Consider the following 72,089-nt stretch of genomic DNA (forward strand, 5'->3'; position numbering starts at 1 on the left):
GTTGCAGAAGAACTACAGGGTTTAAATTCAACATAAGCCAACAGGCTACATACAGAGCCAGATCAACTCTGGACCCAACTGCCAAGATCAAGGCCCTTTACTGATAAGAACAGACCTTGAACAGTATTTGTCAAGGTCTTTTTAATTTTTTTAAAAACACTACAACTATTTGGGAACATTGATTCCAGATTACATTTGTACATAGCTTTGATCTTTTGTATATTTTACTTCTTGAATTGATGGTGAGGTAATTTTATATATTATGTTTTTTACTCTAGTCCAGTGGCATTTAAAAAAAAATGCAGTGCTATAGCTATACTTTTCTTAAGATCCCAAACATGCTATTTACTGCAACTTTTAAGGAAGGCAGATTCTATTGAATAAACTCTTTCCACCCTGCCCTTTTTTACTGAGGACCCCAATCAATTCGCTTTATTTAATAGAGAATTGGATTTCTGATAAACATTTAGACTCCAAATAGGAAACATGTGTCCAGATGTGATGGCATAGAGCATGGGGCAAAGTAGACAAAGAAAGTTCTTAGGAACAGGTGGTTGGAATGATTTCTGAAAACAGAAATGCTGAGTATTCCATGCAGTTGATTGTGTTGCTATAATAGTTCTTTCTCCTTCCTCTGCAATCTCCTTTTATTAAAATTGCCTGCCCAGAGAAAGAAGACCATGTGTGCACAGTTTTGTTTTTTCAAGGCTTTGCTTTTTGGAGAAGGTAGAGTGGGTGCAGAAACTACAGACATCTCTAAGTTCAACATCGGTGCCAGTGTAGTATGAATAGGAACCACAGATGAGGGGTGGTGGGATGAAGGTTCTTAAATCAAACTAATAGGCAAGGATGCTCAGGAAAATGCCCTCTGCTGGGAATGTGCAAAAATGTCGGGCAGGACTCTTGACTTCCACAGGACATGGAATGGAAGTTAATAAATCTCATCCAGAATTTAAAAGGAAGGAAAACCACAGCTACTTCCTAGTAGGACTACAATACTTTATTTTTCTCTCCTTCCCCATCCCCATTATTTCTTCTTTCCCTTTCTCCCTCCTTCCCTCTTTCTATTGAGGGGGCTATTGTTAATAAATTCATAAATATCTCTACATAACTTTTTGATTTTCTGAGTCTTAAAAGACATTATTAGCTTCTTTTTTCCATTTCATTTTCTAAATGAAGAGACCAGACAGAGCTCGGAGTAACTTTTCTGGAGCCACACAGGAATGAGTGACAGAGCTGGGAATTAACAGATCTGTCTAAATCCAAGGCAATGTTTATTGCACTAAGCTACAGAATCGTACTATGTACTTGCACTTGGGGTGGGGAAGACCTCTGCTGACTTAACAACCTAAAAAACTGTTTGCCATGTACTAACCACTCTACCTATATGTGGATGAATATGTTCAGATATATAAAGAAATAAGTAGGAGTTTTTAAAGGAATTTCTTTGCTCTATCATCATCTTATTTTTTTGACATAATTTCTTCAACAGAATCAGTTTTCTTTGGCGAATTTGCTCCAGAAAATACAATGCTTCTGCATTTTCACAGATACTGGAGGAGTTAAAAACTCATATAATACGGGAAAGCATAAATCACTGAGAAACTAAGGATAAATGAGAAAGAGTGACAAAGTAGGCTGTAATCAAAAAAGAATGAATTACTGGAAAAGTTAAGTCAGATATAAATTAATCCAGGTGAGCTTAGATTCCAATCACAATCATGAGCAATTGAAGAATTTGAAGATTAAAGATCACAATGAAGAGCTGAGATTTAGTTAAGGAAGAAAACGTTTAAAACACTTTATGGTTGTTTCTGACAATTGAAGGTGAAATAAGTAAACCCAAACTGGGGAGAAATTGGATGAAGAGTGGACGCTGAGGCAACTCAGTTGATTATGCAAAGCACTTCCAAGGGAAATATAGGTTTAGATTCCACCGAGGAGGAAGACAAAGGAAATATAAATAGAGCAGAAGTATAGGAACAGGGGCCAGGATTGGGGCTCAGTCATGTGTGAGGCACTGGGTTCGATCCCTGGAACCACATAAAAATAAAAATAAAATAAAGGTATCTACAACTTAAAAAAAAAGTGTGGAAACACTGAAGGACAAGAGGTATCTCTCCTATTTCTCAGTTTGAAGAGGAAGAGAACAGAAGGCGAATAGTCAGGATTTTAGGCAACAAATAGCTATAGGAGATTTTGAAAAGTGAGTAAGAAAAAGCATGTTGTCCTAAATGAAGACTTTCAAAGTTACAAAGTGTCAGGGATTGTTGACATTTTTTTTCCCATGCCAAAAATTGTGAATAATTAAGTAATAGGCGTACTAAGTGGCACAAACACAGATAATGGATAATTTCATGCTTAGTTCTGATAGTACACAGAGGGAGAACAAAAAATCAAAAGGAGTGAAGATTATGAAATTAGAGAAGGCTTAAAACAGTAAGAAAAAAATTAGAGATTTAGAAGAATCTAGAAGAAAGCAGGATGTTATTGGGGACAAGGCAGTTATGAAAATCACATATTGTCTCATGCGATTCCCAGTATCTATCCAACATAGGTGCAGTAAGAAGAAGCAACAAAGTTTAAAAGCCCCAATCAAAGTTCAGTGGCTGGTAAATGGAGTCAGCTGTGAAACCCAGGCCCTCTCCAAAGCCTGTACTATACTAAACCACCACTAACCTGGTGTGAATAGCCATCAGCATTTTTAAAGAGAATTTTTACGTTAGTATATATTTTAAAAGATACATTTCCTACATAGCCCCAAATATCACACTTTACAAAATTAATGGTTATTTTCAACATACCTTGCCCATATTCCATGAGTGCCCTCCAGATATCAGTTACAGTTCATCTCTCCATACAGGATCCAGTCCAAGTCACGCCACTGTGGCTGTACTTCTTTATTCTTCAATCTAGATGCTCCTCATGATACTGACCCTGTGGAGTGTTTCACCTCTGTATTTGTCTGATTGCTTCTTTGTGGCCACTTGTAAAGTATTCTTGTTTTTCCTGCAAACTGAAAGTTTCAACTAAAGACTTGATAGACTCAAATTAAAGCTTTTGGTTGAGAGTGGTATGGTGAATGGATATACATAGGCAATGAATGAGGGGAGGGATAATAGCTGGTCCTTCCACCACTATGGGTGCTGACTGGTCAATTAGAATAAACATTTTAAAATATATTTTTTGTTTGTTTTAATTAGTTATATATGACAGTAGAATGCAGTTTGACACGTCATACATAAATGGAGTGTAACTTCTCATTCAGGTGGTTTTACATGACATAGAGTTACAAAGGTCATGTAATCATATATACACATAGAGTAACAATTCCTGACTCATTCTACTATCGCTCCTGCTCCAGTTCCCCCTCCCCTCCCTTCATTCCCCTCTGTATAGTTCAAAATACCTCTATTCTCCCCTCCCCTTATTGTGAATTAGCATCCACATATCAGAGAAAACATTTGGCCTTTGGTTCTTTGGGATTGGCTTATTTTGCTTGGCATAATATTCTCCAGTTTCATCCATTTATCAGCAAATGCCATAATTTCATTCTTCCTTAAGGCTGAGTAATATTCCATTGTGCATATATACCACATTTTCTTTATAGGATAATAATGAATTTATTCTTCATTGTACGATTTTATCCTCAGAACTCCTCTGCTGTTGTATAGTTATAATTTTCCTCTTCTCATAAGAATGTAATTTTTTTGTTAGTTGGGCAAACTATAAACAAAATTTATTTCCCCATTAATTGATTGCTGGATAATTGCTGCCTGAATAACTTCACAGGGGCTCCAAAATAGAGATTTTATATTTTTATTCTCATGAACATATATCAGCTGGCTGTCTCATCAAGTAGGGCTGCCAGGAACTCATAAACACAGGTCTAACTGGAAAGGAAAGCTCAATGCATAATATTCACATTTACTTATCCATTTTCAAGATACGAAGTTATTTTAATGGCTACTTCAAATGGTGATGAAAAACTTTTGATGACTTGACAGTCATGATGGACACATGGATTGTCATATGTGTTTGAGTTACCTACCTCTTGAGAACCAAGTAATGCCCTGTAGGAAACGCAGCAACTTGACTTTGTTCCTTTCGGTGATATGACTCCATTGTTCATTCAAGTTTCCTTACTTTTGGTCAGAAGATAACCTGGACTTACCGGTGTTTCCTTGTTCCATTGAAATTAGCCATTTCTTTAAGGATCTCTGATTATTTTTAATGAGGAATGTTATTAGAGAACAAAATTTGGGTTTGAAATGGAAAGTTTTTGTTTGTTTGTTTGTTTTTTAAGTCCAAACTGTGGTCCTATGGTAAATATATTTTCTAACTTTGGTCTCATCTTGAAATTTTTTTCACATTATTAAATACCCTACTAGATGTTCTTTAAATGACTGAATAGTGTTCTAGAGTTACATAATTTTTGTTGACTGGAGTTGGGTATTTAGACTCTAACATACATTTTACTTTTAAAGAAGCTATTCATCATTAGGCTTAGGAAAATTGTTCTGATCATGCAACATTTTCATTGTCTTTAGCTTATTTGTTAATACTATCCTTTATCAGTGATTACACAGATTTTATTATACAGAAATATTTTCAGTTAAGAATTCTCAATTCAGTTTTTAAACCAACCTAAAAGAATGACAATAAATAAAACATCATAACATCTTCAGGCACATTGTTGGTTAGTGAAAGAGAACTGAAGAACCATTTTGTTTTCCTTCTAGCTTCATTATAATTGATAAAATTTGTATCTATTTAAGGTATACAGTGTGATGTGTTGACATATGCATACATTGTGAAGTGAGCATTACGATCAAGTTCATTAACACACCCATCACCTTATTGGTGGTAAAAAAAAAAAAAAGCATTTGGAATATCTTCTAAGCAAGCTTAAAATTTACAGTACTTATATTTTGGTCACCATGCTGTATATTAGGTCTCCAGAGCTTATTCATTTTATAACTGAAAGTTTATAACCTTGTAATCAATCTCTCTTTCATCCACCCAACATCTTGGTAATCACCATTCTTCTATGAGTTTGACTTCTTTTAGATTTCACATATAAGTGAGATTATGTAGTATTTATTTTTCTGAATCTGGCTTATTTCCCTCAGCATGATATCCTTCAGGTTTTCCTGTATTATCACAATGGAAGAATTGTCTTCTTTTAAAAGGCTGTATGCGTACATGCGTCTTCTTTTGCTTTCTTCTGTTGTGGGACCCTTAGATTGTTCCCCTATCTTGCCTATTATAAACAACAATTGGCTGAAATGAACATGGAAGTGAAAAAACTCTCATCCAAACAGGGCTTTAATTTCCTTTGGATATATACCTAGCGATGGAATTTCTGGATCACATGATAGTTTTTCACAATGTCTCCATTTTGTTTACCATAATGGCTGTTCCAGGGCAGCATTCTACTCTCTTCATTCTAGAGAACAGAAAATTAGATCTTGCTGAGTTTGTTGTGATGGGTTACCTCTTGTTTATGAACTTAAAGAATTAAAAGATGCCTAGGTGAAGATTTGGGCCTACTTTTTCTATTAGACACGGGGTCTCTGGTTTACTTCCTAGGTTCTTGATCCACTTTGAGTTGAGTTTTGTGCATGGTGAGAGATAGAGGTTTAATTACATTTTTTTTGCATATGGATTTCCAGTTTCCCCAGCACTGTTTGTTGAAGAGGCTATCTTTTCTCCAATGTATGTTTTTGGCACCTTTGTCTAATATAAGATAACTGTAATTTTGTGGGTTAGTCTCTGTGTCGTCTATTCTGTACCATTAGTCTACCAGTCTATTTCAGTGCTAATACCATACTTTTTTGTTACTATTGCTCTCTAGTATATTTTAAGGTCTGGTATAGTGATGTCATCTGCTTCACTCTTCTTGCTAAGGATTGCTTTAGCTATTCTGGGTCTCTTATTTTTCCAGATGAATTTCATGACTGCTTTTTCTATTTCTATGATGAATATCATTGGGATTTTTATTGCATTAAATCTGTATAGTGCTTTTGGTAGTATGGTCATTTTGACAATATAAATTCTGCCTCTCCAAGAACAAGAGAGATCTTTCCATCTTCTAAGTCTTCTTTAATTTCTTTGGCATTCTGTAGTTTGCATTGTAGAGGTCTTTCACTTCTTTCATTAAGTTGATTCCCAAGTATTTTATTTTTTTGAGGCTATAATAAATGGGTTAGTTTTCCTCATTTCCCTTTCAGAGAATTTGTCACTGATATACAGAAATGCCTTTGATGCCCTGACTTTCTTAATAAGACTCCTATAGTGCAAGAATTAAAATCAAGAATTAATAAATGGGATGGATGCAAACTAAAAAGCTTCTTCTCAGCAAAAGAAACAACCAGTGAGATGAATAGAGAGCCTACATCCTGGGAGCAAATTTTTACCACTTGCACATCAGAGAGAGCACTAATCTCTAGGGTACAAGGAACTGAGCAGACACTTCTCAGAAGGTGATATACAATCAATCCACAAATATATGAAAAATGTTCACTATCTCTAGGAATTAGAGAAACGCAAATGAAAACTACTCTAACATTTCATCTTACTCCAGTCAGAATGGCAGCTATTAAAAATTCAAACAACAGTAAGTGTCAGCAAGGATGTGGGGAAAAAAGGCATACTCATACATTGCTGGTGGGACTGCAAAATGGTGCAGCCAATATGGAAAGCAGTGTGGAGATTCTTTGGAAAACTGGGAATGGAATCACCATCTGACTCAGCTATCACACCTCAGTCTATACAGAGACTTAAAAACAGCACACTATAGGGACACAGTCCCATCAATGTTTATTGTAACAGAATTCACAATAGCTAAAATGTGGAACCAACCTAGATGCCTTTCAATAGATATACACAATGGAATATTACTCAGCAATAAAAGAGAATAGAATCATGGCATTTTCAGGTAAATAGATGGAGTTGGAAAATATAATGCTAAGTGAAGTTAGTCAACCCCCCCCAAACAAATGACAAATGTTTTTTCTGACATAAGGAGGCTGATTTATAGTGGGGTTGGGAGGGGGAGCATGAGAGGATTAGATGAACTCTAGGTAGGTGAAGGGGGTGGGTCGGGGGATGGGGGTAAAATAGATAGCAGAATGAGATGGACATCATTACCCCAAATACATGTATAAAGACACAAATGGTGTGAATATACTTTGTATACAACCAGAGATATGAAAAATTGTGCTTTATATGTGAAATATGAATTATAATGCATTCTGCTGTCATATATAACAAATTAGAATTAAAAAAAATTAAAAAGATGCATAGAAAACTGATAAAACACATTATGCCTGTTTCCAGAGACCATGGCATGTGAGTAAAACAACTGACTCACTCTAAAAGTGGGTGGCACCATTCAATAGACTGGGGACCTGGGAGAAAAAAATATTGGAAGGGAGAAGCTCAAATATATGTGTATACTAGATTCTTCTGGAGTGGATATTTTGGTTTTAGTTTAGTTTTGTTTTAGCCATAGATCATGCACTTCATAATCCAGACTCTTTAACTTTTAAATGTGGATTTGCACCAGCCACTCTCCAGGGGGCTTATAGACCCTCAGCTTTGGACTGGAACTGCATCATTGCTTCCTCTTATTCTGAGGCTTCCAGCTTCTTGGACCAAACATATACTGATTTCACCAGCTCTCAGCCATGGAGGAAATACTATATATATGTGTATGTGTGAATATATATATTCACACATACACATATATGTGAATATATATATATATATATATATTCACACATACACATATACACATATGCATCTGTATACATATATACACATACATACATATTTTGTTTCTTGTGGCCAATCCTAATAAATTAAGTGATAGAAGAATAATGAGGAAATTAGGACATTCAACTAATATCAATTCTCATTTTGCAATTCTGTTATTAATAGCTGCTAATAGGCCTGGTAATTATAAAGTTGCACCAACAATTTTGGTAGAGGAAAAGGTAAATACATAGTAGAATTTACTATGATGAGATCTGGTATCTGTAAAGGTAGAAAAGAACCAAGAATTGAAATCTTGAGAAATTGGAATTAGTAAAAAAATACATAAGGAAGGGATATAGCATGAATAAAAACAGGGAAATGAGCACAGTAAATTTTATGACATCGCATTTCAGTGCAGAATGTATTATTGAGGGGATTGGGCTCAGTGGGGCACCTAAAATGCTTTCAAGGTAGATGGTCAGTGAACAGTCCATTCAATGATGAACTTCCATGAAATGTTTAATGGGAAATATTTATGTTGACAAAAACCCAAGGCTTACTATACACACCCATCAATACTTTTACAAACTGGCATTATTAAATTTCTAAAAATGCTAAATCATGGTTAGCCAAGTATTCCTTATCTATATTACAGGTCACATGAAGCTTTGCTTAGTGATAGTGTAATCTCGGTCATACCAACTTCTAATTTTAAAAAAATAACTTTGATTCTCTGTTTATTAAAGCATCTAAGGGAAAGATATTGATAAAATTCTTTCCCAGTATTTATGCTCCCCCTGGTGGAGAAAAGGATAAGTAACCAACGTCCCATACCCTGATGTTAATATATCAAAGGTAACTATTTAATTTTGCTTTAATAGGGGCTGTGACTAACAGTGCTTGTGACCCTAATTATTTATTGACAGATGATAACATCTTAAAAGTATCCCACACCTTTCTTCACTGCTATTAACTGATGTGTCTACTCTCCCATGTACACATATTTGTAGGCTGAAGCACTTCCTTTGCCTCACATCCTCAGATGTTGTATAAGATTCAAGTCATATTGTACAAATGTAACAGTACTATTTTTGATATTTCTAATTTATTCCCACCAATATCTGATGTAGTAATCTCTTTTCAGGCTTTCATTGACTAAGAATACAGAATTCTTGTGGTAGGACGATGTAAAAATAGAATTTGGTATTCCATATCTCCAGTTAAAAACAGACATAATGGTCTAGCAGCATTAATGTCAGAACCTTTTGAGTATTCTTTTTCTGTCACATCATTCTTGATGAGTGAAGTTACTATTATAGGTTGGAAAAGAAGAACAAAAATGTAAACATTGAATAGAAAACTTTAAGTAAAGCACTAAAATGTATTAGAACACGGCTCATAGAAGTTAAATGGACAAAACTGATGAATCGTCTAAATCAATATTTCATCTGAGGATATTTTCTACCATATTTGCTAGAAACCCACTTTATTACATTCTATAAAATGAATATCACAGTACCTGTGTATACTAGAGATTATTATTAGGAAATGAGAAAGATGTTGATGTTGGGGCTTAGAACACAAGTCTGTCACTTTGATAGGCTGAATACTTTGAATTAAAGGAGATTCTAAGACCCCAGAAGCTTCCTCAGAGGCAAGGTCTCTGACTCCTGACTCCCTCCTTTCTCCCTGAGAAGTAGAATAGGGGATAGGGATGTGGATCAGTGGTAGAGTTATTGCCTAGCTTGTGTGAGGCCTTGAGTCTATTCCCAGCAGAAATGAAACACAGAAACCTTCCTCAAGGCAGGTCACAGAAACTAGAAACCCTCTTCCTAAAAGCAAGCCATGCTGCCTAGGGGTTTCTCTCTCTGTTCTCCCAACCCCTCTTTTTTTTTGGAAGACCCTCACATCAGAGGAGTTCTGCCTCATGCCTGGGAAGAAGGCATGCTATACACAAAGGACAAGAATCTGAACAGACAAGCCTTGCTAGATTTCTCCCTCTCACCCTTTTGTTCAATCACATTTCTACACAACTGTCCATCATAAAACCTAAATGTTAACAGAGGACCGTTTTCCTTGAGTCTTTGGGCCTTCATTTCTGTAGCTCCCAATGTCATGTAAAACTTTGCTAACCTGTCTTTGGTATAGAAGTGTCAGCTGTGATCCTTTGACAGACAAACTGTCAAGTCTTTCCACACCTACATTACCCCAAACTGTAGGACTGTGGAATTTGAACCACACCAAGGGTAAGGAGACACTGATTACATCTCGTACAGGAGGAGTCTGCCCAAGTCATTTATTTTTTCCCCATGAAAATAATAGGAATTATTCCTTTTATGTTCCAGAGTTCTTGTCAAGGCTATCTGAAATAATGTATAGAGGAAAAAGTTACACAAACTGAAATGTTAAAGTGGAGATATTTCAGGATTTTTTGTATACAGAATTTTAAATTATTGGTATTTATAGATATATCTCCATTTAAAATTAGATGACCTTAAGTTTTGATTACAAACTGATTTTCATAATTAAATCATTTAAAATACACTGGAAGGACTCTGGAGAATCATTTAACATTTTATTTGGCAGTTTAATTGGCACCAATGAGTATGATTTTACATATAAAAATGTTCTGACAAAAGATGTCTGTTATACAGCTTTGCTTTTCTAACCCTCAGTGTGAGGAAATCATCAGAGCTGAAAGCACACTGCCTTGTCCCTGCTGTTGGTGACATCCTGTCCACACTAGGCTTTTCTTCTTACACGTTTTAGGATAAAGTACTTATTGTTACAAGGAAAGTGCCCATTGAGTCAGAAAACCTTGGAAGTCATATTTAGAAGTTTAGAAGTATATGGAAGCCAGAGTACCTGCCTAGAATTTCCTGGGGTTCAATTCCCAGTACTTAAAAAAAAAAAAAGGAGGGCTGGGGATGTGGCTCAAGAGGTAGCGCGCTCGCCTGGCATGCGTGGGGTGCTGGGTTCGATCCTCAGCACCACATAAAATAAAGATATTGTGTCTACTGAAAACTGAAAAATAAATACTAAAAAGGAAAAAATGTATATGAACAAAGAAAATCCATGAATAATTCAAGAAAAGAATGGGAAATGAAAGCTTATGCATTGTCTGGAGATTTAAGAGTATATAAACAAAACCAAAAAAAATCGCCCTCATTACTAACTCCTACATACATAAGCTTTTTATATATTTTGACATATATACTATAAGTAAGCACTATTGTTCATAGCAGGAAGAAAGATGAGAAAACACACTTTTTCATATACTTAAATGCAATTAGCTAATTAAAATCTGAGTTTCAGGACCCATGTGCATTAGTAAAATTAGGGGATCTATTTGTAGGTATGAAATAAAAATTGAGCACATTTATTTAAAAACTTCTAGAAATGCAAATATTTTTTATATTATTTTAAATAATAGATTTAGATCCTCTTAATTTAAAAACTTAGAGAAGAAAAAAATTAGTTTGTGAATAATCCAGTGGTCCTTTACACATGAGGTCAGATAAAATTAATGCACATTGCATACTCTCTGGGCTAAGGAGATGACCCAGAATCCAATCAAACCTCTTTGTCATTTTCATTACATCAAATACAGAAAGACTAAAACAAAAATAAAAATACAAAAGGATTAAGATGCCTGTGGATATAGTTCTGTATTAAAAATCACTTCTTATTTAAAGGATTGCACCTAGAGAACCTGATGTCTTAGAATATAAAGGTTTAGTGTGATTTCTAATGTCAAAAATATTTGAGATTTATAATTAGTAAAAAGAAATCTATGGAAATTTAGCACTGGCTGAACAGTTTATATAAAAGGTACTCTTAAGAAATATCAAAGTTAAGAGTTTTATGACATCATTTTTTTTCTGAAAAATAATCCAAGAACATTGAAACTTACGCATGTTTGCAGACATTCTTATCTGTTTATAAAGGTTATTTGGAAATCTGTAACTTCAGTCATTTCTGCCGCCTTTGCTTGAGTGGAATATTGCATAATGGAGTTAATTTAGAGAACAAGAACAATATATAATGAAAGTGAGAGTATTCTTTCTAAGTTCAGCCAAATTAAGAGTAGCCAAAGTCAACAGCTCCTCAAAATGGGTTCAGAGTCATGAGTACCATGTGATTAAAGCCTCTAATGTCTCATTACTTTCTGTAGCTTTTCAATTTTAAAAAGTTGTATACTCTCAATTTGCTGTGGTTAAATTTCATTAACACCTCTTTCACATTCCTGGGATACCCATAGTAAAATAACAGATAAATAATGTGGTATTAATTCCAAACTAAAATACCAATGTCTAAAAATATTAAATTATTTGAAATTATTTTGAGTAGCTATTATACAGTCTAGCACTATATTACCTACATAAAAAAAAGAAAAACCAAACTGTATGCAATTAGATTACATGACAAATGACCAGCATACCTTTGGTTATTTCAGAGTAATCAAATAAGAGGTACTAAACAGATTAAGGTATTTCTATTACATCTTCCTTAGAGTGGTACTCTATCTCCACGTCTAGAATAACATCACTTATCATAACTTGCATGCAAAAAATCTCAGGTATTTCACACACTGTTGGTTCTTCATGAAGACTTTCCATAATTGTTTTCACCTAATACTATCATAAAGAACTGGCAGGACACTTCGTTGACAGCTGCAGATGATACTACTCTGGCAAATGAATTGAGGCTGACACTTCTAGAATCTTTTTATCTTCCTCCTTTTAAAACCCAATCAAAATGTACAATGGGTCTGGGGTGTAGTCCAGTAGTAAAACACTTCTCTGGCTTCTATCCTCAGCAGCTTGCAAAAAAAAAAAAAAAAAAAAAAAGGAAAGAAAAGAAAAAAAGTTTCATCAACTCTGTTGGCACTATTCTGAGTTTCTCATCTTAAAAACATTCTTGGGCTGGGGATGTGGCTCAAGTGGTAGCGCGCTCGCCTGGCATGCATGTGGCCCAGGTTCGATCCTCAGCACCACATACAAACAAAGATGTTGTGTCCGCCAAAAAATGAAAAAAAAAAATAAATCCTGAAATTCTCCCTCTCTCTCTCTTAAAAAAAAATTCTTTCACTATCCAGAAGGTTCCATTTTTCATTTGCTGATTTATTATCAACCATTAATGCATAGTGACTCTTATGGCTTAGGGCTAAGATATTGCTTGTTGCTATAAGGATACAGAACTAGATAAAACAAAGTCCTTGTTCTCCTGGAATCACTTTCCCAGAGTTTGGCAGAATGGGAAGAGGGCACATAGGAACAAAAGTTAAGCAAACTAACATGAAAATATCAGGTATTAATAACGATAAGGAGCAACAAAGAGAGACAAGGAATGACTTAAGATTGAAGCATCAAAGGAGGTTTCTCTTAAGAAGTTGCATTTATTAAGCTGAGCTCAGAATGACAAACTGTAATAACAACTGACATTTATCACAATATGTTGCCGGAAATGTAAAACCCTGTAGGTAGCCCTTCAGTAAATTATAAATTCAGTTATCTCTAAAATATGTACTCCTTATGAAAGTGAATCACATGCTTAACATTAAAGAATATAGTCAAACTAGTTTGAATTGCTATCTACACAATATTTCGAACACTAACATCTATGAAAATTTAGAATAAGTTTTCAAGGGTGAAAAATCCCTCCTAGTTTCAATATTATGTATTGTATAAAAGCATATATAAAACATGGTATTTGCATATAATTTTATTACATTAATAAAAATGACCGTCTTATCCCACGGAATGTTGAACCTGATATAAATCTGAAAAAAGAATGAACATTTCTTTAAGTTATTACTTCATCTTACTACCTTTACTCAGAAACCCAAGACCCATTTAAAAATTCCAGGCTACTGCCAGCAGGACTTCCACTTATTCTCAAATATGCTTGAAATTTTACTTTTAAGCCTGAGATCTGAATATCTGCAGTACTTATTGTTTCTACTTTTTAATTAACGGATTTCTATAGAAAACTAAGAACTATAGTTTTTACTATTCCTGATTATAGGATAAAAATGACAAAACCTATTAGCATTTAAAGAATCAAGCCTTTCCCCCAAAGATGAAACTGAAAAAATGGGAAAGATATTAAATATAGAAGCCACAATGGACATCTTATAATTACGTTCTAAAAGGTACACTGAAAATTACACTATATAGGTACACAGATCACAAACCAAAATGTCAATACAGAGATATCAAATAAAAAGTACATGCAGCACAGATTTTGAATACTCTGTTCTGAATAGCAGAGTGAGAAAAAGTCACTGTCTTAAATATCTTCTCGAACTGTAGGCCATTTTCACTAGTGCTATGGTGCCACTGTAGGTAGAGAAGTCATAGAAGGACAAGAAAGAGAACTGTGTGAGGAAAAATCGCACTGGTCCCACACTTTACTCTCCTACCCCTCTTTTGATGTTGCCTAATAAAACACTCCTTAATTCAATGATTTGACAACAGAAAATGTATTGTATAGCTAATTTAAGTGTGGAAACTTTAAGTTCACGCAAAGGAGATCCTTCTCTGCTCTCCAAAAATACGGACAAAGCACAATTAAATCACAGGAAATTAATCACATTTAAAATCATCTATTCAATTACTTGACCAGAACTGTAAATCAAAGAAACTGTGAAACATTTTCAAAAGCTTTCAGTGATAACATTCTTTATTGGTATACACACATTTCAAACTTTTAAATTATATATATCATGCAAAACTGTCTCACATTTGTCTAATTGTTCATTGTGATGATCTTTTTTGAGATGATTATACATTTTAAAGTTATAATGACTGTGATAGTAAAAATAATACAGGAAAATGACTCTCAGTGAAATAAAACACTGCAGCACAAGTGAAAGTATTGTTCAAACGTTCTGTCTACTTAATTCTAAGGTAAATCTACTTTGGAAGACTAATATACACAAAAATGGCAGTTATTTTTATATGTACATCTATAGGCACTCCACGTAACTGATAAGAAATCAGAAGGAAATCTGAAATAATTTTACAAGGTTTGGTTATTTTTTTTCCTGTTTTGTTAATCCAAAACAGGGCAATGCCCTTTTATTTAAAAAGCTTATGTTTGTTAGGCCTGGTGGCATGCACCTATAATCCCACCTAATCTGGAAGCTGAGGCAGGAGAATTGCTTGAGCCCAGGAGTTTGAGGCCAGCCTCCCAACATAGTAAGACTTCTTGTCTGAGAAAAAATAAAAACTCATTCCTTGTTTCCTTAGGAAGATAATTTTGCTCTATTTAAAAGGGAGTTTTTTCCCCCGATAGTATTTTTGAATTGGGACTCTTATTATTTATGTTATTTTTAATAAGTGGAAAGGAACATGGCTTCCTATTGTGGCAGAGAAACTTAGGAAGAATCTTCTTCCTCTATGTGACACTGAGAAGAATTCTCTGAAGGGACAGATTCAATACATTGATCCTGCAATAGTTCTAGTAGTACTCCCTAGATTAAAACCTCTACCTAGCTCACTCCTTGAAATAACCAGTGATCTCAGGGAAAGGTGACTCTCAAATCTCTCAGAAACACATTCAAGTCAACTGGCAGTGCATAGACACCTGAAAGTGGAATGCTTTTTGGTAGCAGGTAACAAATACCAAAAAAGGTAGAAATGGCTTTAGAATTAAGCAGTGGGTAACGGCTGAAAGAATTCTGAGGAACACGACAGTAAGAGCTTCATTTGTCTTAAACAGATCGTTCATAGAAATCTGAAAGTTAATGCAAAGGAGGGCTTGAAGGAAGTTAAGGGGCTTGGTAGTGATTTAGGTATTCTCTAGGGTGAATAGCTAAACTGACTGAGAATAGATTATTAGAAGAAATAATATATGAACTGTAAACTTAAACATTTAGTTATTTCCAAGCAGATCAGAAGATCTGATCTGCTTTCTTCCAGCTGATTGTAATCCAATGTAAAAGTAGACAGATAAACACAAGGAATCTAGGCCTGGATGACTTAGGAAATTCTCAGCCTACCCCACTGGCAAGACACTAAAATTTAGCGAGTCGTTGTCAGGAAAGCCTGCTCTACAGAAATATAAGGGTGTGGCTATATAACATTTTGCTGATACCCCAGAAAAATCAAGAGGTGAGTATTCTATCACACAGAAGGCTCTCTGAAGATATTAAGGGTGTGACTCACAGATCTCAATTATTTCAGGAAAAGCTAAAAACAGAGATAAAACTATTTAGGAAGATGTGTGGAGGAGTCTCCTATCTAATGGAGCTCCACAACATATGCAGGAGGCCCACAAGTTTTTGACAATATTATACCATCAGAAAGTCTGCTATCTTAATCTGAAAGGTATAGAATATGACATTTAAAAAGGAACAAACAAGGTAATAAAACTGTTCAGCTGCTAACATGTCCTACTTTTGAGAAAAGGAAAGATGATGAGATGGAGTCACAAGCCTAGAGGACTGAGCTATGAGTCATACATTAATCCCAGGCCATGAAACCTAATGGAGTGTGCCTGGCTGGATTTGTAAACTGTTGGCTCCAGCGGCTCGGCTCCTTTCTTCACTCCATTGCCTGTTTTCTGAATAGGAGTTTAACTTTATTCTACAGCTGTTTTGCCATTACAATTCAGAGCAGATAATTTCTAGGTTCAAAGGTGGAAAGGAATTATGGCCTAGGAATCATACCCAGATCATCTCTTATATTTAACTTAGAGAATTTAAATGAAACTTGGGTTTTGAGCTGGTGAAACTCAGGTAATATTGTAGACTCTTGAGTTGATGTTTTAATAGGCTGAAAATTTTGAGCACCTCTAGATGGGGAGAATTTACATGGAATGGATGTGAATCTTTGAGAGAGGCATAAGACTAACTTGTCTCCTCCATGTTCATGTCTTAATCCCCAAACCTGTGAACATGTAACCTTAAATGGTAAAGGCGACTTTGTAGATATGATTACTATGGTTCTTAAGATGGGGGAGATTATCCCAAATTATCTGGTTGATCCAGTCTAATCACACAAGTCTTTAAAACCAGAGAAGTGTTACAGGCTATTGTCAAGAGAGATGCAATGGTGCACAAGCTACAAGCCAAGGAATGCAGGTGGACTCTTGAGGCTGGAAGGCTAAGCAAATGACTTGCCTCTAGAGTCCCCTCAAAGGAATGCAGCCCTGCCAGCACCTTCATTATGACACAGGAAGGCCATGCTCAACATTTATCTATAGAATTAAAAGATACCACATCTGTTACTTTAAACTATAAGTTCTATAATTTGTTATGGCAGCAATATGAAACTAACCAGAAGTGATGATCAAAGGTGAAGTGGCATCTGGGAAAAAGAAAAGCTTTCTCCTCATTCCTAATGTAACTTTCCCCATTTGGGAAGTACCTGGCTTCAGCAGAAATGGCAAATATTTATGAGGCTAATTCTTTAGATTCAGTCTTATCTGACTAAAGTTATATTCCTGTATTTATAGAGTAGTTTTTTTTTTTTCTGGAGTAGAATACATTCTGGATTGAGCACTTAACAATAGTATTTAGTTGATCCCCTAGAAATATCTGTTGAATGAATAAATGAACATGATCGAGTCAGGCTCTGGGAGAGATTATAATTACTTGATTTTAAAGTGCTTCTTACTATATCTTCTCAAGAACCAATGACTTACAAAATACAAGGAAAAATCATATTTTGTAATACTAAATCAGTTAACTAAAGGAATGTGTAAAACCTTCATAGGAGAAATAATTATATAATCAAACAATTTCAAAATCAGAATACAGATACTTTAAGTATATATTAAAGAGAAATTTCAACTTATTTATCAAAAGAATTTTTAATGACTGTTGGTCACTGCTGCATCAGGAAAATTCAGTGTGAATTTCATCAATGAGTTTATCAAAAAGGGGTTTTGCTCATTTTCTCTGCAAACAAATGTTGCTACATTAATACTGGGCAAGTAACAAACAGGTTTGCCTAGGAATTTAAAAACTATCAACAGAAGCTAGCCCTGCAACAAACTCGATCTATCTGTAGTCCAAATTCATCTAAAGGCTGGAAGATAGAAAAACAATAAAACCAAAACTTATTTGTAGAAATGATAAAAAAATTTGGTTGTCTTTATGCTGGGAGTAGTTTTCTTATTAATATGGCACATTAACTATTCCTATATGCTATTGCATAGACAGCAGCAATATTATTTTAGTTGCTGGAGTATCACAGTGTTAAGAATATCTGCTTCTTGTAGAGTCAGGCTTTCATCTGTCAGCACTTTATTTGGAAATGAAGTCACCAGAATGAAGTCAAGAGTTGCAAATTCAGGACGGGACTGTATAATAAAGTTCCGAACATCCAGTATCCTAAAGAAATAAGACAAAAATAATTTGTTATAGAAAATGCATATTTTCATGCAAGCTATTAGCTACAATCATATAATCATAATAAAAAATTACATAATTCCAACTGTGATTTAAACATGCTTTGGGCTGGGGCTTGGGCTCAGTGGCAGAGTGCTTGTCTAGCATGTGTGTGGCAATGGGTTCGATCCTTAGCACCGTGTACAAAAATAAGCAAATAAAATAAAGGCATGCTATACATCTACAATTACAATAAATAAATAAATAAATAAATAAATAAATAAGCTGTAACTTTCTTAAATTAAAATAATTTCAATGGAAGAATTCATCTTAGTTCTTCAAAGTGAAATATGAATATTAACTTTGGAGTGTACCTAACATTTACTGTAAAATAGAAACAATCTTTAGACAACTTATTAAAAAAAGTTATTAACAATATTATTATATTTAAAGTATAGGCCATAGTTTTTTTAGGATATAGAATATATTAGCAGAATGACTCAGAAAAAGGTAAGTTGGACTGGCATATGGAAGGGTGAGTCTAAAACTATGCAAAGTGTTAAGTTGTAGAAATAATTCTAAAAATCACTTTTACACATGCACAGTAACTCAACTAAAATTATAAATGTATTCTTTACAGTCTTTTTCGATGAACAAATAAAGTAAAAATAAATATTAAAGGGACATTTAAAATTGTTTATCTGAAGTATTATAGTTAATGACACATAAACTTATATTAAATTACATCTGATTCTACTTCATATGGTTTTAGCAACAATGCAAAACTATAGCTCTTAGTTTTTGTATGATAGCTGAATTAACATTAATATTTGGATAGTTTACAGGGATTACCATCTATTTCATTTCTTATGCACAGCTATTATCTTATTATTTTTTTTTGTACTGAGGATTAAACCCACTGGTGCTCTACCACTAAGCTACAACCCCAGTTCATTTTGAGTCAGGGTCTTGCCAGTTACTGAGGGTCTCACTAAGTTGCTGCAGCTGGCTTCCTGTGTCAGTCTCCTAGGACCGTGGAATTACAGGTATGTGCCACTATGCCCAGCAGGTTTTATCCTTTCAAATATTTCTTTCTGACAAAAATTTACTTTGAAAGTGAAGCTACAGAATGTCATATTATGTATTACTCAAGTTGTATACAGTGTTAGTTTAGTAACAGCAAACTAGACACTTAGATGGTAAAGCAGCTTACCTGTGTGTACTATTGAATCTTTGTACCAGACGACTCCCATCTGCTAACCTGATTTGAATTTTTGTAGTTGGCACTGAATCATCAATAAGAACAACTGCATTAAGTATTGACTTATCCTCTTCTTCTGGGGAGGAAGGTGTACTGACTATCTCAGGTGTAAGGCTAAGAAAGAAGAATTTAAGAATTAGAACACAACTGAATATACTAGACATGACCAACTAAAGACAGTAAACACTTAGATCTATGGCTGATTCTAAATTTATCCCTCATATAACTTTTGGACAAAGAAGAATATGATTTTATTTTAGTTTCCTCCACTTCTTTCAATCTCTTTTGTTATATTAAAATTCTTTGGGGTCTGGGGATGTGGCTCAAGTGGTAGTGCGCTCGCCTGGCATGCGTGCGGCCCGGGTTCGATCCTCAGCATCACATACAAACAAAGATGTTGTGTCCGCAGAAAACTAAGAAAAATAAATAAATATTAAAAAAATTCTCTCTCTCTTAAAAAAAATTCTTTGGGATCCCATGATGCTCATTTATTTATGTAATCTCTCAAAAACCTAAGTTTGCATCCTTTGCATCTTTATCTCTGTGATATTTCAACAGTTTAGTTAGAAACCAAAGCAAATTTGAGTTGATGTCAAAGAATGACAGATAAACTTTATTTCAAATCTCAGCTGTTAATTATGTAAAACTGAGTAAGTCAATTTCTTTGAATTTAGTTCTATCCTTTATAAAATGGGGGAGGGGAAGATAATACTGTTACAAAGGCATGTTACCCCAGTAAGTCCTTAATATGCCATGTAGAAGACAATGTCTCAGGTGGCAGCTATTATTGCACATACTAACAGCATCAAACAATATTGTTTGGCTAGTATTATTTAAAAATATCTGATTTCAGTAGTTACTGCTTTGCAAAAATGAAAAAAAACCCCAAGTATTAAGAAAGAATGTATTTTTGTTCATGGTGATACACGTATAATGAAGTTTCTTCGAACATTGCTTTCTAATGCTAACAAGATGATTGGTCATTATAAATTAAAAGCTTATGTCAAAATAGAGTGATCTTTTGGTTATAATTAGAACAAATGGAGCCAAATTCTTTGTAAAAAAATAAAATCAATATTCTCTCATTTTGGGGGATTCTTTCAGAGTGTTAACATTTATACTAAAATATTGAGATTTAGATGGATTCTTTTTTTTTAACCATACGATTTATTTTCATTTTTTTAGTCATATGTGACAGAATGTATTTTGACATATAATACATACATGGAATGTACATACATCAATCATATTGTCTATTCTATTCTGCTGCCCTTCCTATCCTCCCTACTTTCCCCTCCTCTCCCATCCTTTCTCTCTATCCAATCTAATGTGACACACTTTTTTTTTTCTTTTTCTCATTACAACATCATATATGTATTCTGTATAACAATGAGATTCTCCTTCCGTCTTCCGTGCAACTCCTCTTCTCCCTCTTTTTCCCTCCCACCTCTCTTCCCTATTTAGTGGTAGTCTTCTTTTCATGCTCTTCCTCCCTATCCCATTTTGAGTCAGCCCCCTTATATCAGAGAAGACATTCGGCATTTGTTTTTTAGGGATTGGCTAACTTCACTTGGCATAATCTGCTCTAATGCCATCCATTTGCCTGCAAATGCCATGATCTTGTTATTTTTTAGTGCTGAGTAATATTCCATTGTATATAAATGCCACATTTTTAATCCATTCATCTATGAAGGGCATTAGATGGATTCTATATGAGTTAATTTCTTATATGAAAGTTCTATGAACATTTGAGCTTTAGAGCAAAATAAAAACAAAGTTATCATACCTCTTTCTCCTATCCAGAAAGTTTCTCAGAATATACAGTAAGGTAGTCAACTCACTTCTGCTTTCTTTAGCTAACACTTTCCCTGTCTTTAGCAACTTCCTAACACAGATTTTAGAAACTGAGACTATATATGGCACACTCGAAAAAGACGAAAATAACAATTTATAATAAATGACCAGACATTAAGAATTTTTTTCCCTCAAGTTTGGAATTGAGGACTTAAGTAGTTGCATGACCAAGCTGGTTTATTGTACCAATAGTCCAGTGTCCTTTACCCAAAGCAGAGGAAAGAAAATCAAAGAGAAGATACAGAATGCTAAGGACCTTCTCTACCTCACCAATAATCAGCTACATACATTATTAACACCCTCTACCACCATCATCAACATCACATTATTTCCTTTAAATCATGCTGTGATGCAATGCTGCATAATGGTTAACAGCATAGATCCTGAAGTCAGATTACTTGGTTATAATTTGCCACGGATAAGGTGTGTGAGCTTGGGCAGGTCACTAACCCTCACTGTGCCCGAGTTTCCTTGTTGGTAAAAGAGACAACAGCACTATTGTTGTAAAGATTAAATTCATTAGGATACAAAGGCATTTCAATGATCTTAGGAAGTTGTTACTACTTGAAGGTGAGCTCTGAACATTAAAATTCTTATCCTAAGGACAACTCTGGAAAGAAAAACTAGCCCCATTAACCCTATTGATAAATGAGGAATGTTTTGGGCTCACTTCCATGATATAAAACTGCCTCAGATTGATACTTCTGTAATCTAATGTTTTGTGTTTAGGAAATTCCGATCAGACAAGCTTCTTCTAAAACATGAAAGTACAGAATGGGGAAACCAGGTAGGGAAATAACGATCATGTGTTTCTTTTTAAAATGTGTGTATGTCAAAATGAAATTATGTGAACAACATTTGAAACAGACATGGATGAACTTTCAAGATCATATAGGCCCCCATATCATTTTTTCAGAAAGGATTGAGTCATAGATCAAAAGACATGCTCAGAATCAGAGATAAACAGTGGATGAGATGAAGATATGGTTTAAACAAACCATTTTAGAAAATTAAATTTACTACTGAGATTTCAAAGTCACACTTATTTGCTACTTAAAACTTTCTGTTTGTCATTCAATTGATAAAACCATAGTAATATTTTTACATAATGGTTTAACGTTTTAAGCTTTACATTAAAAAATTTTTTTTAAAGAAAGTGAAGTTAATTGGTGAAACAACATTTCTACGCAAATAAGAGGAAAGGATATGAGGGTACTAATTCCCTCAAACAGGAGGAAAACCACATTTTTCTTCAAATTCAATGAAGGTGAGAAGGGTACATAGAGACATTAATAGACTTGGATGCAGAGAGTAATAAAGTTCCTGTTAAAAAGAAAAACTCAAATTATCCCTATTTGCACATGACATGACTTTATAGAAGACCCCAAAATTCCACTAGAAAACTTCTAGAACTCATAAATAAATTCAGCAGAGTAAAATTAACACATGTAAATCAATTGTGTTCTTATACATCAGTGATAAATAAACTGAATGAGAAATTAAGAAAACTACCCCATTCACAGTAGCCTGAAAAAAATATATGGGAATCAACGTAACAAAAGCAGTGAAACACCTCTACAATGAAAACTACAGAACACTAAAGAAAGAAATTGAAGACGACCTTAGATAATGGAAAGATCTCCCAAGTTCTTGGACAGGCAGAATTAATATCTTCATAGAAATAGAAAAAGCAACCATGAAATTCATTTGGAAAAATAAGAGGCCCAGAGTAGACAAGGCAATCCTCATTGAGAAAAGTGAAGCAGGAGGCATCACAATATCAGACCTGAAATTATACTACAGGGCTATAGTAACAAAAACAACATGGTATTGGCACAAAAACAGACACAAAGACCAACTGTGCAACAGAGAAGACACAAACACACATGGATACAGTCATCTCACACTAGATAAAGGCCCCATAAGTATAGACTGGAGAAAAGATAGCCTCTTCAACAAACGGTGCTAGGAAAACTGGAAATCCATATGCAACAAAATGAAATTAGATCCTTGCACAAAACTCAAAGTGGATCAAGGACCTCAACATTAGACCAGAAACCCTGCACCTACTAGAAGAAAAAGTAAGCCCAAATCTACATCATGTTAGCTTAGGAATTCTTCAACAAGATTCCTAAAGCACAAGAGTAAAATCAAGAATCAATAAATGGGAGCAACCAGCGGAGTCACAGAACAGCTACAGGCGCCTGCAGGGAACAAGGGCAGGACCCACCAGTAGGACAGGGTTGGCGGCCCGCTGAGGGGCAGGCCCGTCCCCTCCCTCAGTGTCTGCAAGGTAGGAGGGACTGTGACCACCGGCAGATCGGGCCGAGCGGTCTGCTGAGGGGCGGAACCGGCCCCTCCCCCAGTGCCTGCAAACTAGGCGAACCTGCAACCCACGGGCGGGTCAGGTCCAGCAACCAGCGGAGTCACAGAACAGCTACAGGCGCATGCAGGGAACGCGGTCAGGACCCACCAGTAGGACAGGGCTTGCGGACTGCTGAGGGGCAGGCCCATCCCCTCCCCCAGTGTCTGCAAGGTAGGAGGGACTGTGACCACCGGCAGATCGGGCCAAGCGACCTGCTGAGGGGCGGAATCGGCCCCTCCCCCAGTGCCTGCAAGCTAGGCGAACCTGCCACCTATTGGGAGGTTAGGCCCAGCAACCTGCGGAGTGACAGAGGTGCCCCTCGCGCCTGCTGGGTAGGCGGACCTTTGACCGACCAGCAGAGCAGACCTAGGGCCTGCCAGCGTGGTAGACGGATCACACCAATTGGAGGAGGATCACAGCCACTACCTGCCCTGCAAGGGTGATTTTTCAACTATACAAGAGCAATATAAATAAATAGAGGGAAAATTTCAAAAACACAACAGTTTCACCAAGCAGAAAGAAACGCCAGCAGTATGAAAAGACAAGGAAAGAAAGGACCACAGGCAATGCAGGTCAACTCAACTTTAGAAGAGGTAATAGCTGCAACAGATGGAATGTCAGATAGAGAGCTCAGGACATACATGCTTCAGATGATCTGGAGTCTCAAGGAAGACATGAGACAGCAAAATCAGACAATGAAAGATCACATTGACAAACAAATCCAGGAAGTAAAAGATCAATTTCACAGGGAGATAGAGGTAATAAAAAACAAACAAATAGAAATACTAGAAATGCAGGAAACAATAAACCAAATTAAAAACTCAATTGAGAATACTACCAGCAGAGTAGATCACCTAGAAGAGAGAACATCAGACAATGAAGACAAAGTATTTCAACTGGAAAAGAACATAGACAGCTCAGCAAGTCTGCTAAGAAACCATGAGCAGAACATCCAAGAATTATGGGACAACATCAAAAGACCAAATTTAAGAGTCATTGGGATACAGGAAGGCACAGAGCTCCATACCAAAGGAATAAACAGTCTATTCAGTGAAATAATATGAGAAAACTTCCCAGACTTGAAGAATGAGACAGAATCCCAAATCCTAGAAGCCTACAGGACGCCGAATGTGCAAAATCATAAGAGATCCACACCTAGACACATTATAATGAAGATGTCCAACATACAGAATAAGGAGAGAATTTTAAAAGCTGCAAGAGAAAGAAAGTAGATTACATTTAGGGGTAAACCAATCAGGATAACAGCTGATCTCTCAACACAGACTCTGAAAGCTAGAAGATCCTGGAATAACATATTTCAAACACTGAAAGAAAATGGGTTCCAACCAAGAATCGTGTATCCAGCGAAATTAAGCTTCAGGATAGAAGATGAAATTAAAACCTTCCACAATAAACAAAAGTTAAAAGAATTCGCAGCTAGAAAACCATCTCTTCAAAAAATCCTTGGCAAAACATTACAGGAAGAGGAAATGGAAAATAACATTGAAAACCAACAATGGGAGGTAGGACAGTAAAGGGGGGAAAATAGTCAAAGAGGATAACAAAGCAGGTTTAGTAACATCAATAAACAAATATGGCTAGAAGAACAAACCATATCTCAATAATAACCCTAAATGTTAATGGCTTAAACTCACCAATTGAGAGACGCAGGCTAGTAGAATGGATCACAAAACAAGACCCAACAATATGCTGCCTACAGGAGACACATCTGATAGGAAAAGATATTCATAGACTGAAGGTGAAAGGTTGGGATAAATCATACCACTCATATGGACTGCGGAAACAAGCAGGAGTGTCCATACTCATATCTAATAAAATAGATTTAAAGCCAAAGTTAATCAAAAGGGATAAAGAAGGACACTTCATACTGCTCAAGGGAACCATACACCAACAAGACATAACAATCATAAATATATATGCCCCAAATAATGGTGCAGCTGTGTTCATCAAGCAAACTCTTCTCAAGTTCAAGAGTCTAATAGACCACCATACAATAATCATGGGAGACTTCAACACACCTCTCTCACCACTGGACAGATCTACCAAACAAAAGTTAAATAAGGAAACTATAGAACTCAATAACACAATTAACAACCTAGACTTAATTGACATATATAGACTATACCACCCAACATCAAGTAGTTACACTTTTTTCTCAGCAGCACATGGAACCTTCTCAAAAATAGATCATATATTATGTCACAGGGCAACTCTTAAACAATATAAAGGGGTAGAGATAATACCATGCATCTTATCTGATCATAATGGAATGAAACTGAAAATCAATGATAAAAGAAGGAAGGAAAAATCAAGCATCACTTGGAGAATGAACAATAGGTTGCTGAATGATCAATGGGTTTTAGAAGACATCAAGGAGGAAATTAAAAACTTCCTAGAATTAAATGAAAACACAGACACAACATATCGGAATCTATGGGACACATTGAAAGCAGTTCTAAGAGGAAAATTCATTGCTTGGAGTTCATTCCTCAAAAAAAGAAAAAACCAAGAAATAAATGATCTCATACTTCATCTCAAAATCCTAGAAAAAGAAGAGCAAAACAACAGCAAAAAAAGAAGGCAAGAAATAATTAAAATCAGAGCTGAAATTAATGAAATTGAAACAAAAGAAACAATTGAAAATATTGACAAAACTAAAAGTTGGTTCTTTGAAAAAATAAATAAAATTGACAGACCCTTAGCCATGCTAACGAAGAGAAGAAGAGAGAGAACCCAAATTACTAGCATACGAGATGAAAAAGGCAATATCACAACAGACACTTTAGAAATACAGAAGATAATCAGAAATTATTTTGAATCCTTATACTCCAATAAAATAGAAGATAGTGAAGGCATAGATAAATTCCTTAAGTCTTATGATCTGCCCAGATTGAGTCAGGAGGATATAGACAACCTAAACAGACCAATAACAATAGAGGAAATAGAAGAAACCATCAAAAGATTACCATCTAAGAAAAGCCCAGGACCGGATGGGTATACAGCAGTTTTATAAAACCTTTAAAGAGGAACTAACACCAATACTTTTCAAGCTATTTCAGGAAATAGAAAAAGAGGGAGAACTTCCAAATTCATTCTACGAGGCCAACATCACCCTGATACCGAAACCAGACAAAGACACTTCAAAGAAAGAAAACTACAGACCAATATCTCTAATGAACCTTGACGCAAAAATCCTCAATAAAATTCTGGCGAATCGGATTCAAATACATATCAAAAAAATTATACACCATGATCAAGTAGGATTCATCCATGGGATGCAAGGCTGGTTCAATATACGGAAATCAATAAATGTTATTCACCACATCAATAGACTTAAAAATAAGAACCATATGATCATCTCGATAGATGCAGAAAAAGCATTCGACAAAGTACAGCATCCCTTTATGTTCAAAACGCTAGAAAAATTAGGGATAACTGGATCATACCTCAACATTGTAAAAGCAATCTATGATAAGCCACAGGCCAGCATCATTCTGAATGGAGAAAAATTGAAGGCATTCCCTCTAAGATCTGGTACAAGACAGGGATGCCCTCTCTCACCACTTCTGTTCAACATAGTCCTCGAAACACTGGCCAGAGCAATTAGACAGACGAAGGAAATTAAAGGCATAAAAATAGGAAAAGAAGAAGTTAAATTATCGCTATTTGTGGATGACATGATAATATACTTAACAGACCCAAAAGGGTCTACAAAGAAGCTGCTAGAGTTAATAAATGAATTCAGCAAAGTGGCAGGATATAAGATCAACACGCATAAATCAAAGGCATTCCTGTATATCAGCGACAAATCCTCTGAAACAGAAATGAGGACAACTACTCCATTCACAATATCCCCCCAAAAAATAAAATACTTGGGAATCAACCTAACAAAAGAGGTGAAAGATTTATACAAGGAAAATTACAGAACCCTAAAGAAAGATATAGAAGAAGACCTTAGAAGATGGAAAAATATACCCTGCTCATGGATAGGCAGAACTAACATCATCAAAATGGCGATATTACCAAAAGTTCTCTATAAGTTTAATGCAATGCCAATCAAAATCCCAACAGCATTTCTTGTAGAAATAGATAAAAGAATCAAGAAATTCATATGGAATAATAAAAGACCCAGAATAGCAAAAACAATACTAAGTAGGAAGTGTGAATCAGGCGGTATAGCGATACCAGACTTCAAACTATACTACAGAGCAATAGTAACAAAAACAGCATGGTACTGGTACCAAAACAGGCGGGTGGACCAATGGTACAGAATAGAGGACACAGTAACCAATCCACAAAACTACAACTATCTTATATTTGATAAAGGGGCTAAAAGCATGCAATGGAGGAAGGATAGATCTTTAACAAATGGTGCTGGGAAAACTGGAAATCCATTTGCACCAAAATGAATCTGAATCCCTATCTCTCGCCGTGCACAAAAGTTAACTCAAAATGTATCAAGGAGCTTGATATTAAATCAGAGACACGGCATCTGATAGAAGAAAAAGTTGGTTATGATCTACAAACAGTGGGATCAGGCTCCAAATTCCTCAATAGGACACCCATAGCACAAGAGTTAACAACTAGAATCAACAAATGGGACTTACTCAAACTAAAAAGTTTTTTCTCAGCAAAAGAAACAATAAGAGAGATAAACAGGGAGCCTACATCCTGGGAACAAATCTTTACTCCACACACTTCAGATAGAGCCCTAATAACCAGAATATATAAAGAACTCAAAAAATTAGACAATAAGATAACAAATAACCCAATCAATAAATGGGCCAAGGAACTGAACAGACACTTCTCAGAGGAGGACATTCAATCAATAAGTACATGAAAAAATGCTCACCATCGCTAGCAGTCAGAGAAATGCAAATCAAAACTACCCTAAGATACCATCTCACTCCAGTAAGATTGGCAGCCATTAAGAAGTCAAACAACAATAAGTGCTGGAGAGGATGCGGGGAAAAGGGCACTCTTGTTCATTGCTGGTGGGACTGCAAACTGGTGCAGCCAATTTGGAAAGCAGTATGGAGATTTCTCGGAAAGCTGGGAATGGAACCACCATTTGACCCAGCTATCCCCCTTCTCGGTCTATTCCCTAAAGACCTAATAAGAGCATGCTACAGCGACACTGCTACATGGATGTTCATAGCAGCACAATTCACGATAGCAAGATTGTGGAATCAGCCTAGATGCCCTTCAATAGATGAATGGATAAAAAAAATGTGGCATTTATACACAATGGAGTATTACTCTGCACTAAAAAATGACAAAATCATATTATTTGAAGGGAAATGGATGGCATTAGAGCAGATTATGTTAAGTGAAGCTAGTCAATCTTTAAAAAACAAATACCAAATGACCCCTTTGATATAAGGGAAGTAAACAAGGACAGGGTAGGGACGAAGAGCTTGAGAAGAAGATTTACATTAACAGGGTTGAGAGGTGGGAGGGAAAGGAAGTGAGAAGGGAAATCGCATGGAAATGGAAGGCGATCCTCAGGGTTATACAAAATGACATATAAGAGGAAAGGAGGGGTAAGACAAGACAATACAAATGGAAGAAATGATTTACAGTAGAAGGGGTAGAGATAGAAAAGGGGAGGGGAGGGGAGGGGAGGGGAGGGGAGGGGAGGGGGTATAGTAGAGAATAGGACAGACAGCAGAATACATCAGACACTAGAAAGGCATTATGTCAATAAATGGAAGGGTAACTGATGTGATACAGCAATCTGTATACGGGGTAAAATTGTGAGTTCATAACCCACTTGAATCAAACTGTGAAATACTATGTATCAAGAACTATGTAATGTTTTGAACGACCAACAATAAAAAAAAAAAAAGAATCAATAAATGGGATGGAATCAAACTAAAAAGCTTCTTCACAGCAAATGAAACAAGGATCCAGGGACCAAGATGAAGTCAAACTTCATGTGCTATGGCTTTGTGGGACAGAGTAGCAAGCAGAGTCTTAGGAAAACAGGAGATGACCATTTTTTTAAGCATTAAGAGATTTGCTTCAAGTTACGACATATCATTACAGTTCAAAAGCCTTTGGTGAATGTCTTATAATCCACCCTGTCAAAATGATTGTGTTTTCTAGGTCTTTTATTTTTAGGGCTTTACTATAGCACACCAAGCTCTTTTATTCAATAATACATTTATTCTCTCATTATAGAAATGTGCAGTTTCCCATCTATGAATTGTTTGGTTCTGTTACATGAGAGTACTGGGTAATACTTTTATTGTGTTTAAATTTACCCCATAATTATTGGCATATCACAATAAAAAACTGTTAGTTTTTATCAATGTAACGTTCAGTTTGTAATTAGACTGACATCCATGGAAGAAAATGCCCTTTCTGCTTTATTTGCTTCTTTTTTGTGTGTTTTGTAAACAATTGCCTAGAACTCTGGGGAAATGAATCATATTAGAAAGTTACTTTCCAAGGATATGAAGCTTCACTATGAAACTTTTATTTTAATATATTTCTTTCTTTTCTTTTTGGTTCTGGGGATTAAACTTGGGGCCTTATGCGCTCTACCACCTTCTGTCTCATAAAATATTTCTTAATGTAAAACCTTAATGTAAACTTTAGAGATCCTTCACTTTTTTTAGAAATATTACTCAATCAACATTTGAGTTCATCTGTATAAAGGCTCACATTACCACCTAAATTTCTTTCTAGTTTAAATTTTCTATATATGTGAAGCTGAAAATTTTAAAGACTACATTTCTCAGATTCCCAGTAGCTTGGTTTTTATAAATCTACTCTCTACACCATCTGCCTTATATCTGAGGGTTCTTACATCTACGGATTGTCATTATTCATTAAATAAAGTATAATAACCATTTATATAGCACTTACATTGTATTAGGTATTATAAGTAATCTAGGGATGACAAAGTGTATGGGAGGATGTGTATAAGTTATAAGAAAATAGTTAAGTGTCACTTAAGAAATGTATCATTAGATGATTCCATTGCTGTGTGATCACAGATTGTACTTACACACCTAGCCTATATGTCCGACCTAAAGCTATGATGAACAAAATATAAAATCAAATCAAGCACAAAGAAAATAATGTAAGCAAGAGATGTGATAAACACGAGATGTCTAAGACTGCTGCCAATAAACACAGCCTACTGCCTTATAGTAAATTTTCTCTTTATAAGTAGGAATACACTCTAAAACAACAATAAAACTTATAGTAAATATAAAAACCAGTAACTTAGTCATTGGTCACCAAACATTATACATTGTAAGTAATTGTATGTGCCCTAGTTTTATGTATGGGGCAGCATGGATGGTTTGTTTATACCAGCACCACCACAAACATGTACTATGTAGTACGATAATGTTAGAGTGACTATTCCACCAATCAATAGGAATTTTTCAGATCCATTATAATCCTATGGACCATCACCATATATGTGATCTGTTTTTGATGGAGATGTCATTACTCAGGGCATGACTATACTAGATAAAGGGACTTGAGTATCCATGGATTTTGGAATGTACTGTACAGGGATCCTAGAACCAAACCCTAGTAGACACCAAGGGACGACTGAACTTGTTTGGTCAAAATAAGTCCTATGAAATGGAAGCTATGTAGCTCTTCTGATCACCAGGGTGGCGGAGGCATTCAGCTATTCTACATAAATCATGATGGAAGTTCTTGTGTTTCTTCCCTAGCTTTGTGGGTACTGGACAGCTGACAGGGGCATGAGGTATTTTCTAAGAATAGTGCTATATTGTGTTTCTATCTCCTGACCAAGAAAATCTTGGTTTGCTGTCTTTCCCAGAAATTTTACAAACCATGTAAGAAACCCCTTACTAGTTTAAATAGCAAGTAGATTGTTTTCTATAATCAGAACCCTGACCATATGGCTAATGATTAACAGGCATTCTCACCACTGATCTTGGTCACTCTTTTAGATATTTCTTTCTTTTCTGTCATTTTCTCTAGCTCTTTGTCTTACAAGGAAAAAGGCTGAGATTTGTGATACTATCATCAGATAATACTCTTATTTTCACGAATTGAATTTGCATATTATAACCATTGGCTCTTAGTTGTTCTTTTTTTAAAAAACAGTAGTTTTATTTATTTATTTTAAGGTGTCAATAGACCTTTCCTTTTATTTATTTGTATGCGGTGCCGAGATTTGAACCCAGCGCCTCACACATGCTAGGTAAGCGCTCTACCACTGAGACACAACCCCAGCCCTGTTTTTCTTTTATACTACCTTCTTCAGTCTAAATTCTGATTTAGTATACTTTTTAAAGGATGTATATTCCAATATTAATTCTTGGTTAAAATTTATATAACAGAGAAAGAATAGGTATGTAGCAAAGAGATGACTGGGCATTTTATTCCTTCTAATTAAAATCATAATCTCAATAAATACCAAGCCAAAGAGAGAAGGGCTAAAACAAAACAAAACAAAATGTGGTGGTGATGGGGGAGGACTGTTTTCTAGGTATATAAACAAGAGGAGTGAAGAAATAACACAATGCAAGAGAAGCTTGGTTGGGCACAGTGGTGCATGTCTGTAATCCCACTAACTCAGAAGGACTGAGGCAGGATGTGGGAAGCCGTTCTCACACGTGATCGAGTACCTCCCTGACTGGGTGTGAGGCGTTCCGGCCAGCTGTGTCAGAACTTATCCTCACCCTTTCTAGGTGCAAGAGCCCTTCCGTGTAGGGGTGTGACTGACCATTGACCCTGAGACCAATCATTGATCCTGACCTTGGAATGCTGTCCCCCTTGACCTTCATTGGATGGAATTTTCCACTGAATTTCTTATTCCCCAATAAAAGCCCACTCTCTGGCGTGCTCTTCCTCTCTCCTGATGATCTCTTGTGTAAACCTTGCTACCACACCAGGTGGCTCGAGGCAGGAGACAGGAAGGGCTGTCTCTGAGCTGGGCAAGAAAAAGGTAAATTGAGTTTGTGTCTTTACTTTGATCTCACTAGTTAACTTGTATGTTTAGGACCTCTAGTATGAAGCTAGCGTGCTGGTCGCTTGGCAGCAGGAGGATTGCAAATTCAAGGCCAGCCTGGTTCTATAATCAGAACTCGGACCATATGGCTAATGATTAACAGGCAAGACCCTGTGTCAAAATAAAAAAATAAAAGGGCTTAGGATGTAGAGCACCTCTGGGTTCAGGTTCAACCCCCAGTATTGTGGGCTGGGAGTGGTGGTGGTGGTCCTGACTTGTGTTGGCAGTAAGAAGAAATGAAGGAGAAAAACTCCAAGTACAGTTTGATCAGGTAGTGACAGGTTTGAATCCTAAAAAATAAAGCTGGGTCAACGAAAATTCCAGGCTCCCTGGTATGTCTGAGGAACCAGTTTCTAGCAGGGGAAAAGTACACAGAAAAGGAGACTAGGAGTAGCAAAGTATAAAGAAGCAATATTAAATTCCTTCCTATTTTGAGAAAGGAGAAGGGAATAGATAGTGTGCACAAGACAAAGACGACTTGGGGATATAGATCAGAGGTAGAGCATGCCTAGTATGGGTTCAATCCCAGCACTGAGAGGGTGGGGGAGGAAAAATATGCTCGAAAGATGTATGCTTTGGAAACATCACCAATGCCACAATTTCACATCAGCTACAATATGTGGATAGAGGGTAATTTTTACAAATGTATAAGATTTATGAGCCTCTCAGGTTTTGCATATTGGGCTTTCATAACTTAAAGAAAAAATGTGGGTGCTTAAAAATCATTGGAAACCACTCATCTAAGCACACTGCTCCTATTTAGTGCAGGAACACAGCTTATTGGTTACTTATGGTAGATATGCATGTTTAAAGTTGTGATGTAGGTTATACACTGTTTTATCTATTTGACAACTCTTTATGATTTTCCTTTGAAACTATGGAATCTGAAACAAGGAATAGTGGTGAAAAGTACAGACTGCAGAGTGTCAGGGTTTGAATCCCATAAGCTCATGAGCAACTCAAATCACCCAAGGAAAACTACTGCACCTGCAAAATGGAGTAATAATATTTCTCTACATCAAAGAGTTGTTACTGAGTTAACGCATGCAAAGTGCCTAGAGGACCAGGAATGTGATAATCGTTACTAAATATTGCCTGCTAGTAATATCAGATTTGCATGTTTGATTCATTGTTTTCTCTCCCCTTCTTTTTAATTGGTGCATTATAGCTGTACAGAATGTAACTTGTGTCTAACTACTACTTATGATGTGGGATTTGTTGTTATATATTCATGTATGCACACAATGTAATCTGGCCAATATCGTTCCCTAGTTATTTCCCCTTTCTGCATATATAATTCCACCAGTAAGGTCTTCATACTTCAGTTTTTACTGCCCAAGTCATTTTGGTATTTTTATTCTCAAAGAAAATTCTGGTTGAACAAAGAAGAATTTTTCTCATTGTAGGAATTTTACCTTCCAAGTTTTTGCCCTTCTCCGCTAAAAGCCTTGAATCTCAATCTAGGTTTTATGTATTCTTGATCCTGATGATCTTCCATATCCAAATTCACTTGGCCACCATGAACCAGTCGCTGAAGCTCCAAAGGAATCTCTCTTTAAAAACAAAAAACAACAACAACAACAAAAAAAAAAGGAGTGGGGAGGAAGCTTTTAGTTAAGTTTTTCAAAACTTAACCTACATTGTTGAGATTACTGTTATCGATTATAAGCTACACTAAAAACCAACAGTTTTTAACTTATAAAAATTTCCACGATTAGTCCAAGTTGCTCTTTCTTATCTCACAGTTTCTTAGCTATTCTCAGCAAAGCAATGTTTTGGCTATCACTGTGACAACCAAATTTATAAAATTGTAAGATAGCAGTTGATAGCTAAATTAGCATTAGAAAATTCCTATGAGGACAAATAGTTAATTTAAGTGTCTACTTCTAAGCTCCCTGAAGGAAGTTCTGAAAACTAACACAGGTGTTCCTGAATCACTAGGTGACTGGTGAGCACAGCTGTCATTCAGCATCAGGCGCAGGAGATGTGAGCTACAGGCAAAGGGGGCACTTGTCTTACACAACAAAGACTTGTCTTGGGTTCCACAGATTTACCATGTGCCTGGACAGAGATTCACATGGATGACAACACTGTATTATGTCTCAGCCCCAAATCTACTTCTGTCCTACAAATAAAATCCACTTGTTGAGGTGTTTCATTAATATATTTTGACATTTCCAGGCATATCTACCATACAAACCAAGGGAAGATTGCATTTTGTTTTGTCTAGAACTTGATCAAGTCCTTGAATGCAATGTCACTTGTAGTAATTAAGCTGACGACTTCACATACCTCATTATTCTGTTTATACTTGTCATATTTAGAGAAGTGCTAAACTGCACAGAGGTATACACTAACTAGTATAAATGTCTGTAATTTATGTCTAACTACTCTTATGGTGTGCTCATATTTGGACATTTACAAACTGAAATACAAATTGTGATAAACTCTTTAATTTCTTCAATATATTTTAGATAATATATCCATTTTTAAAATAATGTGTACAAGCAGAATATAAGTATTCTGTAAGTTCTTTTAAGATAATGAAGACAGTATTAAAAATACTATAAAAAAGAGATAACGGGTTTTTATAGTTAAGAACTACTAGCTGATATTCATTTTCTTCAAAGAGACTTTTCTAAAATTTTTCTTGAAATTAATATGTTTTTTTACCATCTTGAAATTAGTATCAATTTCAGCAGTAATACTAGTTTTCACTTAGCAGCTGGACATTTCCCCCACCCAGCTCTTCCCAGTGACTGTAAGTTTTTGAGTCCATAGAATTGACTTGAGTATTTGCTACCATCATATACTGCTACCCACCTTCTCAGTGAGTTCAGTATACTGTTTATTGCATATCTTGCCTTTGTTTGGTATCTGTGCAGAATTTATTTCAAAACTTATGTAATTCATCTTCTCAAATGCCTTTCCGTCTTGGTCACTTCAACTCCAAAGAATTGAGCCACTTCAGCCACTCTTCCTGAACATGTTTCATCACCTGGAAAGGCCCCATCTACAATTTTCTACAGAGTATAATCTACTCTGGTCCCTTACTGCTACTTAAATCTCCTAACTGATAGTCAACCTTACGCATTTAGTTGTAGTTCTACCCTAAGAATAATGATAATAATCCCGTTATCAGCTAGTGAAATCACAATGCAGAAGAGCTTTTATTATGGTAAAATCAATTGATTTCCCATCCTTTAGCAAGAAAGGCCAGTGAGTTACAATGTTCTTTGGATGGGTCAGAGCACTGTATATATATATATATATATGGTTTATTTCCACAAATTATAACTTCAAACTAACCTTTTGAAATCTTCTGCCAGTAGTAATGCCACTTTAAAAGCTTTCTAATATAAGATGCTGAATTTCAGGCATACATGCAAAGAGTCACCCTGTCAACAGTAAGCAGGACAGTGGCTTAGTAGATGGGCAGCTACGTGCTCATTAATACAATGACTTATTACATTAAGATGTTTGTTCTTGGAGTTGAATCCACAGTTTCATCAGATTTAAAATGGGGCTAATATCCAATGCCCCTTCCCCACAAAGAAAAAGAATAAGCATTTCCCCAGTAGTCAGTTATCAAATATATTCCAGTAGCTCATTCTTAAAAACTAGTAATGCACTACTAAATGGTAGTCTGTTTAAAAATAAAAAAGTCCCATTCTAACTAACAAATAGAATACAAATAAAATATCTTACCCTCTCTTAACAGATTCCAAAAATTGAGCATTTGTTGGATCATTGTAAGGTCTCAATTCTCCATCATCTAAACTGAAGCCATTGCTCCACAGTTTAAGCAAAATTTGAACCTTTTGGACACAGAAATAAAAAGTTAAAAAACCCATCTCCATAGTTTTAAGTTTCAAATGTGATCTCTCAAAACATATTACCATTTATTTATTTAAATAGAGAGCCATTTGCACTATTCTTTATTCATAGTTAAAAGACATGAAACACTGTGTGTTTGCTTAGCAGATTTATTTTTAGCTTATCAAATTGACAAAGGTTGCAAATACTAAAGGTCCTGCAGGTGGATCCTAGACTTGAAGTATAATTACTCATGTGACACTGAGAAAACAAAAGCAACAAGACAGCATCCAGCTGCCATCCTGCTACTCCTACACTTCTCTTCCACCTTACCCATACTCTTCTGTATTCCAGAGCTTAAATATTCAAGCCAAGAGGCAAGACTGAACTTCTAGTGACACCCCAAGGAACTATTAATGTTTAAAATAAAATTCTAACTCCAAAATTTCCAAAGGCAACAGAAACAATGAATGACTTTAGGTGTCCTATGTTTACAATCCAGCTCATTGTATTACTATTACAGAATACAATTTAAAATAATTATTATACATGTAAGTTAATTCTGACAGTGAATTACACATGCTTTCAACTAGTTATGAATCTCTATGTCCAGGCATGAATGAGATTTTAAAAAACCTTAAAATTGAGACTGAAAACCACATATTGGTCCTTTTATTAAATGTTAATTAAAAAACAACAAAAGATATTAAGTTTAAATCTTAAAATAAATAGTACTGAAGGCAAACGCCTATACATTTTCATTGTGACTATTGTACCTACATCTTGCAGCTGATTTTCTCCATAGACATATTCAGACCGCTTACAAAAGGAATTACCCAATCTGTATCCTCCACCTGTAAATGACTAAAATACACAGAAAGTGAATTAAAAATTTACCAAGACATATAAAGCTAAGTGTTATTATAACATTTGATATTTTAAAACTAGATAAATTATAATTTACCAAATTGGTTCATACTTCTTAGGAAAATTTTATAGTAGTATAAAATTCTTCTATTATAGAAAAGTGTACTTAAGTAAGAAATTAAGGTCTGTCTCAAAAACATTAGTGTCTAAAACTAAGATATGCATTTATACACTGAAATGTATTTTCAAGTATAAACATGTGAAAACATTTTATGATGTCTTATAAGAGCTTTACAGAACAAAGAAAGGATTTTATAAATAAGTATACACTACCTTGAAAAAAGGCTCCATACTTTATAAGTTTACGTAAGTATAAGAAGTTAGCTATGATTGTATTTTTTGTAGTACTTACCACAAGGTCTTCTATTCCTGAGGTAGAAATAAGTTATGAAGTAAAATAGCATTTCTTTTAATCACCATTTATATCTTGAATGAGTCTTTAATGATTACATTGCTTTTTTTTCTATAAACTAAATCATATCACTTCCATATTTTTCTTCCAGAATTAGAGAACTGATATAAACTAAAATAACCTTAAGGCCTGACTGAAAGAGAATTTCAAGTGGTTGACAAACAATGAAGACTAACATTTAGGTTTCATTTAGAATAGTGGTTTTCAACAATGAATACCAAAATTATCAGAAAAGCCTTTTCAAAACACATGTCTAGGTACAACTCAAATCTATTGAGCCTCAAAGTCATATGGTAGTTTAGAAAAACTCCCCAGATAATTTTGATGGGAGGAATTATAGACTAAGAAATGCTGATTATAAAAATATATGCACAAAGACACTTGAAGTCTTCGAAATACCAATACTATATCAGTTGATATAGTTATAAAAGCTGTTTAAAGCAATGCAATGGAAGGAAGAGAGCCCTTTTCAACAAACAATGCTAATGCAAGTGGACATCCTTATGGGGGAAAACGTATGTATGTATGTATGTATGTATGTATGTATATATATTTAACCAGGGATTGAACCCAGGGGTACTTAACCATTGAGCATGTGCACATCCCCAATCATTTCTATTTTATATCTGAAGACAGGGTCTCTCTAAGTTGCTTTGGGCCTCACTAAGTTGCTAAGCTGACTCTGAACTTGGGATCCTCCTGTGTCAGCCTTCCAAGTCACTGGGATTACAGGCGTGTGCCACCTCGCCCATCTAGAAAACTGTATTTTGATATAAATCTCATGCCTTGTAAAAATTAATTTAAAATGGGCAATAGGTTTAGATATAAAATGTGAAACTATAGAACTTTTCTAGATAATAGGAAAAAATCTTTATACCTAAAGGTAGATGAAAATTAGACATCAAAACCATGATCCATAATAGAAAAAGATAAATTGGATTTTAAAATTTAAAACTTTTGCTTTGCAAAATAACCCATTAAGAGGAAGAAAATACAAATTCCAGTGTCGGGGAAAAAGTATTTGCAAACCATATGTGTGCCCAAGAATCCATATTGATTAAAATATATAAAGACTTCTCAAAACTGAACAGTAACAAAACAATTCAGTTAGAAAATGGGTGTAACAAGGCAAGTTGAAGTGTGCCTGTAGTCCCAGCTACTCAGAAAACAGAATTGCTGGAATCCAAAAGTTTGAGACTAGCCTGGCAATGTAGCAAGAGCCTGTCTTAAAATACAAAAAACAACAAAAGAAAATAGGCAAAAGCCATAAAGAGACATTTCACTGAGAAAGATAACAAAGACAATGGCAAATAAGCACATGAAAAAGAAAATGCAAATTAAACTAGAAACAACTAAAATGTGCCTCAATAGATGAATACTTAAAAAGTGGTATACCCATACCACAGAATGCTACTCAGGAATAAAAGGGGACAAAGTACTGAAATATACAATAATTCTGATGGAACTCAAGGGGATTATGCTGAGTGAAAAAGGATGCACCCCAAAAGTCATATATTATTCAATTTGTATCACATTCTGAATATTATAAAATTTTGGAGATGGGAAATAGATTAGCAGTGGTCAGAGATTAGGGATGATAGGAGAGAAGGTGGTGGGTATAATTATTAAAAGGAACACCACGAAGAACTTTTATTGAATGTGTTTGTGATTGCACAAATCTATACAAGTGATAAAATGATATGGAACCACAGCAAATTCCTGGCTTTGATCTTACACTGTAATCACGCAAAATGGTATCATTGGCGAAAACTAGATGAAAGGTACATGCATAGGACCTTTCTTGTTGCAAATTCCTTTGAACCTATTTCCAAATTAAAAGGTAAAAAAATTATGTAGAAATTTAAGAAACTGCCTCAATTTTCAGTCATTATTAGATTATAATCTCATAAAATGAAATATTTAAAACAAACGGTTATAAAAACAATGCTTGCAAATAATATTAATGAAATCAGACACAGAAATAATACTAACCTTGGATTTGTCCTCACTTGAAGATCGTGTGGCTTCATTCAGAGGGACGGCCCCATGTTCCCGTGCCTCTTTGAAAAGTTCATTCACAATTTTCCCAGTTGATGGTCGAACAATATGTAAACCATCATGTTCACCCGAATAAAACCTTTAAGTGGTATAGTTCATGAATAAAAATGTAGAACAGACATAAGCTACTTTACAAGAAGCTACATATTTAAACCAGGCATTCTTGACTCCTGTGAAGTATTTAATTTTTAAAACGAGATTAAGGAAAAGATCAAATAGGAGACAGTTCCTATACTTTCTTTTATTTTGTTAATTTGTTATTTTTAGATATACATAACAGCAGGGTGTAATTCTGACATATTATGCAAACATGGAGTGCAACCCATTCCAATTAGGATCCCCTTCCTGTGGTTGTACACTATGTGGAGTTACACTGGTTGTGAATTCATATGTGAGCATAGGAAAGTTATGTCCAATTCATTCTACTGTCTTTCCTATTCCCATCCTTCTTCCCTTCCCTTCATTTTCCTTTGTCTAATCCAATGAACTTCTACACTTCACCTCCCCACCCTCCCTTGTTAAGGATTAGCAGCCACAAATCAGAGAGAACATTGGGTCTTTGGTTTTTTGGGACTGGCTTATTTCATTACTTTCTCACTGAGTTTGCAGAGATTCTGATAGCAAGTTCCCCATGTAGCATAGCAAATGATATATTTGCTTCCTCCCTCTGCTCTGTGTGCCTGCTAATCAAATGCACCTCTTTTCAAATCAGGCTCTTTTGATGTAGTGAGGAAAAGCATTATCTACAATCAGAAGCTAGTCTTCCCCACCAAGGAATCCACACTTGGTAGCAACCTAGTCAGTGAAGAGATATCTAGATTTATAAAATGTAAACATCTAATTCTATACAAAAAGGATTTATTCCTCAGAAATTTTTAGATTGAAAAAAGACCTACTCCATTATGATTTCCTGTGTTAAAAAAATAATTTGGATCATGTGCAGTTTTTTCCAGTGTATTTTCTATACACTGACTAATTTCAGTGTATTTTCTATGCAGCACTTATCCCCATCCAACTTTATAAATGCTCCTGGGGAAACACAAAAATTTCCTTTACCCAAGATTACTTCCAAGATTTTTTCAATCAAGGGTATCATTAAGTATAACCAAAGTATCCCCATCAAGACTTATAGTATAAGATGCCAATCAAAGTTCACATATTTAATTACTCATACCTTCCATTCCAGTTCCAAATTCACACTGAACTGACTCACAAAACAATACTATCATGGGGTAGGAGGAGATTATTCCAGCACTGGAGACTAGGAATAGAGGACACCTTCAAGATTTTTTTTTTTTTTTTCAGAATTAGCAAACACAAAACTGAACAGGATAGAGGGAACAGCTGATCAACTCTCAGTTCACTGTTAAGTCAAAGGAAAAAAATCCCACTAGAAACAAGTAGATACTAGCAGAATCCCATTAACTGCTGTGGGAGAGGCAGACTTTCATCCCAACAGTGCTAGGGAGAAGTACTAAGTTTACCCGGAGCAAGAGCCTATGGAAGCCTTCCTCTGTCAAGTGTCAATTCACACAGAAATACTCACAGGAGTAGTTCTAAGAACAAAAGAATCACAACTTCATGAACCTGGCACTTTTTAACAAACTAAAATTAATATGAATCGTGTAAGAGTATACTCTCCTTTGCTAGTCTCTTTAATTCTCAATAATTACCCAAATACTTAAATTATATCACTAGTGCCCATAGTTCCTATGCAACTCATTTTTTGGCTTTCCAGGATGTCCATCATATGGCTATATCCATGACTGGTTTCATAATTTCTTGGGTCCAGTACAAAATAAAAATATAGGTCCCTTATTAAAAAATTATTAAGGCTCTCAAAACCATAAAGCATTAAATGAAGCACAGGGCTCTAAATGTGGGGCCCTGTGTGAGAGAGAGCACAGCTCATACACTCATGAAGAACTTATCCAACATTTTCTTTTTAATATTCAACCTTATTTTTGACTCATATAAATGTTGGTTCCTATCTCTCCTGTTATTCTGATTATATTCTCCTCTATGCCTGGAATTTTGTTCCTTGTCTTCTTTACTTGCCAAGACTCTAATAATCTTTATTATTTATTTACTTTAGGTAGTGGAGATTGAACTCAGGGACATTCAACCACTGAGCCACATCCCCAGGCCTATTTTGTATTTAGAGGCAGGGTCTCGCTGAGTTGCTTAGTGCCTTGCTTTTGCTGAGGCTGGCTTTGAACTCATGATCCAGCTGCTTCATCCTCCCCAATTTGCTGGGATTATAGGAATACACCACCAAACCTAGCTAGAGTCTAATAATCTTTTAAGGTACAATGGTGTACTAGGCACTTTATACAATTTATCTCATTTAATTCTGAAAACAATACCAGAATACAACTTTGTAGAGGACAGTTAAATTTTATGTGTGATATGTAGATTTTTGTGGGTGAATATGTTAAGGTAGGTGTTGGACTGTATTTTGAAGGTTTTTCTGTGGATTATGTACCTTATCTTATAAACTAAAAACAAAAATATTATGTCTAAAATTTCAGACAATGAAAATCTATTAGTTTAAAATGACAAGGAACATATAACCGTCTTGATTTCTAACAGTGTTCAAGGAGGTAGACACAGAAACAATATTTTCTATACTAAATAAACAATAGAAATACAATGACACTGGGCAAATGGTGATACTGAACGTGAAAGCTTATATTTCAGTGTTAGAAAAATATCACTTAGAAAAAAGATTGCCAATAATTTGCTATACACTGTATCTTAGGTGAGTAAAAATAGTGTAATAAGTCTCACCTTTTAAGGGAGTTTATCCTTTTAATACATAAAAATTCTAGAGATAAAATCTGAGGTACAAAATCCTTAAAAACCGCATTATTGGCTGGAGGTGTAGCTCAGTGGCAGAATGCATGCTTACCATAAGGGTTTAATCCCTAGCACCAAAACCAAACCAGAACAAAATACATTATCTAACTATTAACAACAACATTATGTCAGCAAAAAAAAAAAGTAAAACTACTGATATCTTAAGGATTGAAATATCTTAAGGATTATACAAGGATAGCAAGAAAATTAGCAATACTTTTATCTTTTATTATAAAAACTCAAATTTTGGATTTGCTACCCCAAGAGTAAATTAAGTCATTCAAAATATATTCAAACTGGGGAAGCAAAAACCAAATATTTAATAATTAAAACTTAGGCATACAAAAATATATTCAGTACTTTTAAAACTTGGGAGAATGCATAAATTAAGGAAGCAATAAAAAATTATGTTGTTTATACGTATATACGTATATGTAACAAATAAGAATTAAATGATAGGATAGGATATTCAAACCATGCCAAGATACCAACTTGCTGATTACAAAAGAAAAACTGTACCTTACAATGGAGTGATGTGGTGGTCAGCACCTTAAGCAAGTGAACATATTCACCAATAGTGGAAAAACTTGAAATTATATGGTTCCTGATGTAATATAATAAAAAGCAAACAGTATCACTTATCTAGTAGTCTTGACAAAAATGTTTTAACAAGAATCTAATCATGAGAAAACAATGATCTAGAAGGTGGAACATTTTATAAAACATTTGGTCTAGACTCCTAAAAAAGACAACGTAATAAAGTTTAGATTATGTAGGCAAGCTAAAAACAAACAATAAAAAGGAAGGGAGAATGGTCAGGCTTCAAAGATTCAAAATAGGAATAATCAAAATCAGTATATGGTTCTTGGCTGGACCCTAATCACAAGAAAAGGTTGTAAGAAGTATAAGAGTAAAGACAATATCTCATTGCATCACTGTTAATATTTTAAGGTATAATATGTTAGTAAGGTTACAAAGATGTGTGTACTTAGAGGATGCATGCTGAAGAACATAGCGGTAAAGTGCCATGATGCCTACAATTTCCTTTGAAATAGTTGAGTAAAATAAATGAGAGTGCGTGTGCACCACTATAATGTTTTAACACAGTAATGATTGGTGAATACATATGAATTATATACCGCATTCACTCATTGAACTAATCTTTAGATTTTTTGTGGGTTTCAAATTCTTAATATAAAAAGTTGGTAGAGAAGTTACCAATATTGTTTTTATTTTTACTCAGGTCCAGAAAAATATGTCATTTTTATCTCCCCTACAAAAAGAACGTATAGGGACAAATAAAAAAAAGTGTTTTCCAGGTAACTTTTTAACTTTTGATAAAATTACAGACTTTCTGAGAATAAGACATAATAATAAAACTCAAGTTTCTCCACAGGGATAAGATTTCTAGTACTGACAAGGGGTTAATGAAAATATTCATGGCAATAAAGTATAGTTGATTCTTATCTCTTAAATCTCCACAGCTGGTTCTCTTCATAGTGCAGGGATTTTTGGCAATAGCAAATACTATCCAGGAGGTAGTTTATTAGACAAATCATGATACTACAGAAGTAGAGTCAGAAGTTACAGAGTCTTAAACGGACAACAAAAAGCCAGACAGCTTCACCGATGGGCTTTAAGAAACAAATGAACCCTTAAAAACTGATGAAATCACACATTATTTTTGCTTTGGAAGGAAAGGGCCCACAGGTTTCATTGGATCCTCAATGAGTCCTATGACTCAAAAAAAAAAAAAAAAAAAAAGAAAGAAAATTTAAGGAACCATTGTGCCTAAGAAAAACAGTATTCAAGACATTATTTCATATGATGCCTATTTTATCAGGTATTTAAGGTAATTTTCTTTTAGCATTTTGACTATAAAAATTTTAGGAATAGTAATAATATTAATTTTAAGAAATCATAGTTTAAAAAAAACCCCAAGACCATTTAAAATAATTTGGGATTACTAAGTTTAAAAGGGCTATAGTTTTTTAAAACAAAGCTTACCGTTGAGGTGGTGTTCGTGGGCTCTTAAAGATGGTAGGTTTAGGTCTATCAGACTTGGAAGATTTGCATTTCACTTCATCTTCATACAGTTCTGCCAAGGCCAACTGCACAATAACAGACTTGTTATAAAGCATGACACTGGAAATAAACTCTCCTATATTACTTATGAACAGAAATATTAACTTGAAATTGAGTGGGAAAGACTTCTAACGAAAAAATGAAGACGGTTGCTTCAAAAGATAAACCCTTCCAAAATATACTCATTGTGTATTTCATAAAATTATTCAAAATTCTATTTATAAATGCAAAATGAAGTCACAGTAGTTGCTTATTTTCAATTACCAAGTTTCAAAATCCATATTAGGTAAGAATTCACTTAAAAATTCATATCTACATAATTCTCCAATTCTTTTAATATATATATATATATATATATATATATATATATATATTTGAGGCAAAGACTTATTTAGGAAAGTAAGGCATACATATTTAAGGGAGAAAGTGAGCTATCTGGGGAGTGAGAAGCCTTAAGAATTCTTGAAAATGTTTCACATGAATATGGGCTTTTTTATCAGACCTCCTAAAATAAATTGAGGTATTTTCAAATTTCAAGCACATAAAATTTTTTCAAAAATACTGTTTAAAAGTCTACCAGACATCAAATTTCATCAAATTTAGCAAAATGAGTTTCTGAAAATGAAATAAGAAAATGAATTATGTGTGTTTGTGTATGTATATGGTTTATGTACCAGTTAGATAGCAATCTTACCAAATTATACATTATAGATATATATCTGGATATCTTCAAAATGAAATAAACAAACCATATTTGTTCTAGAAAAGGAATTCAAAAACAGTATTTCCAATATTTCAGTATTTTTTTTCACTTTTGACATCTGGACAATAACTCAAAATTTTTCCTTAATGTCCTTTGTGGCTAGGCTATTCAATTACAACTAGCATAACCATAGTCCTTAGGATTTTTTGGTCAAAAACAAACAAGACTGATAAAGTGCTCCTTTTGGAAGCACAGGAAATATGAAAACCATTTCCATGAATTAAATTCTTTCCTCAGTACAAAAAGAAGAGCCAAGGATTAGGGAAGAGTCGACCTGTTGAAGATGGAAGTAGTAGACTTATAAATTATACATAAAAGAAGACAAAAATGAAAGGCTCTACTTTTTCTAATTTTTTTTAATCCCTACCCTACCCCCTCACAAGTACAACTATTTTCATACTTCTAACATGGAATTTTAGATTTCTAATTCAAATTATAAATTGCTTTATAATCTTAAAGAACTGAAGTCAAATCTTAATTTAGGTGCTTACTGTGTAATTGTGGACAAATTACCTAAGCTCTTTTAGCCTTAGTTCTCAAATCTTTAAATGTCTATAAAAAATTCATAAGGTATGTAAAGCACAAAGCAAGTTGGTTCCATTCCTAAAAGATTATTTTAAAAATGTTTTGCATTGACTGTATCAATGATTAGTTTTTCCCAAGATTTCTTCCAGTAGTGTTACCTATGTATCTGCTTATTGTCTTTTATTATCCTACCCTTGAAAAAACAAAGAGGTAGGAAATGGGAAAAACCTATGAACAATGATGTGAATGTAAAGTTTTCAGCAATTTTACCTCCCTAAAATCTCTTCATTCAGAATTATGTTCTTTGGTAGATTTCCTACGTAGCTGATTATATTATTTCAGCTCTAAGAATTACTTTTATATTATTCCTATTCCCCCTGATGCCAAATGTTATCTGTATTTGGGCCTTCTCAAACAACCTATGTGAAAGCTTTTCTAATTTTCTTAACTAAATCTAATTTTCTTTTCTAAATCCTCATAGTATATCATTTTGTCATTATAGGTTAAGTATCTCTTAACTGAAAGGCTTGTAATAGAATGCTTTAGGTTTCAAAGTTCTATATTTTGGAATAATTGCACAGAATCTACTGGTTGAGCATCCCTAGTCCAAAATTCTAAAACCTGAAATGCTCCAAAATCCAAAATTCATGTGTTAAAACCATTAAGGATTTTGGAGCATTTTGGATTTTCTGATTAGAAATGCTCAATCTGTAATTGTGTACTTTTGCTCTTACATTTTAAGTTTCACAAGCTATTTCTAACATAGTACTTATTTGGCACTTAACATCCACATTGAGTTTTGAAAGACTAACACATGAATCAGAGATACAGATTTATATATTTTTTTAATTAAGATTTTGCTATATTTCTTTTCCTTGTTTTCTGCTTTAAGAAGATTTGAATAAATGCTGCCAATAAGATAATATTTTCCTTCTGAAAAATAAATGAATAAATAAAATAATGCCTTTGCCTTCATAGAATGTGAAACATATTAACAAAATAAGAATACTGGGAAAATGATAACCACAGTAAGGAGTCTACCTGGCTGAAAGGTTTAGTTACTTACGACATATCATTAACTTAGAGGTAAATAAATGATATTTAGAGGAAGTTGATACCATGTTGTATCATATAACATAAATTCATTAGTAAATATTTTAAAAGTGTAATTTATATATTTGATATAGCAGATGACACCACAAAAACAAAATATTATTTTATATTGATCAAAATTAATTGAAGTACTGTCAATATCAACATACTAACAATAAAATCTCAAAATTTAAGAAAAGGTTTCTATAATACAGAGAGTCATGCTGGCACTCCAAACGTTTTAGACTTTGGACCATTTTGGGGTTTAGATTTTTAGGTTAGGGATACTCAACTGGTAAAATCTATGCATTTCAAAATCTGAAAAAAATCCCAAATCTGAAAAATTTCTGCTCCCAAGATTTTAGGCTATGGGAATACTTAAGCTGTACTGATAATCTTTCCTTTAGAATTTGATATGTGAAGAACTTTAAAAACTGAAGCAAAACAAATTAAAAAATGGAAAAACAAAACTGAAGCAAAGTAACTAAAGACAATCAAGTATGCAGCAAGAGGTTAGCAATACTTATACTCTCAGCCTTATGGTGAAAACTGCTACAGAATGTAATAAGGGTTTATTATCCAGAATAGCTACACCAATATCACTTGGGAATTTGTGAGAAATACATATACTCTAGTCTCACTCTATTTCTAATGAATTAAAGCTGGGGCAAGGCCCAACCTGCTTTAACAAGTCTTCCTGGTGATACAAACTAAAGTTGAGAACCAATATTACAGAATAATGATATATAACATGATTAGGATACTGGCGACAATTTTAACACAGTATTAGACATTCTTAATCTTTCCTCACTTACAGTATTATCAAGACCATCCAATTAATTCAAATCCAATTCCTTAATATTGGTTATCCCTAATCCACCCTCTACCCCAAATTCCAACCTCAGTATGGAAGCAAAGGATTAAGAACAGAAAATTTTTCCTTTGACATTATTCTGGAGGAAAACTGCAACAGAAACAAACAATATCTTAATGAAATGTAAAGCTAAACCCTGTGTGTGGATGAACTGAAGGGTCCCAAAACAAACAAAGATCTTGCAAACATTCAGAAATACTACTAAGCAGCAGAGATGTTTTTAGACTTACTCTTGTCACTAACAGTACTAGCCCAAACTTTCCCACAGAACATAATTATGAAGCCAGAATTAGACAGGCAGTCAGTGTAGATAGGTAAATCAAGTCAGGTTGGATCTAGGAGGCCAATTTTGAGTGAGTCTGGGAAGTTGGAGACTGTCCCCTGAGGGATCTTATCAAGAACTTGCCCCTGCTCCAACCTGTTGCCAAGGTAACCAGTCCCAGGAATTTCCCCTTCCTATATAGGGGAGCTATAAAGAGGGAAGTAAGAAGAATCTACTGAAAACTGCACTTAACTGGGTAGCCACTTAAACAGGTCTAGATTAAACAAGATAATCCATAAGTAATCAATGTCCATGAAACCAGTTGGGAAGAACATTATCCAATTATTTTAACCTTTGTTAATATACTTTATTTCTTGATATAATCATCATTTACGTTATTTTAAAATTTCTTACAAGTCTTTTTATATTCTAATTGGATTCTAAGGGAAACATTATCAATAAATACAGTATTTGATATACCAAATCACATTCATAAATTAATTACATTCCTACTGACCAACCTACCATAAAGCAGATAGGAGATGAAAAAAGAATCTTCCAATTTAGGGGGGGAATGAAGATATTCTCGAAATTAACATCTATCAGAACATCCCAAATCATTAATAATCCACTGGATTAAGTATGCAAGCAATCTGCCAAATAGCAAGTGCTCAATTAAATTAGAAAAGGGTCTGAGGTTATTTTAACTTTAATGGTACTAAACAGTGACTACATAGTAAAAGGGCTGAGCCCAAGGATAATATAGGGATTTGTGGAGTTCCTCCATAGGCATTACTTAATCCCCATACCCCCACCATCACTATCACACCTTCCATTTACAAATGATGACAATGAGGCTGACAGAAGTTAAGACATTTCTCCTAAATTCACACAACTGTGAAGTAGCACGACTAAAATGCAAACCAAAGTTGATCTAGCCACTAATTCATTTTCTCAACACCCCACACTGCCCTTAGTTCTATATTAGAAAAGATGAGGTAAATAGAAGCTGTCTGTTCCTTGCTTTTATTTACTACTGAAAAAACTACAGGCACTGGAACTATCATTGAGTTCATCTAACATTAAAATGATCTTTTCATTCTCCAAATTCTCTACCTTATGAACTACTTCTTTCAGTCCTCAATGATACATCATTAAATGTTATCCTATTTCTCCAAAAAAGTATGAAGGTTTCCAAAAGGTAGAAATGCCTTTTATACTTCTGTACTGTTTAAAAAGGGATATTCCTCAGACCAACTTGATTTAGTAGAATTTACTTATTAGTAAAATAAAGCCAAGCAAAACAACTTATGAAGGGGAGATTCCCAAAACCAAAGCAGGTTAGGAAAACTCCAAGCAACAATGTGATCCTATAACATTTATAGAAAAATGGAAGGGAGGCACAGAAAACTTAATTAGCTACTGCTTGGTCAATCAACCATTAACAGCTTAACTACTTAAGTGGGTACAGGGCCACATGTAACCAATCAAAGCTGAGTTATAGTTAAGTTCTGTATGTTTTGGTCTGTTGGGCCCAATCTAGATGCCCTCCTTAAATTGGCAGCCTCCTACAATTTCATTTAATAACTTTCCACAGTATTCCAGCACAGACTATGGGTTAGATGTCCTATTTATCTCTGCATTTCCCAAAGCTTAGCAGTAAGTTACATGGCAGGTGGTCAGTATGTTTGTTCAAAGAAGTAGAATCAAAATGTGGCTATAAATACAACGTTATGTCAACGGTTGTGGATTCAATAGCATTTATTTTTAATGATAGCTCCTTAGAATTATTTGTTGAGTTTTATCAATGATTTTATAAGAGGGCAGAAAAAAGACAAGCATTAGCCAAGTGGTGCTAGACTCTGATAAACAATAAGATTTGGTGCACTGGTATTTAGCCAACCAAGTCAGTATCCTATAACAATACAAAATTTTTATTTCCTTCCCCCATTTCTAAGTGCACTGTTTTAGAGACCACTCTTCACAATCACCTTATACACGTCTGTAGGATGAATTGCTTTAGTTCACCCTCCCCCCTTCCAAAAAAGGTACTTGATGGAAAGGAACCACTTTTACATTTAAGTCATAAAGTTAGAAAGGGCAACCAAGACAAGAAAAAGCCAGCACCCATTATTACTTTCTAAGTGTCTGCGGATTTATTACCATCCATACTAATTCCTTCTCCCAAGTCTCAGGAAGGAAGCTCGCCCGTTGCCGCAAAATGCCATTGCAAACTAAAGGGGGACGAGGTGCGCCCGGGAGAGACTTGGGCACCTGTTTCCAAATCCACCACGGTGCAATGCACTTCCCTGGAGTAACCCCCAAGCAGGAGTCTCAATTCCATCCCTAGAGAGAGTCGGGAAAGGGCTCAGCCGGTCTAAAGCGGCCTCTGACTCACGCCCGCTCGCGCTGTCACCGGCCCGGCCCCGCCCGCGGCAGCACCCTTGGCTTCAGCAACTCGCGCACCTGTAAGTCCCGCGCGCTCGGGGGCCCTGGCTTAGAAGACCTCCGCTCCTGCTCCTCCGGCTCTGGAACACCACCCTCCGCCATTTTCCGCCGGCTCCCGGCGCCCGCCGCGGACGCGCTTCCTGTGACTTCCGGGGTAGTTGCTTAGCAACTGCGAGAAGGGGCGGAGCCGCGCCGTGAACTCCGGGGGACCGGGCGGAACGCCACGGAGCGCGCTTGCTACGTAGTTCCCGAGCGCTTGCGTCTGGCCCGCACTTTCTCGCCTGTCAGTCTACTTTCCTTAATATTTTTCGGCTTCAGTCTGGAGTTCACGCTGCTAAACGCTTGAAGGCGCTGTAGACTGCCCTAAAGAGCAGCGATGACTTGCCGATTCCTTAATTCAGCAAGGAAAACGTCCTCTGGATGTTTGATCAGGTGAACATTCGACCTCACCTGCCTAGTGGTAGTCAGATTCTCTCCTCCCTGTCAAGGACTGAACAGCACATGGCCTTCACAGCGTGGATTGGCATTGGGCGCAAAGAGCACCCTGAAAATTTACAATCCAACTGGAGACTGTTAATCCTTCTTTATTCAACTGGGATTTATTTAAACATCTGTCATATCCCGAGTACTTTTATGCATTTGCGATATGAAAGCAAAAAGAAATAGTCCCAGTCATTGTGAATCTCACAATCTAATGGGCAAAAGAAAGATGTAAACAGACAATAACATGTAATTTTTGGTAGAGTTTTGAGAAAGTGTTATAGGAGGAACTTGGGGTGGGTTTGAAGGGGGGAATATTCTGTTGGTGTCTACTGTGCGCACTATGCAAATGTTGGAGCTCAGAAAATATATCCGCCAAATATGCTGCTTTGGCGTGTTAATTATTTTTAGTCAAAGGCACAACAGCAGGTGCAAGAAGATCAGTCTGACCTTCCTTTCTCTTTCTGAAAGGAAGAAACAATCCTCTTGTGAAAGATGCCTTCCCTGGAAAGAAGTCTTAACCACTAGAGACAAGGAGTCCAGGCCCAGAGAAGTCTGTACAAACAGACCATATAAAACTAACCCACACCTTCCTAGTTCCTTTTCCAAAACTTCCACTCTTTGTTCAGTCTAGTATATAAACCCAGATGCTTATTCAGGTCTTCATCTTCCTTCATTTTCTTTGGTAGACACCCATGTACATGTAAAATTTTATTTAAAATTTGCACATTTTTCTCCTGTTAAGCTGTTTTATATCAGTTTAATTCATAGGCCCAGCTAGAGAATTTTTTTTCTGCCCCAGAATGTATTCTATATGCAATCTCATCTATCTCTCTGTAAAGTTAGCAATTACTATGTTATACCAAAGAAAACATATGTAATGACTAAATTCACTCTCTACTAAATGGAATACCAGATTCTAAACCTTGCATTTGTTGTTCTGATACTCTTTTTAATGCAAAATTTTGCACTATAAATATCCCTAGCTCTGTCTTTAACAAGAATTGATCAGAGCCATTTCAGCTGAGTCTTGAGGGGGAAGTACTTCCAGTAGAACTTGGACCAGAAAGGACCACAGGTAAAGGCAAGGGTAAGTACCAAGACATAGATATTTGAACTATCATTATTTATGTCAGCAGAGTAATACAGGGTTGAAGTTTGGGAGAAATTATAAAAGATGGTTATGGGGAAGCAGGGCAGAAAAATATCTAGACCATCAATTTATATAGGCTTCAGCCAGATTCAGAAGGAACCTGTACTTTTAAGTACTTTTAAGTGTTGAATGAGTAGATGGATGAATGAAGGCAAGAGAGATCCATACCCCAAATTCAGATTTGACTGTCTTCAAAGCTCATTTTCCATTCATGGAAGGTAAGGATAAATCAAAGAGATCTTCATCAAATCTTCAGGAGAGACAGAAAGAAATATAGGCCTATCCATTTATAAACTATTTCCAACTCCAACTGAAATGGGACTCACATTTGTTTAATTTTACTTATGCTAGATACCAGTGAGGCCAACATCAAAGATCACTGTAACACACAATGGCTTTGTTCTATCTTTTAAGAGTTTTTCAGCTTGTTTTTTAAAATATTTATATTTAATATTTATAGGACATAGAATATATAGTTGGTATTTTTTTATGGATTGCATATGTCATTTTGTATAATCTATAGAGCTTTCTGGGGAAGATGTTGTCTTTGTTTTGTAAAGGAAATAATTGAGGACCAGAGAAATAGGATGAGTTTTCTCATGTCACTCAGCTATTAGGTGGCTAATAAGTTTTAAATTCAGGTCCATTGCAATCAAAAGTGCATACTTTTCTTTTTATACCATCTTTCTTTCTTCTGCAGCTCCTAACACTGATGACTATCCCTTTCCTGAAATTTCCTCAAGATACTTCTCAACATCCTTTTTCGACCTGATCATCCCTTTTGAACACCCTCTATGGTTTTATCTTCTGTTCACCCTCTAAATAATGTTCCCTAGGGTTCTGACTTTGGCCCTCTTATTTTTATGCTGCATATGCTTTTACTGTTTATATCATCCTCTCTCGTACCTACTCTTACAGAGTAAAGAGTAAGCAGTAAATTTACACTATGTGTTTAAATAGTAGGTATGTTAATAATAGGAGTATTATACATTTTCATTATTCATAGTAGAGGTATGCTACAAAGTCACAGGAAACACTGAACTACTGAGTACAGGATCATTGTTGTTATGGGAAATACATGGTGAGGGTTTCTAAGAGATTCTGGTTACATTTTCAGCAGATCAATATATAACCACATTTTACACCTATTTTTGCATAAATGCACCTTATTTAATATATACTGTTGATTCATTGACATTGAATACACAGCCAACAGCACTATAACTCATTCCAGAAGGAAGATAATCTAACACTCATTGTGCTTTCTCATTAAAGCATATCCACATGGGAACTTTAGATAGTACTTCAGCACTATACTTATGGGCCATTTAAAAAATATTTTATTAGTTGTTGATGGATCTTTGTTTATTTATATGTGGTGCTGAGAATCCAACCCAGTGCCTCACACATGCTAGGTAAGCACTGTACCACTGAGCCACAACCCCAGTCCCTTGTGGGCCATTTTGAATAGTAAAACCACCAGAGGAAAGCACAAAGATATTAAAAACACGGCACTAAATAGATTACTAAAAAAGACATTTGTTTCTAGTTTAACTAAGAGCTGAAGCAAAAAGGCAAAGCATCACCTTTTTTGACCTCAGCTGGAAACATGTTCATTTGATGACTCACAGTTTTTGCTTCTCTGGGCATGTCTGTGAATGACCACAAAATCACTGCAAATACTGATTGTGAATGACAAATTTTTAAAATGTTAGCAGCAGGCAAATTTCCTAATATTAAAACTGCAAATAATGTGGATTGACTGCATCTATGATCCCCAAATCTGTTTCTCCAGTACCCAGTTGTTTATTTCAGGTGTATATTTTTAATTGTCTTTCCAACTGATATTTTCACTTGGATGTCTCAGAAACATTTCATTTAAAACCCAAACCTCTCTTTTTAAAACTGCTACTTTTTCATTCTATCACTTCTTTTATCATCATCTAACTTTAGATAGAAACCAGAGCCATTTTTAAATCTGTTTTTTATTTAACCTCACAGTTAATAAATCTTTGGATTTCTTCACCCAAATATCTCCTGACTATATCTTCTCCTTTTCACCCTTACCTCCATGGACAGAACCCACATTCTTACAGTTTCTCACCTAGGCTGTCACACTTGCTTCACCACATGCCTCTGCCTCCACTCTGCCTTCCCCATTGATTGCAGCATGATGTCTCAAAAGCACAAAGATGACCATGTTGTTCCTCTGACCAAACCCCCACCACCCAGAGGAAGACAAACACTAACTTCTTCTTATGGAATATAGAACTCTTCCTAATTTGTGGACTTTTTATTTTTCCAGCATCACCTCATTCTCTCCCCATGTACATTAGCTATCTCGGGCCACTCATCACTTTTCATATATGCCATGTCCTTTTGCCCCTCAAAATTCCTTGGCATGGAATTTTCTTGCCCTCTTTTTACCCAATAAACACATTTTCATCCTGCAGGATCATTTATTTGAATATGACTTTCCTGTACAACTAGAGAACTCTGCACATAGTACTTTCATGAAGGGTTTTTTATTGTATTATTATCTGGTGTCTCTAGACAATGACACCCTCTATCTCCAATGCTTGTTCTTAATAGAAACTTGATAATATGCCATGATTATCTCCCATCTCTACCCCACAGTCACAAATGTGCTGATTTTCAATGCTTAATATATTTCGATTTGAATTTCATATATAAATGGATATTCTCCAATCCATTTGGTTATCTGTTTCCAACTTTAAAATTCACAGGATATAGGATGTAATTAATACACCTGAATTTCTCAGTATGTATTCACTGATTGTGGTGCCTAAGCAGGGATGAACTTCTCCTGGGTGGGTGAAATTACTCCTCTCCAAGCCTGAAAGAGCCAGAAAGAGCCCAAAAGGGACTTATAGTTGAATTAGAAAGGTTTGTTTTACTATCTTATTAAACATTCACTGTGTGAAATTTCAGTAAGTATGAAAACTTAAACTTTAATCTTAACAATTTTTATCAGCAACGTACCAAATTTTACCAATGCTACAGGGTATGAAAAACAAATATCTTTTTTTCTCATCCTCTGAATCTAAGCACATGCAAATAAGACTTTGTAAAATCTAAAGTTAAATTTGCTATCATAAAAAAGCACTATGGGAACAAAGAAGGTGAAATGAATTCCAGTTGAGGGGACTTGAGGTACCCGAAAGGGTGTCATCAGAACTAACCATTAAAGGATTGGGAGATTTTCAGCAGATGAAGATGATGCAAGGACCTACCAGACAGAGGGGACAGACCACAGATTCAAAGGGGAGAATGTACAGGGCATGTTTGGAGAATGACGTGAAGAACTAAAGGTTCTAAGCAGTGAAATAAGAGGTCAGAAACAATTGAGAAGGATCATAAATGCAATGATAAGGAGTTTGGCCTTTATTTCTAGAAACCATTGTGAAAAATCAAAGATTTTTGTTGAGAAGATGATAATATCTGACCATATGTTAATAATGGATTAGATGGATTGGGAAAGTGTGAGACTGGAAGTCAGAGGGGCATCAGCAAAACATTCTGAGATATCTTCTAGGTGGAAGGTATGAGACTGAAAAATAGAAGTGGCAGAGGGTGTTATAATTTGGATATGAGTGACCTGCAAAAGTGCATGTGTTGATGCAGGAATGTTTGAAAGTGAAATGATTGAACTGTGAGATCTGTGACCTAATCAGTTTATCCTAGTTTGAGTGGACTGACTGGGTGGTAACTGTAGGTAGGTGGGACATGGCTAGGGGAGCAGGTCTTTGGGGGATTGCCCTGGTTGAGCTCATCTTCCCCGAGGTCCTTTTCTCTCTCTCTCTCTTTCTGACTTCTGGCCACAGGAGGTGAACTACTTTCTTCTACCATGCTTTCCACCTCATATCAGACCCAGAGAAATAGGGTCAGCTGACCATGGACTAAATTCTGAAATCATGGGCCAAAATGAACTTTTCCTCCTCCAAGTTGTTCTTGTCAGGTATTTTGGTCACAGTGACGAAAAGCTGCCTAAAACAGTGGGGATGAAGGCGAGATGTGGATTCAGGGTTTCAGCTCAATTGGACCAGGTTTACTCCTGAATTATTGTATGTGAAGATATTTTTTGTCTTTGGCTCTATGAATGTTCTCTTTGAATCTCTAGTCTTTACATCATGTTTTTACAATAATTAAGTCTGTCTATGTTGTTATCTACTTCTGATCTGTAGAGCTTTGGTTGATTGATAATGTTGCCTATACATTCCTGCATAATTTATCCCCTCATACCACTTCATTTAATTCATTAGTATACTTTTATCCTAAATTGCATAGAGGTCTATTCATTTCTTCTATTTATAATTTCAATTTAATATTAAGATTTTTTTCTATGTTTAGAGTGTAGATATTTAAGATAGCACTCTGGCTGGTTTCTTCCCCATAGAGAGACACCAGAGAAATTGAGATGTTTTCATTGTTTATGAATGAATAATTTTTATAAGTACATCCTTCAACCAATGCATCCCAAATTTGCTTATTATTTTTGCTTCTGCTTAAATTAACAAAAGTAGTCTGTGGCCTTATAGTAGGTATGTTTGAGCCAATCTGAATTTATTTAAATACTTTTCTTATAAGCTTTATTCTATGGTTATTGCTAAGAATTATAAATAATACAGAGAAAAATCTTAAAATTACTGTAGTAGAAGGAGGTTATCACTCTAAAAATAATGGATTAAGCTTCAGAATACCAGGAAGTGTTATTTTCATTTTAAGGGGCCCAGAAAAATCTTGATATTTTATTTGAACTTTGAAATGTTTGGTGTTCATCCAAAAATTAAACAACTATTTCTAGGACAATTTGACTGAATATTCTAGAATGTTTATTTTATATCTGATGTTTAGTAGTGTGGGAGATACCAGAAAGTAACATGCTAACTCTACTTTACTAGGTTTTCACTTGATGCAAGTGATAGGTTCTAAAGACTCTTTACAATATGGCTATCAAGTTATCTAAGAAAAATCTGGGTCTATAGATGTCGAAGTATTGCTAACATTACTGATTATAATTGTGATGCATTATTATTCTATACTGACTATAATTGTGATACATATTATTCTACATTTGAGAAATGTAAAATAACAGTAAATTGTACTTGTATTATATATATATAGTTATTAAATGAAACACTCCTTTCTTTCCCTTTCTTTCTCTCTCTCTCTCTCTGCAAATCGTGTGAGAATAAAGTGCTTTACCTTTCAATCTGAGAGACCATTTATTTTGGGTTCCCAATTCTTCACAACTGCCTTCTCTAATCCCATTGTCATAAGGCTTAGTTCTGCTCCAGCTCTTGTGCAAATATTGAATCTGGCAGGTAGACTTTGTACCAGTCTCAGCCTTTAACTTTTAGTGAGGCTTGGAATGAAGACATCTCCCTGGAAGTGGATATCAATGTAGAAGCAGAGCCTCCTTCACTTCAAGATACCAACCCCAGGTACCAGTGTGTATCCCTGATGCTGTGTGCCACATTGACTCTGTCCATATGGCTGGCAATTGTCCTTTCCATTTATTCTGCTTCATAATTCTGTGTCTGTCTTTAACTGAGACTCCCCTTCAAACACATTTTGTCTTGCTGCTACCAGCCTTGTGCCTATGCTTTTTAAAAAGGGCTATACTCTGACCTCTGAGTTCCCAACTCACTGAGACTGCTATTATCTACTTGATCTCTGTTTCTTCTATGTAACACTGAGTTAGGGGAGTCATTAGGTGAATAGTCAGTAAATGTAAATCGGCATACCCAGTGTGTTTGCTTCTTCTAAGACATATGCCCCTTCTAAGACATCTGCTTTGAACAGTCTTCTGTCCTGCAATTAGGAGATTAGTATTTGTTAGTCATCATTGGGTCTCTGTGACCAAGACACCTGGCAAGAACAATGTAAAGGAGGAAAAGTTTATTTGGAGTTCATGGTTTCAAAATTCTCTGTCCATAGATGGCTGACTTCATTGCTCTAGACCCAAAGTGAAGCAGCACATCATGGAGAATGGGAGTAGCCAAGGAAAACAGCTCACCTCATACAAGCCAGGAAGCTGAAGTGGGAGGAGGCAAGGGCCACAAGGAAGATGGACCCTTACATGGCATGCCCCCAGTGACCCACCTCCCCTAGTCATGCCTTATCTGCCTACAGTTACTACCCAGTTACTCTATTCAAACTAGGACGGACTATCAGATTATAGCTCTTGTAATCTAATTATTTTACCTTTGAATATTCCTCATTAACACAAGAGCTTTGGAGGGGGGCACCGCACATTTAACCATAACAGTATTATATAACCTATTCTGACATCACTGGAATACCTATAATTTACTAATGTCTTTTGGAATTTTGCATTAATGTTCATGAATAAAGTAGCCTATAATTTTCCATTCTTGTAAATTCCTTGTTAAGTTTCAGGATCAATTTTATTATGGCCTCATCAAATTGATGGGGAGGTATTTCTCCTTTTTTCGGTCCTGGGATGAGCTGGATTATAGTGTCATTATTCCTTTTTTTAAATGTTGGGTAGCATTTACTGGTAAAGATATTTGGGTCTATATTTTTCCTGGGAAAAGTTATCAAGTTACAAATCAGTTTATTTAATAGTAATAACTTCCTTAAATTTTCTATTCTCAAGTCAGTTTTATGCTTTTTCAATTTTTAATTTAAATTTCAAATTCATTTACATAAGATAATGTGTTAATTCCATTATTATACCAAGTCTCTGAGATATCAACTTATAAAAAGAGGCTCTTGGAGGCTTCAGTCTATGATCATTTGGCCCTATTGCTTTAGGCCTGTGACAGCACATCAAGGTGGAAGAGTGTGGCAAAGTGAAACCATTCACTTCATGGCCAGGAAGCTAAAACAAAAGGAGGAAGAGATGAGGTCCCATAATCCCCTTCAGAGTCCTACCTCTCATGACCTAAAGTGCTCCCCGTAGGCCCTGCCTCTTAAGGTGTTCACTGCCTATCAATAGGGCTGAACTGAGGACCAAGCCTTTAACATCTTGACCTTAGGAGGACATTCCAGATTGGAACTCTACCAGATAGGCATAATGTTCTCTTATGACTTTATATTATATGTAAGAACTATAACAATACCTTTTTTAAAAAAATCTTGATTTTTGTTAATACTATCTCTTTTCTATTTTACCTAATTGGTTTCATTGGGGCTTCATAAATCTTTTTTTTCTTTTTGAAGAACCAACTTTGGATTTTACTATTCTCTCTTTTGTGTGTTTGATTTCTATTTTACTAATTTCTATTTTTTTATTTCTTCCACCTTCTTTGAGTTTAATTTCCTATTTTCTTAACTTCATTTGGTAAAGGTTTTATTAAATTTTCAGCCATTCTTGTTTTCTCTTCTATGCATTCTCTTTTAAGAATGGATCAGCTTAAAATATATGTGAAAGATAAATAAAATAAAATTGAATTTTATTTAAGCCATCAGATTTATTTTTCTCTTTTAATAAGATAGTCTTTAAAAAAAAACTGGAAGGACTGAGTCTCACATATAATAATGGAGACAAAGCAACATGTATAGCATGTAGAGTAGAAAATACAAATTCCATTGAGTTTGGAAATCCCTGGAAAATGGAATCATGAGAACATGACCACTTTTCCTTCCCCACTCAGAGTGTTCATAAAATCTAGAAAAGTGCATTTAACTCTACAGAGTTTATGGAGTTTAGAACAACTCATATCGAGTCCTTAGGAAGTCAAGAGACCTGAATGGCATTTGGGTCTATTTTCCTTAGCTTTGCTAAGTGTGATGTTTTCAATATCAACCATGAATTTATCCTGAATTCACACATGAAATGTTCTGGATCAAAAGCAGAAGTTATTATTATGTATAACTCAATAACTCTGTCTGACCCTTTACCCCAGTGCTCCCTACTGGGGTGACAAGGAAATACTGAAAAAACTTCCTAGGTGAAGGAAGGAGAAGAGGAGATGAACTTCGTTCCCTGGAGATGGAATGGAATGGATCCTAGGTTCTTGCTCTTAACCTTTTGGAATGGAAATATATTCTCCCAAGAACCATGTGAATTCTGGTGTCTCTTTTTTAACCTAGAGATGTCTCCAGGGTCCTGGGCCTCATTTTTCCTTGATGTACACACACATCCCACAAGACTCTCTAAAGTCCTCTCACCAAGTATAGCATTGAAAATTAACTTCTCAGGACTTGTTGCTCGTCCAGGATACACAAAATTTATTCCAAAAGCCTCAACTCTGTAGAAACACAAAAACATTTTCTCTAAACTCCACAATAACTTTATTCTAAGGTGGACACTGTTATCCTGTTTTACTTACACTTCTCCCTCCTAATCCCTCAAAAACATCAAGAGTGCATATCTAGGCTCCAGTTTTATGTCAGTTACCCTTCCTTAGGCTTACTGCAAAGACATCCATTTTTCTGTCATTTAAATCGTTTCCCTTTGCTATTCCCAATGTCTAATATTATCTTCTTTTTAGAAGATAAAAGGATGACTAGACATTTTTATCTTCTGGATCTAAATTTTTATGGTTGACATAAAAGAAATACGGAAGTAAAATCACCTCTACTAGAATTTTGACTGGGAAATTTGGGAGTTTGATGGTTCAGGACTTTAAGATTCACTCCATGTCCCCCAGTGTATGCTTGAAACCACAAATAAGACATAACCCTATGTATAAAGTTTGTTTAAAAGTTAAGGACAGCATGAGGTTAACAATAATAATGAAATAATTATAACAATATACTGATTTTAAATTTATGTGTGTATGGTTTCTCTCAAAATAATCTTGTGCATTTTCATCTTTTTACTTAAAGGAAGCAATTTATGGCTTCTCTTTGGCATATCTCAATTACTATCATATCATCACTGCTCTTGAACTTTGAAACCACTGTTAAGTAAACTAAAGGTTAATTGAACACAAGCCTGGTAACACCACAGACAGTTGATATAGATGGCTACTAAGCAACTAAGTGTATGTGGGCTGGTGGCATATACACTGTGGATACAATGGACAAAAGAATGACTCATATTCAAGACAGAACAAAGCAGAATGGTGTGAGATTTTATCATGCTACTCAAATGTGGGTGCAATTAAAACTTACAAATTTTTTATTACTGAAAATTTCCACCTAATGTTTTCCCACTTGAATTGACTATAACTAAAACTGCAGAAAGCAGTTTGGCAGGGGGGTGAGCTACTATCACTCCAGATGGATATAATTGATTCCCTTTCTGCTTGTTGTAGTTTTACTTTTGACTCTCAGCTATTCCTTTTACAAGCAATTAATTAGTAGATCTGCCTATTGGAAATAACCATTTTTAATTTGCTAAAGTATTGAGTATTACATAGTTTAGTTTGTTCTAACCGTATGTAAGATAGGACAACACTGAGGAATGATTTGGGTTTTTTTCTGCATTTATAATTAAAGTGTGTTGTATGCGTCAGTAAGAAAAGGCCATGGTAGGTTGACAAATCATTCATAGTGAGGTCTTTTGAGGTGGCTTATGAACAACAGAGATGACAATGACTGATGGAGACTCTGCCCATGTTATCCTCACTTAGAGATCACAACTGTGCCACTTTCACTCTCGGGAACAACAGGGGTGGGGCAACAGAATTTGGCCAATCATGCTCAGATCTTAAAGTTTTTGAAGCTATTCACATTTCTTTTGTCAAGGTGAACCATATAACCACACCTAACAAATGAGAAATTGGGGAACTGCATTCCTACCATGTGCCTGTAGGACTATGGGAAGTCTTCCCGTGGCACTCATGACTGTTTCAATATAATTTACATATTCAAAGCAGGGAGCAGTAAGTGTTTTTTCAGTAGTGGTCTTAGGAGTAAACATCTGCTTTCATGTTACTCTAAAGTTGTGACAAAGATACTACGTAGTGGCCTCAGAAGTGCAACTAAGAAATAGGTACTTGGGAAATTGGAGCAATATTCACTACAACCAATAAGGTCTTCCTTCTTTCATAGCAGTAAGAGAAGTTAGAATTGTTCTCAGTTGCAGTTTCAAAATTATGCAAGCATCACATCAGTCTTACACATGGACTTTGCACCATCTATTTTGGCTGATCGGGCATTTTTTTTTCTCTTCTCTTTTTTGCTTACTTCCCACTTTTCAGTTGTGCAATGTGTTATCATCTTTGTCTCTGTTAAAGCAATGCTTAGACAGAGAAAAATGACCAGATAGAACTAAAAGTAAAAAAAGAGTAACAGCTACCCAAATTGTAGCAGTGCATTTCTGTTCACCTGTATCTGAGTATAAAGCTGTTGAGTAACATTCAGGGAATTGATAAACTCCACTCAAGCTAGCCAGCCAGAGAGCAAGAAGGGATTGGCTTCCAGTTTCCCAGGTAGAAGCCCAAGACCAGGTCCCTGTCTAGAGGGTTCTTGCTGCTGCTTTTGATGAATCCCTACCATCTTACCCATACTCACACAGTTTCTTTACTGCAAAAGCTTCTACTGGTGTGTCTGGATATCATTGTTCAGATGCAGAATGTTCCCCCAAATCTCATCTGTCAAAAGTATGTTCTCCCATGTAAAAAGATTCAGAGGTGGGACTTTTTGGATCTCGAGGGATCTGATCTCATCAGTAAATTAATCTATTCAATTAATCTATTTGATTATCAAATGGATTAATCTATTGATAGCTGAGTGTGCTGCTGGGAGGTAGGATCTAGTTGGAGGAAGAGGATTGCTGAGGGCATGCCCTGGAAGGATTTATCTTCTTCAGGTTCCTTCCTCTCTCTTTCTGTGTCTCTCTGCTTCCCAGCTGCCATGAGCTGAGCAGCTTTCTTCCAGCACATCCTTCTGCCATGATGTTCAGCCTCACCTCAAATCCAGAGTAATGGAGCAGATGACCATGGACCGAAACCTCCGAAACAGTGAGCCAGAATAAATCTTTTCTCCTTTAAGTTGTTCATGTCAAGTATTTTGGACCCATGGATAAAAAGCTAACTAACACACTGGGGTAGACTATGGTTGTTCTGAGTTACTGTCACTCTCAGCTCTTGGGAAGAAGCACAAGCACTGGGGAGGCCAGAAACCTTGAACCTCTATTGGTGAACTCTGTGCATGCCATCATTTCCTACATTGACCTTATTTGTTGTAAAGAACATCGGGAAGCACTGACCTATACTATAGTGTTGCTTTTACCTCTTTTCAACCACTTCCAGTAGTGATGATCTATTTGAGCTTTATGGACTATAAATCCCTTAAGTGAAGGACCACCATATTTGGTATGGTGACATTGTGTTCCTTCATTGAATTGTCCCTTCAGACTCTAAGTCTGTATTTCAGCAAGACCCCTCCAGCCCCTTTATTAGCTGTACATAGTATGCAGACTTGGGGATTAACCAAGAGCATTTATTGTCTCAGTTTTATAGGTTGGATGTCCAACATTAGGGTGCCAGCATAGTTAGGTTCTGATTAGGGTCCTCTTCCTGGCTTCTGTGACAGCTGCCTTCATGTATTGTCCTTACATGGTGGAGGAAGGGAGAAAGGGACATAGAAAAAGAGAAAGACATAACTCTCTGGTGCCTTTTCTAACAAGGACACTAATATCATGATTTATTAACTCCCAAAGGCTACACTTCCTAATATTGTTATATTGGGAACTGAAGCTTCATTTTTGAACTTGAGAATTTGAGTGGAAATGCAGTTTAGTCCATAGCAGCCTCCAGTCACACAGGATATATTAGTCAACCTCTTCATTAGTTTTTATGAAAGTGAGTCAGAAAGGTAGACCACCATCGGCAGATAGGATAAGGATCTTGGAGAAGGAGATCATCAGGCCATGAGAACATCCTGTTGTTTCCCTTGATAGCTGTAACCACAGTAGTTCTTCCTTAATTATACCTCCCCCCTCCTCCTAGCAATGGCTGGCAACAAAATCTACCTTTACTCAAAGCATGTCATTCAAAGACTCTGAATGACATGCTGGCTATCTTCTTCTATCTGTACATAAAGTCAGCTGTGATTCCCAAAATTGTTCAATTTAAATCATCAAAACATAGAGCTTCAGAATTGACAGAAACTTTCTCATAATGCAATTCTTTAATAGTTGAGGAAAAAAGAGAGATTACGACAAGTCCCAGAGAGCACAGGTACTAAGTGACTCGGCAAGAGCTCCATTTTGGGGGATCTCTTAGTTCATAAGTCAGCCTCCTTGCTGAGGAATGCACCCCATTCACAGAGTTTGCTCCTTGAACACAGAACAGTGGACTGGTAGTTGTCACCCAAACATGGCCAATGTGGTTTTCTCACACAAGGTGAAGTTAGGATTCAGATGCATCACATAGATCAAGTGCCAGAGGCTGGAACTCAAATGCTCAAGCCTTGGGGGCTACCTTTTGTCATGGGAACAAGGAGTCCCAAAGAAATGCTGAGTGGAGAGAAATCAAAGGGAGCACAGCTCCAGAGAGAATCAGAGGTGATTTGCTTTTCCTTCCAACTATATGAAAAAGTCCATCCGCAGTGTCAGGCATGTCTGCTGCCTCATTGTGCCATTGATTGCTCAGGTCAGCTTCGTATGGTATTATTGTCTCCCATGGACAAATGACCACTCTAGGAAATGTGCCCAGGGCAGGTGAAATACTTGGCTAATGTTGCCTGGCTCATTCTGTGGAGGAGACAGGTTTGGCCATGTCTCATTGTCAGTTTCTCTACGTTGTAAGCCACTTTATTCCTACAGCTCATCCTCTGGCTGAGTGGCTCTGCTCCAGCAGGATCAGAGAAAAGGTGAGAGCAGGGAGTGGTGAGGACACAGGGGAGGGTCTTGGGAAATTCAGGGAGTCCAGGGTTACAAACACGAGGACAGGAAAAAGAAACAAAAGGAGTTTTTGTTTGTTTTCTGTGAAAATGTTCTATTTGATGTATTTTTTTTTAAAAAGCAAAACATTATATATAAGCTAATTTTTAGAAAATGCATAGTGAAGTTTAAAATGATTCAATTAACATAGGACTAAATGAAGTAAAAATAAAATCCTTCCTTCCTGGTCTGGGGCTACAGCTCAGTGATAGAGCGCTTGCCTTGCAGGTGTGAGGCACTGGGTTTGATCCTCAGCACCACATAAAAAGAAAGAAATAAAGACATTGTGTTCATCTACAACTAAAAAAATAAAAAAGATAATAAAAACTCTTCCCTTTCTATGTGGGATATAATAGGCCCACACCCCAAACCTAGCTACTGAGCATCCTAGGAAAGTCACAGGTAAGCCCCTGAACTGTGACTTCTGTGGTGATGCTTTACTGAGGGCACCTGACTAGGATGAAGCTTGGTACAGGCCCAATAATGAGAAGGTGTAGGAGGGGTGAGCCTGGTTAAGAGTTTCTGCCTTCTGGGCACCTGTTTCTGCAGAGTGGCTGCCAACTCTGACGTAGAGTTGAGCCCATGGAACTTCTAGAGGCTAAGCACCTGCTGTGAGACACCTGGGAATCCTGGGGGGCAAGACAGGGCAAATGTCGCAGGAGCTCCCATTTCTCTCTCTTAGTATTTTAGGGCAACCCAGGCAAATTATTTCAAATGGGGAAGCTTAAAACAACAAAAATTTATTCTCTTACAGTTCTGGAGTCTAGAAGTCTGACTTTGAAGTATCATTGGTCTTTTCTGGCATCTGTGAGGGTGAGTCATTCCATGGCTTGCTCTCAGCTTCTGGTGGTTGCCAACAATTGTTGTTCTTTGGCTTGTGGATGAGGCACTCGAGTCTCTGCCTCTGTACTTGTGTCACTTTCCTCTTTGTGTCTTGTAAAGATACTCCTGTTACTTTTAGGGCCTACTCCCATTCAAAATGATCTCTCTCAAATCTTACCTTAATTACATCTGCAAAGAGAACTATTCCAAAGAAAGGTCACATTCTGAGGTTCTGGATAGATAAGATCTTGAGGGCACATTATTTAACTCAGGACACTGTGTATATCATGAATATTTTACTCCTAAAACCTGTATGCCCTATTGGAGGTATCTGAACTACTTAGAGGGTGACTGATATAATAAGGCGCATATGTTTTGGCAAAGGAGAGATTTCTGAGATTGTGAAACACTTGGTAAGGAAATGTTTGATTATGTTGGGAATTCATTCACATAACGAAAGCAATTTTAACATACATTTGTCAAGGAAAGAAAAGGAAAAGACAATTAATAAAAAATAAACATTTTGTGCATCTATAAAATAATTATATATTTAAAAATTATATACTAGTGTGAATAAAGTTTTTCATGAGTACTGACCATCAATAATTAGATTATGCCATTTTTAAAAAGTTTTGATCAAGAATCACATGTAGCCATTTCAAGCATGAAATCATTAAAGTATAGCAAACTTAGAGATACGTTGAATGTTTGAAAACAACTTTTAGAAGTTTAAATTTAGCATTTAATATCTTCTCAAATATATTTTTTCATAATCTGATAATATTTAAAAAATGATTTTTAAAAAACTGAGTTACTTACAGATACCTTTTTAAATCCTTTGAGCCTAGTGTGGGAAAATTATTTTGCTACATGAATCATATCCTGAAAAAAGTGTAAGATATTATCTTACAAATCTTTCTGCATATAAACAAATGTATATATTTGTTCGTGTATAAATATACTTATCTAATTATACAAAATCACTAATATGTTGTTTATTATAAATATTTTTAAAATTTTATATTTTTGCATATTGTGAAATGGTAGTATACATATGTTAACTGCTCTTTACTGTGACAAAATACCTGAGGTAATCAACTTTAGAGGAGGAAAAGTTATTTTGGCTCATGGTTTCAGAGATTTCAGTCCATGGTTGTTTGGCCCTGTTGCTTTGGGCTTATGGTGGCACAGTATATCATGGTAGAAGTATGTAGCAGAGGAGGCCTTTATTCACCTTTTGGTGACAAGGAAGGAAAAGGAGAGAGGATGGGTCAGGGTCCAAATATCCCCTTTGAAGACACATCCTCAGTTACCTAATTCCTCCTACTAGTCCCCACCATTCAAAGGTTCCACCACCTCTCAGTAGTACTGCTTGGGGGATCAAACCTTCAACACATGTGTCTTTGTGGAACATTTTAGATCTAAACTATAGCAGCATGTAAAGCAGAAACTGACTTCTCCACTTTAAACATAAAGTTTACTTTTTTAATGAATATGTATAGAATTATGTCATTTTAAAAAATGGCTGCAGAGGATGCCATATAGTACGACTGTACTTTGCCAGTCTCACATTCATAACACTTCAGTAGTTTCCAGATGTGTGTGTTTGAGCTATGACCAATAGTGCTACAATGAATATTGATGAAAAAGAATGAGTCCAGCAGATCCTAAAAGTAGCATTGCAGTGTCAAAAGGCTGTGTCTTACCTTTTTATAGATACTGTCAAATTACTAGCAAACTTTAGCATCACTTTTCTTTCTCACAGTTTACAAGGGTGCCTGTTTTCCCACATCATTTCCAACAGCCATTTAAATTGTCAATCAGAGTTGAAAAATGCTACCCTTGATTCTTTTATTAATTGTGAGTGAGAAAAGTAAAAAAATAGATGATATACATAGACTGCTCTTACTAAGTAATTCAATGAGTAATCATCTCTAGAAACAAATTAGAATTTAGTAAAAATTCAGTAGTTAATTATTCTAAGACAAAAAGAGGCTATAAAAGAAAAATGAGAACTGGGTGTGATGACACATACCTATAATCCCAGCAACTCTGGAGACTAAGATACGAGGATCCCTAGTTAGAGGCCAGCCTAGACAACTTAGTGAGATCCCCGTCTCAAAATAAAAAAATGAAAGTACAGGGCTAGAGTTGTAGCTCAGAATTAGTGCACTTGCCTGGTATATGTGAGACACTGGGTTTGATTCTCAGCACCACATATAAATGAGCTAAATAAATAAATAACTGTCTATCAACAACTAAAAAAATCTTTAAAAAAAAAAGTACTGGGGATGTAGCTTAGTGGTAGAACACTTGCCTATCATGTATAATTCCTGGGTCCAATACCCAGTATTTTAAAAGGAAAAAAAAGGTGGGGAAAACTATCTATATGAAAAAAAAGCTTTTATGGGAAAAATTGATATTGCTTTCACCTCAGCAGTGTTTTAACCATCATTAAATTGGACATGACATCTGACATGGTGTCTGGCACATTGAAAGGGCACATTGAAGCCAAGGATCTTGGATTAGAGTCTTGTATAATTAGTCCTAAGTGATTTTCATATATATAATTAGTGATATTATTAGGACATGTAATTGAACCCTGTTTAACCTTTCTGTGTCCACTTATGTACATAAAGGAACAAATTGTATGAATCGAAAGAATGCTTATAGTCAATAACCATTCTATTGATGAGGCTCTCCAAAATGAAAACCTCTGATTCAGATCCTCCAGTAGGTGGTGACATCATAACACCAAACATAGTGACTGACTTAGTAACTTGGACAGGGTTCTTCCCTCAGGATTCATTTCAGAAATATCCTTTGCCATAGTAGTAAAATTCTAATGTTATAAAAGAATGCACTTATAAAATTTACTATGTTACATTTTATGTACTCAGCATATGAATTGATTGTCAATTTGTTCTTTTAATGTCTATAGAAACTGAATTACAAATTGAAGTAATAAACTCAGAGGACATGTTCACCAATCTATCATTCAGTTAATTTTATAAATAGTTTGACCTTAATTGATTTATTTAATTATAAGACTAAAAATGCATCAAGATTGCCTTTATTTATATCGTGATACTTTTTCCCCCTTGTGATGCTAGGATGGAAACTTGGGCCTCATGTATGCTGGGCAAGCTCTCTACCACTGAGCTACACCCCAGACTATCTTGCTGAAGTTTAAAAATACTGTGGAAGCTATGTGTGGCAGTGCACACCTGTAAAACCAGTGGCTTTGGAGGCTGAAGCAGGAGGATGGCAAGTTCAAAGTTAGCCTCAGCCACTTAATGAGCCCCTGTCACAAAAAAATAAAAAATAAATAGAATGGGGCTCAGTGATTAAGAGCCCCTGGGTTTAATCTCTAATATCACTCAGCCTCCACAAAAAAAATACTGTGGAAAAAGAGAGAGAGTTGAAGGAGAACCTTAAAAGAGGTTTTATTTATCTTGTCAAAAAGTCAACTTTTACTATTGTTTAATTATGCAGAAAATCAAAAAGAATAATCAAAAAATTAGAAGGTCACAAAAAGCTGTAAGATTTTGAAGTAATCATTAAAAAGTCAGTTAATAATGACATGCGGTTAGACACTAAAACAAACAACTAAATGTAATAACTTAGTGACAAAACCTTGCCTAAATGGGTAGTGACTTATTTTGAATACAAAATATATACATTAACAGAATATAACAAAAGCTTTGTAGGAACAATAGAATATGATAATTACAGAGATTTAGTATAGTTAAATTGAAAATACTATTTAAGTAAAACAGATTAAATGTATCCATTAAGATCCCCTACAGATCATTTCAGACAACTTGACAAGCAAACAGTAAAAAAAAATTCTAGAAAAGACAGGAAGTGAGCACACAAAATAAGTTTACAATAATTGACATACTTCATAAAATTTCCAAATACTTTATAAAATTTTATCAAAATTAGATGGTAACTGAAGAGCAATATTAAAGATGACCATGGAGATCAGAACAAGTGTAGGAATGGATTGTGATGATAAGGATGTTTTGCTCTCCCAAAATATCATGCTTATTGATATTTTTTCATGTAAAATATCAAAGTTAACATGAAACAGTTCTGCAAAAATTGATTTTGAAACGTGCCATCAATCCATAGCCAAACATGTGCTGGTTGGAAGCCCTCAGTAGAGTTATTTTGAACTACTTAGAAAAAGGTCTATGAAATTCTACTTATCTTAAAAAAAAAGATTTCAGTTAGGAATGAGAAATCACTTACAGCAAAGATTATTATACATTGTTTCCTTGGCAAGACATGTAATCTTGCTGTAAAAGTTTTAAGTAGGACAGGCAATAATCCGAGTTGATTTAGGAGGTATCATTTGAATGAGGGATGGAGGATGAGCTCAGAGAGCTTGCATATTTCTTTTTTAAAGAAAGAATTAATAAATCTCAGTTATCAAAACCCTATCAGAACACAGGAAACTGAGAGGCTTGCATAAATGTTATCAAAACCCCTTGTAATCTAGACTCAGGAATGGAATAGACTGAGATAGTAAGGGATATTTATACATGATGATGAATTTAAGAAAAATCAAAAGGAGAAAGGAGCCTAAGAAAACTAGTGTATATATTAGTCAAGTACAGAATGATTTGTACAATACAAAAGTTTTTTTTTTTTTCATGTCTCTTGGACATGCAGCAAAGCCACATGTCTGTGTGGGTTTGAGTGGGTTCAGCCCTCAAAAAGTGGCCCCATAGAAACCTTGTGTGTGACCCCTTAGTCCTCCTCTGTCTCCCAGGACAGGAGCCTGGGTCTCTCACCTTCTGTTCATTTCAAACATTTGTATTTAACTTTTACATGAATGAAAAATAGACTTTTACTGTGAGATCTTGGGGTCTGTTTACAGCCAATGATGTTACTTACTCTAATATAGGTTATTGAACTGCTATTTCTATTTGCCAAAATAATTTTTTTTTATTTGAAATTAGTATAGGAATGTTGTTTATATGCAGCTTTATTCTCTTAACCTTTCCATCAAATTATTTTTATATTAAAGAATGTTGATATGCTAACACTTTCAAAAACCTATATTAGCATTTTATGTAATATGATATATTCTCTCGTGTCACTTCATTCTAAACTGTTTTGCACTAGGTTTTCTAATTTTTACCATAATAAATTATGTTAGTACTTCTGTACCAATCATTTGGGGACTTTACCCAAAATACAATTATCTAGTCAAATAAATGAATGGTTGAAAAAGATAAGTATGGTCAGTGGCCATTATAAAATATATGAATTTCTAAAAATCACTGTGCTATGTAAAATTTTGAAGCATGATCCATGAAAGAAAATGAAAATGATAAAAGAAAAAGAAAATGATAAATTAGACTTTGTAAAAATTAAAAACATTTGCTCTACCACATTGTTTAGAAAATGAGAAGACAAGCCAGACAAACTTTGAGAAAAACTTTGTAAAACACATACCTGATAAAGGCCTGACATCCAAATTATACAAAGCACTCTGAAACCTCAGCAATAAGAAAACAAATGACTCAAATAAAAAATGGTAGAAGACCTTAACAGATACCTCACCAGAGAAGATAAACAGATGGAAAAATCACATTATATGTAGATGCTCGACATCATGTGCCATTAGGGAATTGCAAGTAAGATAACAAGGTCCCCCGCACATCTATTAGAAAGACTTAAATACATAATATGACCACAACAAATCCTGGGAAGGATGTGGAGCAACAGAAACTCTCATTTATTGCTGGTATGAATACAAAACCTAAATGTATTCTTAACTGTATGGTCCATCAATCATAGTCCATAGTACTTACCCAAATGAATTGAAAACCTATGTCTACACAAAAAGCTGCATGTGGATGTTTATAGCAGCTTTATTCAAAATTGTCAAAACTTAAAGGAAACCAAGATGTCCTTAAGTAGGTGAATGGATAAACTATGGTACATCCATCCATTGGAATATTATTCAGCAATAAAAATTAATGAACCATCAAATCATGAAAAACCATGAACAAATCTTGATGTATATTGTTAAGTATGTGATTTCAACTATGTGATTCTCAAA

The 72,089-nt window shown here is 35.5% G+C and overlaps 1 protein-coding gene across 2 annotated transcripts; it reads right to left on the minus strand.

The window, feature by feature from the left end:
* Positions 1 to 14,416: 14,416 nt before the first annotated feature.
* On the minus strand, positions 14,417 to 50,835 carry Ubxn2b (UBX domain protein 2B). 2 transcript variants are annotated; one of them, XM_026408502.2, is made up of 8 exons: positions 50,748 to 50,835; positions 44,688 to 44,791; positions 39,756 to 39,900; positions 37,205 to 37,288; positions 36,317 to 36,426; positions 34,024 to 34,161; positions 19,314 to 19,475; positions 14,417 to 18,103 (listed from the first exon to the last, which is right to left on the minus strand). In XM_026408502.2, the coding sequence occupies exons 1-8, from the start codon at positions 50,829 to 50,831 to the stop codon at positions 17,941 to 17,943; spliced, it is 990 nt and encodes a 329-aa protein (XP_026264287.1). In that variant the 5' UTR covers positions 50,832 to 50,835; the 3' UTR covers positions 14,417 to 17,940. The 2 variants fall into 2 exon arrangements, 1 of the variants encoding a protein (XP_026264287.1); XR_003302562.2 differs by lacking the exons at positions 14,417 to 18,103; positions 19,314 to 19,475 and adding an exon at positions 35,918 to 36,006 and having other exon boundaries at positions 34,079 to 34,161.
* Positions 50,836 to 72,089: the final 21,254 nt, after the last annotated feature.

Source organism: Urocitellus parryii, chromosome 7 (genome assembly GCF_045843805.1).
Source record: "Urocitellus parryii isolate mUroPar1 chromosome 7, mUroPar1.hap1, whole genome shotgun sequence".
Taxonomy (NCBI): Eukaryota; Metazoa; Chordata; class Mammalia; order Rodentia; family Sciuridae; genus Urocitellus; species Urocitellus parryii.

What these genes read in the sequence shown, in the direction of transcription:
- Ubxn2b (XM_026408502.2), bottom strand. Translation starts at nt 50,831, where the DNA reads ATGGCGGAGGGTGGTGTTCCAGAGCCGGAGGAGCAGGAGCGGAGGTCT. An exon ending in CAAGTGAGGACAAATCCAAG is followed by an intron (nt 37,289 to 39,755) that starts GTTAGTATTATT and finishes TGTGTATTTTAG; the next exon opens with TCATTTACAGGTGGAGGATA. An exon ending in GAAGGGCAAAAACTTGGAAG is followed by an intron (nt 19,476 to 34,023) that starts GTAAAATTCCTA and finishes CTTCTTTCTTAG; the next exon opens with CCTTACACCTGAGATAGTCA.